This window comes from Phragmites australis, chromosome 22 (assembly GCF_958298935.1).
Source record: "Phragmites australis chromosome 22, lpPhrAust1.1, whole genome shotgun sequence".
Lineage (NCBI taxonomy): Eukaryota > Viridiplantae > Streptophyta > Magnoliopsida > Poales > Poaceae > Phragmites > Phragmites australis.
This window is the reverse complement of record NC_084942.1, coordinates 5,676,390-5,737,337: the sequence shown is the minus strand read 5'-3', so window position 1 is coordinate 5,737,337 and position 60,948 is coordinate 5,676,390. Positions and strand designations below refer to the sequence as shown.

The 60,948-nt window shown below is 44.1% G+C and overlaps 6 protein-coding genes across 7 annotated transcripts in view; 5 read left to right on the top strand and 1 right to left on the bottom strand.

The window, feature by feature from the left end:
- Positions 1-11,002: 11,002 nt before the first annotated feature.
- On the bottom strand, positions 11,003-13,268 carry LOC133905554 (uncharacterized). 2 transcript variants are annotated; one of them, XM_062347373.1, is made up of 6 exons: positions 13,130-13,268; positions 12,577-12,790; positions 11,747-11,815; positions 11,585-11,660; positions 11,419-11,483; positions 11,003-11,338 (listed from the first exon to the last, which is right to left on the bottom strand). In XM_062347373.1, the coding sequence occupies exons 2-6, from the start codon at positions 12,757-12,759 to the stop codon at positions 11,246-11,248; spliced, it is 486 nt and encodes a 161-aa protein (XP_062203357.1). In that variant the 5' UTR covers positions 12,760-12,790; positions 13,130-13,268; the 3' UTR covers positions 11,003-11,245. The 2 variants fall into 2 exon arrangements, with proteins under 2 accessions (XP_062203357.1, XP_062203356.1); XM_062347372.1 differs by having other exon boundaries at positions 12,577-12,775.
- Positions 13,269-13,921: 653 nt separating this feature from the next.
- LOC133904480 (uncharacterized) lies at positions 13,922-16,964 on the top strand. Its single transcript, XM_062345996.1, has 5 exons — positions 13,922-14,178; positions 14,260-14,324; positions 14,986-15,039; positions 15,407-15,521; positions 16,843-16,964. Exons 1-5 carry the CDS (start codon positions 13,922-13,924, stop codon positions 16,898-16,900), a joined length of 549 nt encoding a protein of 182 aa, XP_062201980.1. The 3' UTR covers positions 16,901-16,964.
- Positions 16,965-49,526: 32,562 nt separating this feature from the next.
- On the top strand, positions 49,527-53,485 carry LOC133904762 (probable leucine-rich repeat receptor-like protein kinase At5g63930). The gene is made up of 2 exons (XM_062346290.1): positions 49,527-52,407; positions 52,940-53,485. Exons 1-2 carry the CDS (start codon positions 49,818-49,820, stop codon positions 53,245-53,247), a joined length of 2,898 nt encoding a protein of 965 aa, XP_062202274.1. The 5' UTR covers positions 49,527-49,817; the 3' UTR covers positions 53,248-53,485.
- Positions 53,486-54,623: 1,138 nt separating this feature from the next.
- On the top strand, positions 54,624-58,904 carry LOC133904994 (dihydrolipoyllysine-residue acetyltransferase component 5 of pyruvate dehydrogenase complex, chloroplastic-like). The gene is made up of 6 exons (XM_062346670.1): positions 54,624-55,653; positions 55,729-55,920; positions 56,015-56,102; positions 58,152-58,222; positions 58,307-58,390; positions 58,495-58,904. The coding sequence occupies exons 1-6, from the start codon at positions 54,811-54,813 to the stop codon at positions 58,597-58,599; spliced, it is 1,383 nt and encodes a 460-aa protein (XP_062202654.1). The 5' UTR covers positions 54,624-54,810; the 3' UTR covers positions 58,600-58,904.
- Positions 58,905-59,032: 128 nt separating this feature from the next.
- On the top strand, positions 59,033-60,619 carry LOC133904995 (uncharacterized). The gene has a single exon (XM_062346671.1). The coding sequence runs from the start codon at positions 59,407-59,409 to the stop codon at positions 60,337-60,339; it is 933 nt and encodes a 310-aa protein (XP_062202655.1). The 5' UTR covers positions 59,033-59,406; the 3' UTR covers positions 60,340-60,619.
- Positions 60,620-60,900: 281 nt separating this feature from the next.
- Positions 60,901-60,948, top strand: part of LOC133904479 (uncharacterized) — a 549-nt gene continuing 501 nt past the window's right edge. Inside the window, exon 1 of the mRNA XM_062345995.1 lies at positions 60,901-60,948. This exon is cut by the window's right edge and continues 501 nt beyond it. Within this exon, the coding sequence (XP_062201979.1) occupies positions 60,901-60,948 (48 nt within the window).

Below are 60,948 nucleotides of genomic sequence, written 5' to 3'. Positions count from 1 at the left end.
GAATTTGATCCTGCCGCCGGAGTCTCCGCCGTCGCCGACGGCAGCGGCGGCGTTCCCGGTGCTGGAGCCGCGCCTGGTGCGGATGGGGCCCGCGCCGACGCCTGCGACCACGCCGGCGACCTGCACGGCGGAGTCCGAGACTCGGACGGCGGCACCCGAGGCCCGTGCTGTGGCCCAGCCGAGCCCCCAGCGGAAGAGGCGGCGGGAGGGGTCCGGACCGACGTCACCGGACCCGGACGTCCGGCTCCCAGCGGCCAAGTGGCGATATCGGTGAGTTATTTCTCTTGCTTTCCCATGGGTATTTTCGGCCCGAACTAAGTTTTGACTCTTTTACTTGTCTCCCGTAGGCCGGCCGCAGCCGTTGCGGCGTCGGAGAAGGAGCAGGCGCCAAGGGCGGAGCCGAACCTGCCCGCTGCGCCAGCGCAGGCAAGTGTAGGAACGGCGGAGGCGCCGATTGACGTGGAGGCGTCAATCGACGGGGCGGCTGTGGGGAGAGAGGTAGTGGCGGCGACTACGGAAACGGCGCCGGCGGAGCCTACCCCGGGCGCGGAGAGCCCGGGGCGGAGAACAGTGGAGGCGGATGCCTCGTCGGGACCGGTGGCCAAGGCGGCTGATGCAGGAGCGCAGCCGCCGTCCGAGGCCTTGGTTCCGGAGGAGCCTACCCCGGTCAGTCAGAGCCCGGGGCGGATGGTGGCGCAGGGCCCGGCGGAGAGCTTGGCCCCCCTGGAGGGATCCGGCGGAGAAGCCCGGGAGCCCTCGGCGCTCGCGGTGCCCGGCCGGCCTACCGATCCCTTCTCGGCCGCCATTGAAGGCGTCCGAGCTGCCGTCGAGCAGTTGGGCGCGGCGGTGGATGCCAAGGAGGGGGAGCTCGAAGCCGAGCGCGCCCGCCTGGCACTGGAGAGGGCGCAGCTGGCCGGCGCCCGAGAGGAGGCCCGTGCGGCAACCGTGCGGGAGCAAAAACTCCTTGATGACATCCGCGCGGGAGCCGCGCGGGAACTTGAAGACGCCGCCCGCCTGGCCGAGGCGTCGAGGCGGCAGGCTGCCGATGCCCTTGCCAGGATGGGGCAGGCGCAGGTGAGGGAGGCGGCGGTCACGTCCCGGGAGCGGCTTGCAGAGGAGCGGCAGGCCGAGCTGGCCCGCCGAGAGGGCGCGGTCGAGAAGACGCGCGCCGACCTCCAGCGCTGGGAAGACGACCTCCAGAGGATCAGAGGAGAAATCAAGCGCTGGGAAGAAGACGTCTCCATCCGGGAAGTGGACAACGCGCTGTCTGCGTCTGACCTCGGAGCCCGGGAGGACTCGGTGGTCCAGCAGGAGGAGGCGCTGGCCCGGCGGGAGAGTGAGCTGAGTCGCCGGGAAGGCGAGCTGAGTCGCCGGGAAGGCGAGGCAGCTGCCGCGGCGGCCGCCGCGGCTACCAGGGCGGAAGAGAATGCGAAACACGAGGCGGAACTGACCGCCCGTGAACAAGCCCTGTCCGAGGTGGTGGCCAAGGCGAAGCAGGATGCTGCCCCTGCCGCAGCTGGCGGTTCTTCTGGTCCGGCCGGGGACCAGGGACTTGAGGCACAGCTGCGGGTCGCCAAGGAGAAGCTCGAGGCGGCCTTCGTCTCGCGGGTTAACCTGGTGCAGATGCTGGAGGATATACTCCGGCGGATGCGACGGGCCATGGAGAAAGGCGGCCTTGGGCGGCTTGTCGGCGACACGAAGGGCGACGGCCCCGCACGGCAAGTGCTGGAGCTGCAGCAAGTCTGCGAGCGCCTCGAGACCCTGCCCTGGGCAGTCCAGGAGCTCGCTGCCCGGGAGGGACGTGGCCTGGCTCATGCCGTGGCTGAGCATGTCCTGGCCTGCTACCGAAGCAGGGACCCGAACTTCCCGCTGGAGCCGGCGCGGGAGGGAGTGGTCGAGGCTGAGGAGGAGGCCGCCCGGGCAGCGGTTAGCAGTACCGCCTCTGCGGTGGCGGCCGGCTTCAGGCGGGAGGTGCCACCATCGCCAGCCCCCGGGGACGACTCAGAAGACTCAGCCGACGCCTCTGCCGCAGACTAGGCCGTCGGCGCCCTTATCTTTTTTGTTGCAGATGTAGGAGTGAACCTTTAGAAAAAGCTTTGTCCAGGTCTTGTGAATATAATGGCAGCTTTTCCTTGTGCTCGAAACTCCAATTTCTTTTGTATGCTTGAGGTTTCTTTCCGGCGCTCTGTCTGGAAGTCCCGAGGAGTACTCAGTCGGGCCGCTCCCGACCTTTCCGTCCCCGAAAAACGAAGTAGTTGTAGTCGCTGGTGTGTGTTGGCGCAGCCAGCTTTTAAGCTCTCGTGAGTCCGCACTGCCTAGCTTAAGAAACAAAGACATAGACTCCTTGCTCGGGAGATAGAACAGCCCTGTCCGGAACACGCCGTGCCCTGTGAACACCTTTTCGCCTTGCGACCACTCAGCCGGTAGATGGGAGACGCGTGCGAGCGAGAATGTGACCAAGAGTCCTCGCGGTCCGGTGGTGCCCGGGCTCAAGAAAGGGCCGGACCGAGTACTGACAGCCTGCCCCCAAGGCCTGAGCTCCGGACTACTCGAGCAGCTCGAGTGATAGGATTACCCAGGGCACCTGAGGACTCGGTAGTGCTCGGGGTCCTTAAGAGCGGACCGACCACCACGACCACCACGAAGGGCTTCGGTCGAACGTTATCGCACGCACGGTACTCCTTTCTACGAACCGCTCTGTCGTTCTAGAAAAAGGCCGACACGCGGCAGGGTTTGTTCACGGGCCAGGAGACCACCTCACCGAGCAGATTAAAGCGCAAGAGCCCCCGAGAATGACTCGGGAACATAAATTTACTTAAAGCAGACTTGTCTGAACATAACCACTCACCGGACGGCCGTCGGCCTTCCGGCCAGCCGACCCAGAAGGGGTTGATTCCGAGCTCGGGGGCCCGGGGACTTGATCCTTTCAACGGGGCGCCCGAGCGCCCAGAGTCATACGAGGCTCCTAGGGTCGGGTGATCTCGACCACCCAAGCCTAGGCGGTAGGACCACCCGAAGACCCTTGGGGCCGACCAGAGGCCGGGGCATTGAAGCCCTCGCGGCCGAACTGCTTGTGATTGCCGACCTGTGACTTAAGAGAGATAATATAGGATTTCTTTGTCTGGTGCGCTCTGTTAGTGCGGTACTTGCCATAGACTGCTCTCGTTTTTTCGACCTGAGACCTCTCGAATACCCGAACCGGCAGACAAAGGCGGATAGAGGCATAACCTAGAGGTCCTATGGTTCGGTGGCGCCCGGGTATGACAGGCCAGACCGAGCACCGACAGCCCGCTCCGAGGGCTTGAGCTCCGGCCTACTCGAGCAGCTCGAGTGATGGGATTACTCAGAGCGCCCCGAAACTCGGTTAGTGCCCGGGAGCCCGTCACGACACCGAACACCACAGCCTACCACGTCGGACGTAAGTCAGCGGCGACTGCTCGCATGTATACCGATTGGGATTCTTTTGTCAATGGGAAAAAACGAGAGAGCGAACTTTTTCTCGCACAACCGAGCACCTCACCAGACAGGTTAAACATAGGGAATCCAGAGAAATAATTTGCCATAGTGATTGCTTTATTAAAATACTGAATGTACGATATTTACAAGGTTGGGCGACAGCGATTTACCATACGGGGCGAAGCCTCCAGATTGCTCGGGCGAGGAGAAGCCCCCGGCCTTATCAACCTGAACCGCGAGCTTGACCATCTACGGGTAGAAGCGTCGGAGATGCTCGATGTTCCACGGATTCGGGAGTGGCAGCCCCCGAGGACTCTCGACCTGTACCTGGCGGCGAGCGGTGCCGACCAAAGCGGCGATGTCTTGCATCCACCGGCCTTCCGGAGTGTTTGGCGTGGCCTGAATGGGAGGGTGCCTGAGGAGGGCTTGCGCTGCAAGCAAGGCGCTCCCTGGGCTGGCCTCACTAAAAGCGAGCCTGCGCCGGGGCGGCGCCCGACGTGATCCAGAGGCGGGCCTAGCGGCCGGGGCCCTGACCATCTGCTGGGGGTCAGAGAGCACGCCGGCAGCGGCGGCGCTGATGGGCCCAGCGCCCTGATCCCCTTGGGCGGGAAAAACCTCTTGGCCGTGGGGCGGCGTTCCGTTACTGGAAGTGGAGCCGGAACACTGGAGACGATGCCCACCGGCCATCTTTTCCTGTGGAGAAAAAAGGGAAACAAACAATCTAGGGATATTCCCCCCTACCTGGCGCGCCAGCTGTCGGAGAGTGAACTCCTGTCGCAGGGATCCCGAGAGACCCCTTTTTAGAGATTCGGCCGGGGGGATGATCCTAGAAAAGCTTGCACGGGAAATGAGCGGAAAAGGAAATAAAATGCGATGGCTTGCGGGGACACCGGGTTTTTGGACAGGTTCGGGCCGCGCGGAGGCGTAACACCCTACTCCTGTATGAGTGTTATATCTATCCTTGAAGGAGATCCTTCAAGGGTATATCTGGTTCTCGAGGGAGAGCTGTTTACAAAGAGCAGGAGGCTCTTATGTTCTAGCTAGCTGGTTTCTTGATTGTCTTGTGATCGGGGGTGGTGATTTCTTGTTCTTCGACTGACCTCTTGTTTTTCTCTTGTCCTCCTCTTTTCGTTGTTCGTCTCTCTGTCCTCTCTAGCGTCCTCCTTCCTTTCCTTTTATAGATGCGCCGACCTCGACATATCCTGAATGGGAAAGAGGGGATGCCAATGCCCAGGTGCCACGGAGAAAGGCCTAATCATCTCATTTTGGCGAAGTGACAGGGGCGGTGGAGGAAGGCGGCGCGCATTCGACCACTAGCCGCTGCGGAAGCTTCGGGGTGCCACAAAAAAAAAGGCCCACCGGACAGCCTCAGAGGTGCCCGGTGCGCCCACTCTGTCTTGTTCTCCTGCCAGGGCAGGGTGGCAGGCCGAGTGCTTCGATTCTGGTAACGTTATCCCGAGGTGCGCAAGTGGAAACGGGACGGGACCCGTGCATTTAATGAACCCACGCCCCCCAGCCAGGGCATGGCCGGGTCTGACACTGGGGCGTGGGCAGCCGAGAATGTCAGGATGTCAGAATGCCAGGCCACGCGCGCCTATTAAATGCGGCATCGGGCCCTTGACTGGATGACACTCTGGCGACGGGGCCCTTTGAGTCTTTGAACGATCTTGCGCGAACCTTCTGGGGACCGAGTCCCCGGGGGCTGCCACGTGCAGCCCCGAGCACTATTTCCCGAGCATCTTGGGGGGACCTTCGGGGCACCGAGTCCTCGGGGGCTGCCACGTGCAGCCCCGAGCACCCTCTCCCGAGTACTTCAGTGAGACCTTCGGGGCACCGAGTCCTCGCGGGCTGCCACGTGCAGCCCCGAGCACCCTCTCCCGAGCACTTTAGAGGGACCTTCGGGGCACCGAGTCCTCGGGGGCTGCCACGTGCAGCCCCGAGCACCCTCTCCCGAGTACTTGAGTGAGACCTTCGGGGCACCGAGTCCTCGCGGGCCGCCACGTGCAGCCCCGAGCACCCTCTCCCGAGTACTTGAGTGAGACCTTCGGGGCACCGAGTCCTCGGGGGCTGCCACGTGCAGCCCCGAGCACCCTCTCCCGAGCACTTTAGAGGGACCTTCGGGGCACCGAGTCCTCGGGGGCTGCCACGTGCAGCCCCGAGCACCCTCTCCCGAGTACTTGAGTGAGACCTTCGGGGCACCGAGTCCTCGCGGGCCGCCACGTGCAGCCCCGAGCACCCTCTCCCGAGTACTTGAGTGAGACCTTCGGGGCACCGAGTCCTCGGGGGCTGCCACGTGCAGCCCCGAGCACCCTCTCCCGAGCACTTTAGAGGGACCTTCGGGGCACCGAGTCCTCGGGGGCTGCCACGCGCAGCCCCGAGCACCCTCTCCCGAGTCTCTGCTTTTACCTTGCAGGGTGGTGATATGTGGTGGGCGGCCGGTTTGGCCTCGGGACTTAGGGACCCCTGGTTCTAAATACACCGACAGACGGCCTTGTCTTTCTCATATTTAGACAAGAGTTGCTTGAAGGTGGGCTTGAACTTTTCAACCTTGCCATGTCTCTTTGCTTCATTGATCTTCCACTTGTCAACTTTCGGGCTTTTCGGTTTGATCATTTTTAGCTTAGCATGGCGATCATGCCCCCACGACAACTGTAGTGTGCACCACTATCTTGATTGATTCTTTGCCTTTGGGAGTCTTCTCAAGTAACACTTCTCTCAACAAGTTTTTGTTCTCCCCCCAAAGGTTTGAGTCTTTCTTCACCAACAATTACATTCTTCTCTTTAGTTGATTCGGCTTGAGTTGGCCGAATTAGGATGCTCTTGTCTTGGAGATCAACCACATTAACCGGGACTAGTTGCTTGTCTACTTGCATCTCCGCAAATTTCAATTGTCTTTCATTAATGGACGATTGAATTTGTCGACGAAAAACATTACAATCGTTAGTAGCAGGAGAATAAGAATTATGCCATTTACAATAATCTCACCTCTTTAATTCATTTAATGGCGGAATTACACGACCATGAGATAGCTTAATTTGTTTCTCTTGTAGCAAGTAATAAAAAATTCTATCGCACTTAGTTTCATCAAAACTAAATTTAATTTCTTCTTACCCATTCTTAGGAGGCATCGATTTAAGAGCAGAGCAAACGAATGGTAGACTTAGAATACCAAGCCCATTCGACCACTCATACATCAATGTCATCATCGTCCGAATTTTTAGATTCCTACTCAAGCATGTGAACATTAGAATGATCGACCCTTACTCTATCACTTGACTTCTAAAAATTTCTAGATTTTTTAGCTCGGAGTTCTTGTGCCAAAGCTCTTTGCAAAACTTGACCAATGTCCTGAAAATCATAACCCTCTAGCTTTTCCTTAAGATGAGATAATAAGTCGGAATAAGCTAATTCACCCAAATCTTTTTCAGAAAGCATTAAGTTAAAATATTGGTTGTTCGTATCTCTAAAACTTCTAATAAAATCAGAAATAGGTTCATTGTATTTTTGTTTAACTGACGTTAAATGTGAAAGCCTCAATTCAGTATCAACGCTATAAAAATACTCATGAAAACTTTTTTCTAATTGATACCACATATGTACATAATTGGGAGCAAAAGATGTAAACCATGCAAAAGTAGTTCCAGATAATGACAGAGGAAACAATCTAATTTTCAGAACATCATTGGAACTAACTTCACCTAATTGTGCAAGACATTGACCACATGCTCCTTAGTTGTTCTATTATTCACCTCGGTGAATTTCACAAAATTAGGTACTTTAAAACCACAGGGGTATGAGATTATATCATAATACTCAGGATATGGCTTTTGGTATGCACGAGCTTTTCTTCTAACCTCTACATCGAATTGTTCCCTTAGCATGGTAGCTACTTGTTCTTGTATAATTTAAGCATAATCGGCCACGAACCGAATGGGGTTAACCACCAGCTCAAGTTGTGGTGTAGACATATTCGGCACATAAGAAGTAATAAGAGGTGGTGCGATGAAGTTTTCTTTATGTATCGACCCATAAGGGATCCCGACCTTTGTGGCGGTTAGCCAGGATACCATATGCTACGGTTTGGTAAAAAGGTGTTTGCACATTGGGATAACTTTCGACTCTATAAGCTTGAGCTGAAGTTGACGCATGGTGTTTGACATATGGCGTTTGATGCGGGTTTTATGTCACATCGGTTTTAATAGTATGAGCACTAATATGATTAGGAGCACTACCCATATAATTTCGGTCATCATGAGGATTATTCAAATAAGGATAAGAAGCACTAGGTAGCGTTTTAAGAATAGCAGGAGGAACTAAAGCATTAGCACTGCTAGCAGTAGATTTTTTTCAAATTTTGTTCCTTATGTATTTGTAAAACTAAAGGCCGAAGCCTACCAACCAATGTATCATCAACCATCTTTTGAACACTATTAGCCACAGTTGCACCAATATATTGATCAATCATATTAGCAACATCTTCATGTGATGGATAGGGTTGAGGAGCACTCACATTGGTTAATATCTTAGGTTTTTGGTAGGCGGGCGGTGAAGAATCTTCTTTCTTGAACACGCCTTGCTGAGTCTTCATGTAGCGTGAGAGGAGTTGATGCTGACGTTGTTCCAAGGCAGCTTCGATTGCCATGTACTGCCACGTACGCTTCTTCCAGCATCTCATCGTAGGATGCCATGATGATGTTATCCTTGTCGATTTCCGAAGTAAACATCTTTAGGGTTTCAAATTTTGGCTAGAAGATAGCCGAAAAACCTCTTCCCCAGTAGAGTCACCAAAATGTGTGTTGAAGTGAAAAAGTGCCATGCCATAAACAGAGCACCTCGTGTGCAAATTCCTGGACCGAAAATTCCAAGTCGGGTCAGATGTTCCGATCTATGTATCTCACAGGCAACGCCTAGGACCGTTGGACCTTTGTTGTCACCCACGCTCGGGAGGGACCCGTCAGAGTGTAGGTGGCCAGCTGCTTATTCTTGGTTATCAAGATCAAGAACGGAAAGCAATTAAGATTGGAAAAGTGATTTAGGGCAAAAGGGATAAAATGAAAAGATTAAAGTAAATTGCATTTGTTCGATTGGATGTTGGATTTTCTCAATCGGACATGGCCATTTATATTTATGGGAGGGTTGGTGTTGCCCCATTTTGAGTCGGAATCTCCAAAAACTTATCTTCAAATCCAACTCGATTTCTTCCCAAAAATCCAAATCCGATTCAGATCGGATGTTTCAATCGGGAATATCAGATGTTCCGATATAAATCGGAAGGTCCGGTTTTTTCAAATATCGATCTCTTGATTTGGACAAAAATATTTAATCAGAAGTTTCGATCCTGTCAGAAGGTCCGATTTTTTGAAACGTTGGTCTTTCGGTTTGGAAAAAACATTTAATCGGATGTTCCGATATGTTAAACTTTTCGAACTCGGACTGAACACCAGATATTCTGGTAAAAATAAAAATTCTGAATACCGGAATATCCGACGAGTTCAACTGGGTTGAAACCTTCTGCAACTCACTCGCTCTGACCTATTCTACTCACCGGATGCTCCGAGGATGACACGCCACTGAACTATCCGATGTTCAAAAAATATTAGCTGAGCTATTTTTTGCTATCAACACAATGCTCTACAGTGTATAGCATCGGGCAGGAAAGTTATGGTAGCATCGAGGGTGCTTTTTGCTAAGCACCGGGCAGGGAAAGTTATGGTAGCATCGAGAGTGTTTTTTTGCTAAGACTACAGTAGATACTTTTTTAAGGCACTTACACCCCGCACGAATACGTATACACATCATATACACACGCTAGAAATAGATTAGAGATCTAGACCGTCGATATATAAGCACCCAATTTACTTAACGCGCAAGAGATTCAGGAATCGAACCCGCACGGGCGACGCCACAGCTGGGCGCACAGCCACCGCACCACTGTGGCATGTTTTCTGCCACAGTTGATACTCCAGTATAAAGATGGCCAACTGGGTCATGCTTATTGGGCCGGTCCGAGGCACGGTACTGTAGGCACGGCCCAAGCACAGCCCAGGCACGAGGGTAGACGGGCCGCGCCTGCACGGCACGGCTAGCCGGGCCATGCCTGGGCCGACACCTTGGCACGATGGGCCGGCATGGTATGGCCCGGTTTAGACGGGCCGGCACGAGCACGGCCCGGGCACGGGCACAACCCACCTCGCCCCGCACCGGCCGTCCGTCCCGCGCCGGCTGCTCGCGCCGCCCGCCTCCGCCACGGCCGCCTGCCCCCGCGCGCCCGCCCCCGCCCTGGCTCGGTCGCCTGCCGGCCCTGCCTCTCCTCGCCGCCCGCCCCCGCCCCGCCCTTGCGTCGCCAGCCGCCTCACCGCCCCGCCCCGCCGGCCCCGCCCCGCCGCTCGATCGTGCCGCCCCCGTCGGCCCCCGCCAGCCCCGCCTTGCCGCCAGGTCGCGCTGCCCTTGCCCACGCCCCGGCCACCGGCCCCGCCCCGCCCCGGCCGTCCACTTGCCGGCCCCGCCCCGCCGCCCCTGCCCCGCCACTCAGCCCCAGCGCCCACCGGCTCGGCACGGCACGGTACTGTGCTTCACTGGCCGTGCCGTGCGCCAAGGGCGCATCACGCGGACCGGCATGGCATGGCCCGTTACAGTACCTGAGCCTATCGGGCCGTGCCGTAGCCGGGCCATGCCGAACCGGGCCCATGCCGGGCCGACACGACTGGTCCATTTGACCATCTTTACTCCAGTAGCCTGCGCTGGTCATGTCCTAACTCCTGAGGGGGTTGCGTGGTGACAGGGAGAGAGGCTGGTGACGAGGCGTGCTTACGTGTCGTGTGCTCTCCGATCTCCATGCCCGGACAGAAACTGCTCAGCGTTGGAGACAGAGAAATGAGAGAGAAGACAATGAATTTTTTTCTTTAACTAGAGAGTAGAGACATGTTGTGTGCGAGAGAGAGAGAAAAGTTGTTCTTTTTGGATATGGATGATGTGGTTGTGAGCTCGTGATTATCGTGTGCGCGCCCATGCTCAACAAAGTGATGTACAACTTATGATCCTTAAGTAAAATTGTTAACTGTTCTGTTTTAGAAAATATGTTAAGTATCTCTAGTAAATTTGTCATGTAAACTTAAGAACTAGTATGGTGATAGAAGCGTGAGAGTACAATTTCACCCACCAAGATTTATACATAACCTATGTACGCGTCGTCCTCGTAATGAAAAAAGAAATTATTTTCGTCCTGTTAGCGCAGCCTAACCGGCTGATAACCGTCTCTGTCTATGTTCATCTATTCGATCTGTCCGATAATCGGACAGTTATGGACCGCGCATCGAACAGCGTCCGGATTCTTAGCCCTGCTCGTACATAGGCTCATGCATGCTTGCTTGTCCACAAACTATTTCTGCCGTCGTTGGCAGCTATTTATGCCCATGGTAGATTGATCAAAGACCATGATATGCAAGACTCACTCTGATCCTATACATGATACCGAATGATCTGAATAATTCCTTGGGCAAATGTCTCGATTAGGATTCCACAAGCCAGAAACCGAACGATCTGCATCTAAGTATGACATCAGAACATGTTCAATTCATTCCATGGAGATGCCACAATCGCCAATCACACGCAACATTTCACCAACATACATCTCAAGTGGTTGTTGAGCCTTCAAAGGTATAATTCAGATTTCAGAACATTTTCGGCACATGACAGAAGTACCCCATCAGTTAAGCGCACCAGATCACAAAGCTTCTACCTGTATCTAATGACTAACTGCAATTTAACTATAAGAGCTCAGAGGCACCCATCACTGCGCATTGGAAGTTTTAGCCTCCCCAGCTTTGGATTTGATATAGCCTAAACCTCTCAGCTTCTCTACCAGCTTCCTCTCCGCAGCAGCCTGAGACCATGGACCCGTGAGTGTGAGATACAGCTTCAGGCTTCAGCAATTGTAATGCAGAGATGAGAAACTAAGATTACCTCAAGCATGGGGCTGTCTTTTGGAATGTTGCATGCCAGAACTATATTTAGGCCAGTCTTCAGCACTGAAACAAGAGGGGATGTTACTTTGCTGTTATTAATAAGCTACCATGAATGCTGGGTAATTACTTAATTACCAACAAAAAGTAGTACCTAAACGACGTACCTAAACGACGGGCCATGCTTGACCCGGTGTTATCAGATGTTCCTCCTAGTACAGAGGTGACACTCACTGTGTTACCCTGCAAGGACCATGAAGCATGGAAAAATGACAAAAAAATAACCAAACTATGGTATCTTTTTTAAGAGTATGACAACAACTACTTACCGGTCGAGTGGTTGCAGCAGCATATAAATGGCCAAACTTTGCTGTATTGCATCCAATCCATGCATAAATCTTCATGAAAATGGAAAAAAACTCAAACCTGACAACTCATAAATATTCTGTATACACCAATTGGAGCATGAGAACATAGCACATTGTAAACAAAGCTGAGGGGATTACATCCAAAATACAATGAATGTAGAGAACACAGCAATAAAACAAATTTGTCCAAACAAAATGAATATTTTAAGTCAATGATTAGAAGTACAGTAAGCATATTTTCATATCCTAATCATGGTATATAATAAACACTATGTGAAGCAACCTTGGCTCACAGGGACAATGTGGAACAGCCAAATGCTTAAACCGACATGCTTTCATGCCATAACAAGATATACAGGTATAGACTTAGAACTTCAGAGTCCACATTTACTGCTTTTCTAAATGAAAGTATAAGCTGGATAAACGTTTTTTCTATCACAATCATGACATAATAAACAGTATGTGAAGCAAGCTTAGCTCATGGGGGCAACGTGGAACGGTTAAACTGCAGCTGCCATGTAATGTTACAACAAGTATACAGGATACGCATAGAACTTCCAGAGTTCAAATTTAATTGCCTAACTAAATAGAAGTAGATATACATCTGGTAGAAATATCTTCCTATTATCCGGATGCCCATTATAGAGCACACAAAAATGTGATAAGATGAAGTCAATGAATACAAGTAGCATAGGCAATTTTTTAGTCATATTATGAATTCATGATATAATATGAGTTTACACGATTTTCAGTTTTTGATACTTCTATTGGAGACACGAAACCAAGTTTACCTGTTTAGAGAACCTTATTATCTGAAAATGAAGTGTGACGTCATGAAGGTCCTCTGTGAAACAAGTGACTTGCACGCCCCCCGTGGATGACTGATCACCTGAAGAATCAGTTTGGCTCTCTGTCCGGGTGTGTGAACCCACTGCCAAATCTGAAAAGCTTGCTCTCAGCTCCTCTGAAGACATAATGCACCCCTAAACTCTGAAACAAATAAAACTACTTTACCAAAATTAATTGAGATTGCAGGATGGATGGACCGAAATTGATTGAAAGGGAGAAGTGTAGTCATCTGATGGGGATAAAATCTTTTATCTTTCCCAAGCAGGAGGATGTTTTAGGGTGTGGGAATCTTCGTAGGTGACAGATGCAAGTAAAAAGTTGAAATCGTTTGCTGCAACAAGCCACACGGGTCATGCTCTAAAGCGCACAACGCATCGCCGCCTGGCAGAATCACAACTCCCGGCGGCGGCTTGAAGTTGAAGTCCACTACCACCTACGGACACGACGCACAGCAACAGCCAAGTACGCGCAAGCCGAACCTTGTGGATCCCTCACCTTTGCTTCCGGTTCTGGCCGGCGGCTCACGGCGCGGCCGGCCGGGCCCGAGACGAACGGCCGGCGAAGAGCGGCGGCGGCGCTTGCGTTTCGCGACCGGGAACTCGGGAATTGGGAGCGGTCGAGCGAGAGATCGGTGGCCCACTGCTTCTGGCTTTTCGTTGGGGCTGCGTTGCTGTGGGCTACTGGGCCGATTTGTTAGGCTCAGCTCAACCAGCCCATCCATCAGCTGTTGGAAAGACGATAGAAACATGCCAGCCTTCTAATGAGCATAGGAGTATATTATAAAATTTCAAAACACGTATATATTTGCAATCTTTAGATTTAAAAATACTAACTAAATGTATTTATGTTGCAACAAAGACATAAATATTGGACACAGTAATATTAAGCATAAACTTAAGTTATAGAGATATATAGACGTTATAGGAGCACTGCCGAACGAATATGTCGAGAATAATATCATAGTCCGATTTTAAATGTGATATGAAAAATGAGGAGGAGATTATTCGCTAATTTTTCTTCTTATTTTTTTTATTTATTTTCATTAGTAAAGCTGGTCATATATTCATAGTCGGTAACGAGGCAGGAAGACCGGAGGATTCGGATAAATGATAAAAATAGATAAATTATTTAAAATTTAGAGGTTTTTATTAGATGAGATGAGAATATAGAAAGAGGTGTCGTAAGAATCAACTTATTTTATACGGTAGAGATAAAAATAAAAAAATTCCCGCGCGGAGGGGTTCTCGTGGGCCGCTCAGTTGCGTGGCCCAAACCCAAAGCCGAGCAATGGGCCTCATTTTCGGTCTTTCTGCTCAAATTTCCGGCTCAGCACGAGCAGATTCGTCTTCAAAGCTTTCACCTTCGCCAAGGCCTCGCACCGATCCGGCGGACCGCCGCCTCCGCCTCCGCCCCCGCTGCTGCAGCCTCCGTCCAATTGGAAGCGAGCACCATGGCCGCGGTCGAGCAGCAGCAGCAACGCGGCACTGCGCGGGTCTCCTTGTCCGCCACCGGCTCCGGAAGGTTCGTCACTCCCTTCTGGAAAGGTTCACCTCACTGCGAGCTCATACGGCCCCTTCTCTCGTGCTGTTTCGCCGTGCTTACAGGTTGTTCGTTTTCTGGTGCAGAGAAGCACGAGAGGGATGCGAGGATGTACTGGGACATCTTCTACAAGCACCACCACGAGGACAAGGTTACACTTTTGGGCTCTTGGCCATGTTTCTCACTTGCCTGAAGTAGCTGAAGCTTTAGCTTGTGAAGGAGAGTAGTTGCATTTGGAATTTAGAATCTTATCAGATAGTATCATACAAGGTGGTAGGAAGGATGTAGGTTAGGAAACTACCTCAATTATTTGTTTATCAGCAATGCTATGTGCTAGCAGCCGGTGTTAGAGTACAAGTCTGAGCAGCAGAGTTTGAAGCAAGGATGCATGACCTAGCTCTTGCCACCAAAGTACCCTTGCCTTTTGTTCGCAGAGTTCCACTAATGATGATTTCTTGTATTTAGTATGCTGTAACTATCAATTGTGGGCTGGGTTATGCTTTCCTGAAACACGTAGTTGTGACCCTTGATGAAATTGCTCTACTAGTCCCGCCTCCCTTTAAATTCTGGTGACTGACGAAACCTTTTCTCCCCTATATCAATGGTATATTTCTCAATGCTAAAAAGGGATCTTCACGTAACTCTTACTGATAAAATGTTACATTGAACAATTTTGTGAACTTTTGGACCTTGGATTCAAATATGCTGGAGCAATTTATTGTCATTATCTACTTAAGTACTTTTCATGTCATAGATGTGTCCTTGTTTATATTTGTTTCGTCATGCATTTGATTTTGTGTCCTTCCATTTAGGTAGTTCTTCAAGGATCGACACTACTTGGATAAAGAATGGGGAAATATTTTGTGGTAAGCATAAGTAACAACAGTTTTTCCTCCAATTTTGTCATAATGTACACAAAGCTGGTATTACTGTGGAGAAAAGATGGTGGTTTTAGAGGTAGGATAAAGGCTGATATTGCATGGTTGTATCTGATAATCGAACTCATCAGGACTTATGATCATTAAAAGCCACAAGGAAATTTGAATATGAACACTCTTTGGTATGAAGTTTGGAAGTATCTGAATCTGTAAGGCAATCCACATCCAAATCAGCATAGAACTTGTGAGATTCCTCTCTTTCAATCAGTTTCAAACTATGTGTGATTATTGCATACCTGCATCTAGTAAACTTTGTTGCTATTTTCTGCTTGCATCTAATATGACTGGTGTTAAGTTCAATGCAGGTTGGTTGAGGAGTTGGAAACACAATCTTTCCGTTGCTTTCTACATATCCAGATATATTCGTTCATGCCTGTGATTTTTCTCCATGAGCTGTTGACTTGGTCAAGGTAGTTATCTATCAAATTCTCGGTACGAGCTGAACAATTGGTTCATGTGATTAGTGTTTCCCCCCCATTGATGTCATGTCACCATTGGCTGAATTGTTCATGCAGAAACACAAGGACTTAAGACCTGAAAAGATAAATGCATTTGTTTGTGATATTACATCAGAGCAATTAACTGAGAATATGGAACCTTCTTCTGCTGACATTGTAACAATGGTAACAATATGTGTGATTCTTGAAAAACATACTTACACAACCAAGAACAGTCCTGTATTTATGTCTCAATTCTCGGTAATGCAACAGATTGTGCTAATGTGTTGTTGCACTACCATGCATGTAGAGTCTACTTAGTTATAGGATCTTTTGCAACTTTCTTCAATAATATGTAAAGCAAAATCTTCAGCGATTCCAGAAAATATCACTATTCTAGAAACACATAATTCTTGTTATACAGAAACAAAATGGCATAAAGGAACTGGAGACTATGAGTTTAATTGTAGCCTTGATCACACTATCTCTCCTTGCATAGAGAGAACACACACATTGTTATCCTCATCTTATTCAACAAGAACTAAAGTGGATTCTTTTTCTTTCTCTCACTACTACAAAAGCTATTTTTCGAGACAGTTAGGTTTCATTTCTACATGCAGTTCGTAGGACCAACCGCCTAAGAAAGTGGCTGCGACCCCGTGCGGATGTGGACCGCCTGTGAAAACTAATTTCCACAGGTGGTTCCTTATGTGAACCGCCTGTGGAAATATCTCCATTTTCCCAGGCAGTTCATATAAGGAATCGCCTGTGGAAATGCTCTATTTTCCCAGGCGGTTCATATAAGGAACCCCTGTGAAAACGAATAATATAGTTTTGTTCTATTCATTAGATGATGTAGATTTGTGTTCTAATTTAGTTTTTAGAGATCAACTTTATCTACATCTAGACTTTTTTTTCATGATGGTCTAGAATATATTAGTTGTTCTAGGTATATATGAAGCTCAAAATACATATGAAGGTTTAATTATATGTTATTATAAATGGCTAGTTTTAATCTAGTGTTCTAGATAAATTTTGGATTTTTGGTATACAAACATAAAATTATCAATAACTATATAGTATTGAACGATAAGTTTTGAATTAATGTTTTCCCCTTATTTTTAGGTACTCATGTATATAATATAATGGTAATCGTTAATTACTTTTGGATTAATTATCATTTGTATGGTTCATTCATGCATGCATGCACGATAGCTCTATTTTTTTCGACGAAAAGCTCGGTTGCTCTCTTTTATTAGGTTGATTTGACATTAATTTACTTCGTACATTGTAGATGGATCGTGGCTGGATGTACAGTTCTCGTACGAACCAATGGTACCTTGATGGTGTGACGGATTTTCTGGCAGCTGCCGAGGAGGATCTTTTGGAGAAGGGTGTTGAATTTATATATTGTCCTTGTTGTGATTGTAGAAACGAAAGATCATTCCTTAGACAGAACGTATCCCTACAAATCCAAGCGCACTTGATTATTAGGGGCTTCAAACTGAACTACATGTGTTGGACCAAACATGGTCAAGAGCAAAATGTGTTACACTAAGACGTTGGTATCATCAAAGAACCCAAAGTCGATATAAGAAAAGAAGATGACGAGGATTTTGGTGCAGATGATGATGACTGTGGTGGTATAGATTGTATCAGATGCTATGCGATGCAAACGTGAACTTAAGTACTTAAAGAGACTTTAATAAATTCATGTTCTTGATTGAGGACTCGGAGAAACTGTTGTTCCCTGAATGCAAACCAGAATACACAAAGTTGTCATCCGTGCTTGAACTGCTTAAATTGAAAGCAAATGATGGTTGGTCAGACAAGAGTTTCATGGCGCTATTAGAACTCTTATCGAACATGTTTTCAGATGGAAACAAGCTGTCTCAATACATATGAAGCAAAGTAGGTTATTTGTTCGTTGGGAATGGATGTAGAAAGGATACATGCATGTCCGAATGATTGTATCCTCTACCGTAAAGATCTATCAGACTTGCATTCGTGTCCAGTGTGTAAAGTATCTCAATACAAGCGTAAGAGTTAATCAGACAACAGTGAGGTGAAGAAAGGAATTTTTGCTAAGGTGATGTGATATCTACCTATAATTTCACGTCTTAAGTATTTGTTTGCGAATCGAAAAGATGTCAAATTGTACGTCATTAGCACTCTCGAGTATTCAGCTCCCGACTCAATGCTCGATGTGATAATCGGAACAAGTAGTAGAGCATGAGCACCAACACACCATCCTCGACTGAATACTCGAGAGTGCAAGCCTCCAAGCATTATTGTTTTAACTGCAATGTGGATACCGAGTGAGTTCAAAACGCCGGGTAGGTGGGCATGAAAAACTGAAGCATCTAGGCCCGTAATTTCGTATTTTGGTAATTAATGACAATATATCTTTCGTGGACTAACATGTTTAAATTAGTTATGAAAAGGTTAGTCACAAAGGTGCTGCGGAGCTATAAGTTGCATGAGTGGAAAGCATGAAGAATGGCTAGCTCAAGGCAAATGTATAATTGTAGGGCATTTTCTTGTACCGGTCAATGGAGATTAGAGAAGAAAAATTGACCAGATTGATAGGATAAGTCCCGTACTATTAAGAGGTGTTGATGTGTGTTTACTTAAGGTTTCTGTGGTACCAAATTGCTCAGACTTGCATTTCATATAGAGTTGAAAATTATAGTTTGAGAAAAATCATCGAAAAGACTGCATTTGGGTGCTCCTGTGTGCTGGCGGTCTGATCGGGCCAGGCGGCGGTCTGACCGCTGTATAACGGACCGGGGCAGCCTTGCCTCTTTGAGAGTGGCGGTCTGACCAGCCCTTCGGGCGGTCTGACCACTGTATAAAGTCTTCTCAAAACTCTAAGTAGATCTAAGTCTCGGTCTGACCGTGGGCTGTGTCGGTCTGATCGAGAATCACACAGAGAGTTTTGGGTCATACGGTCTCACCGCAGGGTCTGTCGGTCTGACCACCAAGGTTGTGCCGGTCTGACCGAGAAGGATGGCGGTCTGACCGCCAGGCTGTGTTAGAATTAATTTCGACTGTTGTCTGTAGCCGTTGTACGGCGGCGGTCTGACCGCCACTTGCGCAGAGCTGTCAGAACGGCAGTAGCGATTAGATTTTGGGTAGAAGGGTATAAATAAGGGTATGGCTGGTTCATTGAATGCACCTCTTGACTTAAGCACATAAATATAACACTTTGAGCTCTAGCCCTTCACTCTCCCTCTCCATTATCTCGGTGATTGCATCTTTGAAAAGTTGAGAGCAACTAGTGCATAATTTCAAAGAGTTTGAGCAATTTGTCACTTGTGATCCTTCAAACAAGCATCATCAACTTATTACTCTTGGAGGTTACTGTCTCCTAGACGGTTTGGAGGTTGTGGCACCATCGAGCCCTTCAAGGAAGATTGTGAAGCAGTCGCTGTGGTGATTGTGAGAGGTTTGAACACGCCTTGCTGGAGTGGTAAAGTGCTTCACTAGTGAAATCGAAGTTTTGAGTAGTTCTTGTTCATTTCCGGTTTAAAATCAAGTTGCTCGAATGAGCCCTTTCTTGTGTGAGAATTGAATACTTGATAGAGAAGCGGTTTGAAGCTTGAACTCACCTCAACGTGGATTAGGGGTGATCTGCAAATCACCGATACCACGGGAAAAATCTCTTGTGTCATCTTTGAGTTATTTACTTTCATGCAATTTACTTCAAGTAATTTATCTTCCTATATTATAAATTGTTGCATGTCACCCTAGGTTTGCAAACCTCAACTTAGCTCTTAGTTGTTCTACTTATTGCTTTATTGATCCTTAGTTTGTTTTCGGTAGTTTTCTTGATCGCTTAGCAATTAGTTTTTAAGACCGTCTATTCACCCCTCTCTAGTCGATATCCTTGATCCTACAAGTGGTATCAGAGCCTAAGACTCTTTTTTGTTGCGGATTTAACCATATCGGAGTAGGATTATAGCTAGTGACGCTCATGTCACTGTGGGGAAAGCTCCGTTCTTTGAGGGGTCAAACTATGCCTATTGGAAGATTAGAATGACCATGTATCTTAAGGCTATGGGCGGTAAGCTTTGGGATATTATGGATAAAGATTATGTTACTCTTGATCCCATTAGTCTTACCGATGTTGATAAGAAAAATTCTCTTGCTAATGCTCAAGCTATGAATGTTCTTTATAGTGCTTTAGATCTTAATGAGTTCAATCGTATTTGCAAGTTTGAGACCGCTCATGAAATATGGAAAAGGCTTAAAAAGATTCATGAAGGTTCAACCATGGTTAAGGATGCCAAGCTTTTTGTTTACAAAGGGCAACTTGAGAAATTTGCTATGTTGTCAAACGAAAGCATTGAAAAATGTTCAATCGTTTGAACAACATAATAAATGAACTCAAGAGGCTTGGCATGGATGTTTTCGATGTTAATTTTTCTCATAAGTTTATTAGAGTTTTGCCTAACAAATATGATACTATTGTGATTTTACTTGTAAGGTCTAATTTGAAAGAGACAACTTCAATGCAAATCCTGAATGAAATTCTCACTCATGACATTTTTAAGAAGTCACAAGAGAATCTTCATGATGATGCTAGTGATGCCAAGAAGAAGAATGTCACATTTAAGGATCAAGCATCAAAAGGTAAAGATGATCATTAAGAGAGTGATGATGATGATGAGTATGATGAAGAGATGGCTCTCTTTGTAGAAAATTCAAGAAATTTATGAAGAAGAAGAGATATCAAAGAGGATATAGTAAGAAAGGATAATCTTCAAAAGGAAATCCCTTCGAAGAAAGGAGATATTTTGAATGTGACGAAAAATATCATATTGCCACAAATTGCAAGAACAAGGAAGAAAAACATTCCAAGAAGAAAAAGAGTGAAGACAAGAAAGTTTTCAAGAAGTACTATAAGAAAAAGAAAGATGGTCAAGTATGCTATGTTGAGTGGGATTCGGATGCAAGCTCAAGCTTCGACTCCGATGATGAGAAGCCATCTCAAAAGGGTCTTACTGGTGTAGCCATCAAGGAAGCACTTTTACTCTTCTCCACACCTCATTGTCTTATGGTAAAGGGTGACTTCAAGGTATTAAATAATGAAGATGAATATTCATATGATGATCTAGTTGAGCTAATAAATGGTTTTGATGATTTCATAAGCAAAGAAAGAGCAAAGTTTAAGTAATTAAAAAATAGACACACTTCTCTTCAAGATTCCTATGAGGAGTTAAAGACGGCTCATGAGGGTCTTAAAAAAACTCATGAGATGCTTAAGGAAGCTCATGACTCTCTTATTGCTCATGAAACCAACAAATCAAAAGTAGATATGAGTATATCATGCAATATTCTTAATGATGTATCTACTTTATCTCATATGAGTTCTTCTACCTTGTATAATGATGCGTTTACTTCACCTAAAGATGTGTCTTGCAATAATGTCTTGATTATTGATGAAAATATCAAGTTGAAAAGCTAACAAATGATCTTGCAAGATGCTATATTGGAGAGTCCAAAATTAGACAAGTTTTGGATAGTCAAAGGTTCTCCATCAAGAAAGAATGTCTTGTGTATGTTCCCAAGAAGACTAAGAATGCATTCATTCATCATAAAACTACTTTTGTGAAAGGTAGCGGTTATTGCATGAGGTGCAAGAAAACCGGGCATGTTGAGAAGGATTGCAAAAATATCAAGGATAATTCATATGCATCTTTTGATTCATCCTATATCCTTAAGAGATGCTCTAATGGTAATGTTAAAGCTAGATTTATTGGTGTCGGAGGATTAACTCCTGTCGCAGGGATCCCGAGAGACCCCTTTTTAGAGATTCGACCGGGGGGATGATCCTGAATAAGTTCGCCGGAGAAATGAATGAGAGTAAATGCAACGGCCGGTGGTGGGGGTGACGACCTAGTGCAAAGAGAAGTAAATGCACCGGAATTTAGACAGGTTCGGGCCGCACGGGGGAGTAATACCCTACTCCTGTATGGATGTAATAACTGTCCCGAGAAAGTCCATCAAGGATGTTGCTGGTTACAAGAATATTGGCCTAACTAAGAGCTTGAGGCTCCTTGTTCTTCGGCTGGGACTGTCCCTTGTGCCTTGTGTTCATCTATGGTTCGGTGCTTGATGCTTGGGTGCTTGCGGTCTCTTGTTGGCTTGGCTATTGTTGGATTGCCCGTCTTTCTCTTCTGTGTTGCCGGCTCTTTTAAGCACCTGCCGGCCGAGACATGCCCCGAATGGGAAGGAGGGGGGGCACAAGTTCCAAGACGCCATGACTGGGAAAGGCGTCATCATTTCTTCTGGGTGAAGTGACCGGGGGTGGAAAAAACGCCGCACGCCTAGTCACCTGTCACCATAAACACCCTGGCAACGGGCGCTGTGGAGAGGGCCCACCGGGCAGCCGCAGAGCAACCCGGCGTGCCCGCCCTGTCTTGTTCCTCTGCCACGGCAGGGCGGCAGACGGAACGCCTTGATCCTCGCGATGTTATCCCAAGACAAGCCGGATGATACGGGACGGGACTCGTGCAATTAATAGCCCCACGCCTCTCTGCCAAAACATGGCAGGAACTGACACCGCGGCGGGAGCAGTTGGAGATGTCAGGCCACGCACGCTCATTAAATGCGGCTTCGGACCTCTGGCTGATGGACACCTCATCGGCGGGCCCCTCGGGGGCCTTTCTGGGTCGTCGGGGCACCAAGTGCTCGGGGGTACTGTTCACCTCCCCGAGCACTCTCTCCCGAGAATGCATATCCTTGTCCTCGGGGTACCGGGTGCTCGGGGGTACTGTTCACCTCCCCGAGCACTCTCTCCCGAGCACTCTTGCACGATCCTTCGGGGAACCGAGTGCTCAGGGGCTGCCACGTGCAGCCCCGAGCAGCCCCCGAGCACTCTCTCCCGAGCACTCTTACGCGAATCCTCGGGGAACCGAGCGTTCAGGAGCTGCCACACGCAGTCCCGAGCACTCTCCCCCGGAACTTAGCTCTTCTGATCATCGGGGGACTAGGGCGCTCGGGGGTGACCGGGCACCTCCCCGAGCACTTTCTTCCCGGTACGTAGACTCTGTGGATCATCGGGGAACTGGGGTGCTCGGGGACCAGTGACTGTGGCCCCGAGCACCTTCTCCGGGACTTGAACTTTTCTCATCCTTTAGGAGGGACCTCGTGGGATGGCGCCATGTGGCGGATGGCTGGCCGGGCCTCGGGACTCAGGGACCCCTGGTTCCTGATACACCGACAATTGGCACTCCTATAATTGGTGCTAAAAATTGCCATTTGAGTGCCTAAAACTTGGTGACTAACATCAAGGACTCAAACAAGTTTGGGTACCTAAAAGAGCTTAACTTTATTTTGTATGTAAACTATAAGTCCGGTGGGAGACATTGGGTGCTAGATAGTGGATGCACTCAACACATGACCGGAAATCAAAGGATGTTCACTTATATGAGCAATGATAGATTGGAATATGACAAAATCACATTTGGAGACAATAGCAAAGGAAAGGTAAAAGGGTTAGGTAAAATTGCTATCTCAAATGATTTGTCTATCTCAAATGTCTTACTAGTTGAATCGTTAAATTTCAATTTGTTATCTGTTGCTCAATTATATGATCTTGATCTTACATGCACCTTTTCTCCAAATGATATGATCATATCTAGCATAAAGGACAATAGTGTTATTTTCAAAGACTTTAGATATGGTAATATTTATCTAGTTGATTTTTCTTCTAATGATGCAAGCCTTAGCACATGCTTGTTCACAAAGACATCGAAAGGATGGCTTTGGCATAGAAGGCTTTATCATGTTGGTATGAATTAATTAAATCATTTGTTGAAGCATGATCTTGTAGTTGGATTGAAAGATATGAAATTTGAGAAGAACAAGCTATGTAGTGCTTGTCAAGCCGGAAAGTAAGTGAAAAATTCACATACATAAAAAGGCTCCATGTCAACTTCAAGACCTTTGGAATTATTGCACATCGATTCATTTGGTTCTACTACACATGTAAGTATTAGAGGTAACAACTATTGTCTTGTCATTGTTGATGATTTTTTTAGATTTACTTGGTTATTCTTTTTACATGATAAAATTAGTGTATTTAACATCTTCAAAAGCTTTGCTAAAAGGGCTGAAAATGAATTTGATTTCAAAATCAAGAAGGTAAGAAGTGACAATGGCTCCGAATTGAAGAACACAAAGGTTGAGGACTTTTTTAATGAAAAGGGAATCAAGCATGAATTCTCGGCCAAATACACTCTGGAGCAAAATGGAGTAGTAGAAAGGAAGAATCGAACTCTTATTGATATGGCAAGATCAATGCTTTCGGAATACAATGCTTCGGACAATTTTTGGGTCGAAGCTATTAATACCACTTGCCATTCATCAAATAGATTATATTGTCATCATCTATTTAAAAGGACTCCATATGAACTTCTTATTGGAAGGAAGCCAAATATTTCATATTTTCGAGTGTTTGGATGCAAATGCTACATTCTTAAGAAAGGTAAATGCTTATCAAAAGGCAAAGATGATCATGAAGAGAGTGATGATGATGACGATGATGAAGAAATGGCTCTCTTTGTGAGAAAATTCAAGAGATTTATGAAGAAGAAAAAGTATCCAAGTGGATATAGTAAGAAGGGACAATCTTCAAAAGGAAATCCGTTCGAAGAAAGAAGATATTTTGAATGTGGTGAAAAAGACCATATTGCCACAAATTACAAGAACAAGGAAGAAAAACATTCCAAGAAGAAGAAGGAGAGTGAAGACAAGAAAGTTCTCAAGAAGTATTACAAGAAGAAGAAAGATGGCCAAGCATGTTATATTGAGTGCGATTCGGATACAAGCTCAAGCTCCAACTCCGATGATGAGAAGCCATCTCAAAAGGATCTTGCCGGTGTAGCTATCAAGGAAGCACTTTCACTCTTCTCCACACCTCATTGTCTTATGGCAAAGGGTGACTCCAACGTATTAAATGATGAAGATGAATATTCATATGATGATTTAGTTGAGGTAATAAATGGTTTTGATAATTTTATGAGCAAAGAAAGAGCAAAGTTTAAGGAATTAAAAAAAGACACACTTCTCTTCAAGATTCCTACGAGGAGCTAAAGACGGCTTATGAGGGTCTCAAAGAAACTCATGAGATATTTAAGGAAGCTCATGACTCTCTTATTGCTCATGAAACCAACAAAACAAAAGTAGATATGAGTATATCATACAAAATTCTTGATGATGAGTATACTATATCTCACATAAGTTCTTCTACCTCACATAATGATGTGTTTACTTCACCTAATGATGTATCTTGCAATGATGTCTTGATTGTTAATGAAAATATTATGTTGCAAGAAAAGGTTCAAAAACTAACAAATGATCTTGCAAGATGCTATATTGGAGAGTCCAAAATTAGACAAGTTTTGGACAGTCAAAGGTTCTCTATCAAGAAAGAAGCCCTTGGGTATGTTCCCAAGAAGGGTAAGAAGGCATTTATTCATCATAAAACTATTTTTGTGAAAGGTAGCGATTATTGCATGAGGAGCAAGAAAACCGAGCATGTTGAGAAGGATTGCAAAAATATCAAGGATAATTCATATACATCTTTTGATTCATCCTATATCCTTAAGAGATGTTCTAATGGAAGTGTTAAAGCTAGATGTATTGGCACTCCTATAATTGGTACTAAAAAGAATGCCATTTGGGTATCTAAAACTTTGGTGACTAACATCTAAGGACTCAAACAAGTTTAGGTACCTAAAATAGCTTAACATTATTTTGTAGGTAAACTATAAGTCCGGTGGAAGACATTGGGTGCTAGATAGTGGATGCACTTAACACATGACCAGAAATCAAAGGATGTTCACCTCTATGAGCAACGATGGATTGGAATATGACAAAATCACTTTCGGAGACAATAGCAAAGGAAAGGTAAAAGGGTTAGGTAAAATTGCTATCTCAAATGACTTATCAATCTCAAATGTCTTACCAGTTGAATCCTTAAATTTCAATTTGTTATCCGTTGCTCAATTATGTGATGTTGATCTTTTATGTACTTTTTCTCCAAATGATGTGATCATAACTAGTATAAAGGACAATAGTGTTATTTTTAAAGGTTTTAGGTATGGTAATCTTTATGTAGTAGATTTCTCTTCTAATGATGCAAGTCTTAGCACATGCTTGTTCACAAAGATATCAAAAGGATGGCTTTGGCATAGAAGGCTTGGTCATGTTGGTATGAATCAACTAAATCGTTTGTTGAAGCATGATCTTGTAGTGGGTTTGAAAGATATGAAATTAGAGAAGGACAAGCTATGTAGTGCTTGTTAAGCCGGAAAACAAGTGGGGAATTCACATCCATATAAGAGCTCCATGTCAACTTCAAGACATTTGAAATTATTACACGTAGATTTATTTGGTCCTACTACATATGTAAGTATCGAATGTAACAACTATTGTCTTGTTATTGTTGATGATTTTTCTAGATTTACATGGGTGTTCTTTTTGCATGACAAAACTATTGTATTTAACACCTTCAAAAGTTTTGCTAAAAGGACCGAAAATGAATTTGATTTCAAAATCAAGAAGGTAAGAAGTGACAATGGCTCTGAATTCAAAAACACCAAGGTTGAGGATTTTTGCAATGAAAAGGGAATCAAGTATGAATTCTTGGCCAAATACACTCCGGAGCAAAATGGAGTTGTAGAAAGGAAGAATCGAACTCTTATTGATATGACAAGATCAATGCTTTCGGAATACATTGTTTCGGAAAAATTTTGGGCCGAAGCTATTAACACCGCTTGTCATTCATCAAATAGATTATATTGTCATCGCCTATTGAAAAGGACTACATATGAACTTCTTATTGGAAGAAAGCCAAATATTTCATATTTTCGGGTGTTTGAATGCAAATGCTACATCCTTAAGAAAGGTACACGCTTATCAAAATTATAAAGAAAATGTGATATAGGTTTCTTACTTGGTTGTTCTTCAAACAGTAAAGCTTATCGTGTCTACAATCAAAATTCTAGTTTAGTTGAAGAGACACATAATGTTGAATTTGATGAGACTAATGGCTCCCAAGAAGAGAAAAAAATTTAGATGATGTAGGTAATGAAGGTTTGAGAAGTGCTATAAAAAATATGTCAATAGGAGACATCAAGCCAAAAGAGAAAGATGAACTAGAAGATGATCCATCTATCTCTATCCAAGCTATTCCATCTTCTTCCACTACAAACGATCAAGCTCAAACTCAAAATGTAGAAGATATGGATGATCGTGTACAACAAGCTACCACTTCATCAAATCCATCACAAGAACATATAACTCATCCAAGAGTTCATCATACCATTGCCAAGGACCATCCCATTGATCAAATTGTTGGTGATCTTAGTAAGGGTGTTCAAACTCATTCTTGTATTGCTTCATTTTGTGAACACTATTCTTTTGTGTCTTCTATTGAACCTAATCATGTAGAAGAAGCACTAAATGATCTGGATTAGGTGAATGCAATGCATGAAGAGTTAAATAATTTCACCTGCAATGATGTATGTGAATTAGTGGAAAGACTAAGAGATTATAATGTCATTGGTACAAAATGGGTTTTTCGAAATAAGCAAGATGAAGATGAAATTATTGTAAGGAACGAAGCAAGATTGGTTGCACAAGGATATACTCAAGTCGAAGGTTTGGATTTCGGTGAAACTTTTTCTCCCGTAGCTAGACTTGAGGCTATTAGAATCTTGCTTGCTTTTGCTTCACCTTATAATATTAAGTTATATCAAATGGATGTAAAAAGTGCCTTTTTGAATGAAAAAATTAGTGAACTTGTCTTTGTTGAACAACCTTCCGGTTTTGAAGATCCTAAGAGGCCAAATCATGTATATAAACTCTCTAAAGTTATCTACGGCCTTAAACAAGACCCACGTGCGTGGTATGAGAGACTTAGAGATGTTCTTTGTTTGTCAAATTTATGTTGATGACATCATTTTTGGATCTATTAACAAGGATTTTTTGAAGAATTTGGAGAATGATGTCTAAGGAATTTGAAATATCTATGATTGGTGAATTGAGTTTCTTTTTTGGATTTCAAATCAAGCAACTCAAAGATGGAACTTTTATTAGCCAATCAAAGTATTTGAAGGATTTATTGAAAAAGTTTGGTATGGAAGATGCAAAGCCTATCAAGACACATATGGGAACAAATGGTCATCTTGATCTTGATGAGGGAGGTAAACCGGTAGATTTAAAGATTTATAATTCTATGATATGTAGTTTGTTTTATCTTACCGCATCTAGGCCCGATATCATGTTTAGTGTATGTATGTGTGCACGGTTTCAAGCATTTCCAAAAGAATGTCATTTGATGGCCGTTAAGCACATTTTGATATATTTAAATTTCTCTCCTAGTATAGGATTTTGATATCCTAAAGGTGCTAAGTTTGAGCTAATCGGATATTCGAAGTCCGATTATGCGGGTTGCAAAGTTGATAGGAAAAGCACCTCCGGTAGTTACCAATTTCTTGGTAGATCGCTAGTTTCATGGTCATCCAAGAAACAAAACTCCGTAGCACTTTCTACCATCGAAGCGGAATATGTTTCCGCGGGTAGTTATTGTGCTCAATTGTTTTGGATGAGACAAACTTTGCTAGATTATGACATTGTTTTCAAAATAGTGCCTCTTTTATGTGACAACGAGAGTGTCGTGAAAATAGCCACAAATCCGGTCCAACACTCTAAAACCAAGCATATAGATATTTGCCATCACTTTCTTAGAGATCATGTAAGCAAAGGCGATATCCTAGTAGATAGTGTTCGGACGAAGACCAACTAGTAGATATCGTCACAAAACCCTTAGATGAGAATCGTTTTTGAAAATTGAGAAATGAGCTTAATGTCATCGACTTCTCAAATGTTGTTTGAAACTTTAGACACATGATGTTTATGCACTTTCATGATCTAGCATTTGTTTTCAATGCTTTACATACTCATCTTGCTCATGTTTATTTCCTTTGAATATGTGAATTTGTTGCATATCTAAATTCAAGTTTACATTTCAATAATATTGGTTATGTCTTGTTGCATATGTTTCTATCTCTTTTTCAACCTTAAAAGATCATATGTTACCTTGCATCTCCCTTTATAGCTCCATCCTCAAAAATCCAAAAGCTCATGTTCCAGCGGTCTGACCGCAGTCCTCTCTCCGGTCTAACCACCAATCTATACAGAGAGGTTTGGTGTCTCTGGACTCTGGCGGTCTGACCGCCCTGTGTCCCGGTTTGACCGCCACCAAAGATTATGTCCAGGTCGACCTTATCTCCTCTATTCCCCATCTTTTTCTTCCACCGAGTTTCTTTTTCTCTCTCTCCACACAATTGTGCTCTCGGTAAGAATCTCAAAGAAGGTCAAATCCTTGGTCCCCGGTCGACCCGAGAGCGTCTCCGGTCTCACCGCGGATTCCTCTCTCATGGCCTCTCGGTAATCTTTGAATCCCTACTCTTTTTACCATCTTTTTTAGGCTTTTGTGCTTAGGGTTTGAAGGACGTGATCCATAATTAGAGGTATGGATTTGAGATGAAATGGTTGGAATTAGTTGCTAGCATCTCAATTAGGCTATTCTCAAGGTTTGGTGAGATGGGAATTCAATTTGCCTCACATTTTCATCAAAATCGATCGAAGGAGGGCTGTCTGCCTGCCGGCGGTCTGACTGCGGCCCTCATCGGTCTGACCTCTGATCGCGGCCCTCATCGGTCTAACCACCAGCAGCAGCAGAGCCAATTTTTCTATATTTTTCATCTTTTGTCAATCTTTTATGTTAACTAATGCATTGTGATGTATCATATGATCAGTGGAGGAGGAAATGGACTTGGAAGTAAAGTGAGAAAGCTGTTGGCTGGTCGGGGCAAGGGTAAAAGAAGATTGGCAGACTCAGAGTCAGAAGGTGATCATGGTGATTCTGATTGGGTGCCTTCACAAGATATTGGTGAGGAAGCTTCATCCTATGCTGGTTATGTTGCTTTTGATGTGGATGATGCTAGTGATGAGGATATTGAGATCAACTGTCAAGCTTATGTTGGGCATAAGAAGAATTGGAATTCAACTGAATATACTAGAGCCCGAAATACATATCAGTATGGTCTTGATAATGATGCAACTCTGCCTCACTTTTATACCATGACACAACAAGATGCTTTTTATGGCCATCTCTTGCGCAAAAATATATTTGATCATAAATGGATTGATTGGGCTTATGTGATAAATCAACCTAGCATGACTGTCTTAACTAATATCTTTCAAGAGTTAGGTCTTTATGAGTTTGTCAACTTCAAGTGTGATTGGAATGCAACAGTCATTCGCTAATTCTATGCTACTGTTGAAATATCTCACGATTCCCAAAAATTGAGTGGATGACTAGATCTAGGAGATATGAAGCCTCATTCAGGGAATTTGCTCATGCCATCAGAATTCCTTTTGATACTATCTATGACACTATCGATATCAACAATGAAGAATGCTTGGCAGAAAAAGTTTGGAGTGCTTCCTATGAACCAATAGGGGTTGTCCCTAGAGTCACTCTTAGGACGGTTACAGGCTTAAAGGTCCTCACTACTACAATCAACAAAATTGCTAGAGCCACTTTTGCTCCAAAGAGTGGTAACAGTGATGCAATTAGGGACTTTTATTGGAATATCATTAATCATATCATAAACAGGAGAAAGATTAATGTGATCAAGTTTATGCTCAAAGCCATTAACAATATAACGGTGAGCATAACTGCAAATCTTTATTTTGCTCCATATATTATGTCCCTTATTCTTATGAAGACAAAGTTACGAAGATCTTCATGTGATTGTAAGCATTTGGGATATCGGCCTTTCAAAGTAAATCCAAGTATTTTGTGGAGGGGTCAAGATGCAACTCAGGAAGGACAGCATGATGAGCCTCAGCACTATGTTCCTCCACCTCAGCCTGCTCTAGAACTAGCTCCCCCTCAGTGGGTACCTTCGGCAGGGTTCTTTAACCCCTATATGGCCTCCATTCAGCAGGGATTTCAGCAGAGTTTGGATTCTTTTCAGGCCAGTTTTCAGCAAAACTTTTATCAGCCTGTGATGTCAGAACTCCAATCGACTCATTAGTCCATTTCCCTGGCTCGTGAGGACATGGCCGCACTTCATGCTCAGAACCAAGAATTGCATGACATGTTTCACACTTTATCTCTTGGACAGCGGCAGCTTGATGATCGGTTCACTGCTTTCTCCGATCACTTCTACAATGTCTATCCTCGTCCTCGTCCTCCTCCTCCTCAGGGTGACTAGATCTTTTGGTATTTGATGCCAAAGGGGGAGAAATGGAAGAAGTGAAGAATTTTTTTCCTCATTTGCATATCTGCTTTGCATAATTGTTTAAACATTGTAATGAACTATGTTTGCATCTTTATTTATTTTTGATTAAGAACTATGTGATGAACCTTATGTCTAAATATTGTAATATGTTGAAGTATGTTTAATTGTTTACCTCTATGTTCTAACCTTGTTGGATGTCTCGAGGAAAACGCTCTCATGTCACATATTGATCTTTGGATATCTTAATAATTATATATCCTTCCTTGGATCCATATATACAAAGTAAACTCCGTCGAAATTCTCTTTTAAATTTATAACTTGTGACATTTATCCTCTCTTTAACATTATAGGCACATGTTTAGGGGGAGCTTACCTTGACTTGAGTTTTTATAGCAAACTATCCTTTTCAATCTCATTTACTTGAAACTCTTGCTATGAAAACTCACCTTCGAGTCTTCTCTTTGCTAATGGCTAAAAGTGGGCTCAAAACTCAATTTACATCACTTCTTAGTTTTATTGTCATCAATTACCAAAAAGGGGGAGATTGAAGCATCTAGGTCCCTAATTCGTGTTTTGGTAATTAATGATAATATATCTTTTATGGACTAACATGTTTAAATAAGTTATGAAAAGGTTAGTCACAAAGGTGTTGCGGAGCTAGAAGTTACATGAGTGGAAAGCATGAAGAATGGCTAGCTCAAGGCAAAAGTATAATTGTAGGGCAATTTCTTTTACCGGTCAACGGAGATTAGAGAAGAAAAATTAACTGAATTGATAGGATAAGTGGTGTACTATTAAGAGGGGTTGGTGTGTGTTTACTTAAGGTTTCTGTAGTACCAAATTGCTCAAACTTGCATTTCATATAGAGTTGAAAATTATAGTTTGAGAAAAACCGTCGAAAAGACTACATTTGGGTGCTCCTGTGTGCTGGCGGTCTGACCGGGCCAGGCGGCGGTCTGATCGCTGTATAACGGACCAGGGCACTTCACTCTCCCTCTTCATTAGCTCGGTGATTACATCTTTGAGAGGTTGAGAGCAACTAGTGCATAATTTCAAAGAGTTTGAGCAATTTGGCACATGTGATCCTTCAAGCAAGCATCATCAACTTATTACTCTTGGAGGTTGCCACCTCCTAGACGGCTTGGAGGTTGTGGCTCTATCGAGCCCTTCAAGGAAGATTGTGAAGGAGCCACGATAGTGATTGTGAGAGGTTTGAGCTCGTCTTACCGGAGTGGTAAAGTGCTTCATTAGTGAAATCAAGGTTTTAAGTAGTTCTTGTTCATTTCCGGCTTAAGGTCAAGTTGCTCGAATGAGCCATTTCTCGTGTGAGAATTGAATATTTGATAGAGAAGAGGTTTGAAGCTTAAACTCACCTCAATGTGGATTAGGGGTGATCGGCAAATCACCAATACCACGTGAAAAATCTCTTGTGTCATCTTTGAGTTATTTACTTTCATGCAATTTACTTCAAGTAATTTATCTTCCTATATTATAAATTGTTGTATGTCACCCTAGGTTTGCAAACCTCAACTTAGCTCTTAGTTGTTCTACTTATTGCTCTAGTGATCCTTAGTTTATTTTCGGTAGTTTTCTTGATCGCTTAGCAATTAGTTTTTAAAACCGCCTATTCACTCCCCTCTAGTCGGTATCCTTGATCCTACAAAAGCCCACTCCCATTTGTGCTTGTTTTCACTGCAATCTTGATTTGACGTGTCATAATGATCGCCCATCCCCCTTTGCAGAGATGAGACCAGCCATAATGCCATCATGATGTCTCGACTTCCGCCGAACGCGCTACGCGCCTGAGGCGACGTCATCGTTTTGGATCTTGACGACTACGTTTATACAGTATGACCAGTTCCCCCCACTATAAATAGAGGGGACTCGAAGCCGTCTGTCCTTCACATTGCTCCCTTTGTTTACTTTGCCCATTGCCTTCTAGGACTTGTAGAGCTTGAAGCCATGGCCTCCACTCTATCTCCACCTCGTGAACTAATCCCAGAAGTCCTCTCCCCTAGGCCTCTCGCCATGGTCCCTCCTGAAATCATCATCATTTCCTCCGACAAAAAGGACTCGAGTGGCAGGCCTAAGAAAGAGAGGGAAGAAGCGCCAACCGCAGATAATCGTCATCCCCTCATTCAGCGCGTTCGCCATTACATCAAGACCTATGCTTCAAGCCAGACAGCGCAGCGCTCTGCACGGGGGAGGATTGAGGATGGTGGTGATCTCGACCGGATCATCGACCAAGCCACCATCGAGGTCTTCAGCGATGGAGCCTTCAGGTCATCACCGGCTAAGGAGGCCCGATCATCTTCTTCGTTGACAACCGCCAGATCGCCTTCGCACCACGCAGAAGACCACTCGGCATCACCGGTGCCGGCCAGCAGCTCCAGCAGGGTCTTCGCCTCGGCCACATTCCCTGGTCCCTATGCTGGTCGGCGGCCGGTTTCTAGAATGGTCAGCTGCCGCCCAAGGGAGGAGTATAAAAGGTTCCTCGACTCGTTTAAGGGCGAATAAGGGTCAATACGCTTCCAAACTCTTTGAGGTTTTTTGCAAGATCTAAAATGATCCTTTTTATCAATTTTGCACTGGCCACATGGATTAGAGTGAAAAAGAAAAAACTATGTAATCAAGTAGCTAACCAAATCGAATGTAATCGACTTACCTGTAACCTACCTTTTCTATGAATAAAACTTTCGAAGTTGATCGATGTTCCACGAGTGCTCGAATATCTCGTCGTTTGGAGTAGATAGCCGAACCGACCCAGGTCGAGTGACCTCAACTACTATGTAAGGTCCTTCCCACTTAGGCGATAACTTGTGGCACTGGGCCTGTTTCTGCACCTTCCGTAGGACGAGGTCCCCAACAGTGAGTTGCCTAGGTTAAATTTTTTGGCTTTGATATCTACGCAATGCCTGCTGATACTTAGCCGCTCGAATAGATGCTCGATCTCGCTACTCCTCGAGTAAATTTATGTCATCCGCTCGTAAGTGCTCCTACCCTTCTTCAGAGTAACTTTCCACTCGAAGTGATCCGAACTTCAACTCAGTCGGGAGCACTGCTTCTGCTCTATAACCAAGAAGAACAGAGTTTCACCGGTGGCCCTATTAGTCGACGTACGAACGGCCCATAGTACCAAGGGAAGCTCTTTTACCCAGCGTTTTGAGTAGGCTTTTAACCTGTCAAAGACCCGAGTTTTGATACCCTGCAAGACTATACCATTAGCACACTCAACTTGACTATTACTCTACGGATGAGCTACTGAGGCGAAACAAGTCTTAATGCCGAATTCTTCGCAGAACGCAATGAAGGTTCCACTTCTGAACTAGCTACCATTATCCATAATTATCCGATGCGGAATGCCGAATCGAGTAATTATGCTCCTCATGAACTTCTTGGCCGCTTCTGCGATTATTTTTCCGATGGGTTCGGCCTCTATCCACTTGGTGAATGTGTCGATAGCCATGAATAGGAACTTGTAACCATCTTGGGCCCTTGGGAATGATCCCAGGATATCCAAGCCCCAAACGGAGCAAGGCCAAGAAAGAGGAATTGTTTGTAGAGCTTGGACTGGTCGAGTGGTCTGCCTTCCAAAAAATTGGCAGCTTTTGCACTTTTTGACCAGCTCGGAAGCATCCTAGAGGGTAATCGGCCAATAGAATCCCTGCCGGAAAAATTTCCAACAAAGGTGCGAGAAGACGCATGATTACCACACGTGCCTCCATGGATATCGAGCAATATTTTATTGCCCTCTTCCTGAGTGATGCACTTCATCAAGATTTTGTTACTCCCTTTTCGGTAGAGCTTGCCGTCTACCAAAACGTAGAGCTTGGATTTACGAGCAATTTTCGCTGCAGACACAACATCATCAGGGATGTGTCGACCCTCAAGATAGACTTGGTACGGAGTCATCCAAGTCAGGTTGCGTTAGAGTAGTGCAGCATCCGTGTATGCGGGTTCTGCCTTGCTGACCTGACTAGACTGCTGGTCGGGTTGGGCAGCATCCGTTCGCTGAACTATCGGGATAGATGGCTTAAGAGTTTCTCAACAAAGACCCCCTATGGATACCGGTGCTCGAGAAGAAGCGAGTCTAGCAAGTTCATCCGCACCAGAGTTATCACTCCTTCTGATATGCATCACTTCTAGCCCTTCGAACTTTTACTCGAGCTTTCGTACCTCGAGTAAGTAAGCCGCCATGTTGTCGTTCAAGCATGGGTACTCCTTTTGAACTTGGTTTATGACTAGCTGTGAGTCCCCTTTCACAAGAAGTCGTTTAATCCCAAGCGATGCATTTATGCGGAGCCCGTTTACCAGTCCTTCATATTCTGCAACATTACTAGAAGTTTTAAAGCCTAATTAAACAATGTACCTGAGTTTGTTGCCCATTGGAGTTTTGAGCACAATGCCACCCCCCCCCCCCCCCGAGCCCTGGAGCATGAGCGATCCATCAAAAAAGAGCATCCAGTGATCTTCGACCCTGTTTGGCCTTGTCTCTTCAACGCTTGTCCATAGGGCGAAGAAATCTGCTAACACTCCGGATTTCACACTTGTGCGTGGTGTTTAGCTTACGTCGAACTCATTTAGTTCTGCCGCCCATTGCGCGATTTGTCCAGTAGCTTCTCGATTGTGTATTACATCCTTCAGCGGATACGTTGTCATGACCGTGATCCTGTGCGCTTGAAAGTAGTGCCGTAATTTTCGAGAAGACATCAAGACTGCATATATCAGCTTCTGTACTTGCGAGTATCGTAGCTTAGCATCGTGTAGAACCTCGCTCACGTAATAAACAGGTTTCTGGACCTTGGCCTTTTTCTCGAAACATTCCCGTTCGACCGCCAGTATCGTGCTTACAACTTGTGGGGTAGCTGCAATATACAAAAAGAGGTCCTCTTTTTCGTTAGGCGGTGTAAGAATTAATGGAGAAGATAAGTACCTTTTTAAGTCCTGGAAGGCGCGCTCCGCTTCTTTTGTCCACTCAAATTGGTCTTGTTTCTTCAACAACTTGAAGAAAGGCATTCCTCGCTCGCCCATCCTGGAAATGAATTGACTAAGAGCAGCGATGCAACCTGTCAGTTTCTGAACCTCCTTCAGTGTTCGAGGTGACCGCATCTGGTCGAGAGCCTCAATTTTGCGTGGGTTGGCCTCAATGACGCGACTTGACACCAGGAAGCCGAGAAACTTGCTGGACGGCACACCAAACGTGCACTTTTCGGGGTTGGGCATCATGCGATACTTCCTGAGGTTGTCGAATGTTTCCATGAGATCGTCAACCAATGCGTTTCTGGTTTCCGATTTGACTACAACATCATCGACGTATGCTTCTACATGGCGCCCAATTTAGGGTTGTAGACAATTTTGAATACACCTTTGATACGTAGCACCAGCGTTTTTTAAACCGAAAGGCATCTTTACATAGCAAAATATACCGAAGGGAGTAGTAAAAGCTATTTTCTCCTCATCCTCTAATCCTATGCTAATTTGGTGATACCCTGAATAGGCATCTAGAAAACATAGCAATTCACAGCCTGCCGTAGAGTCGACGATCCGGTCGATGCGCGGGAGAGGAAAAGGATCCTTGGGGCAAGCCTTGTTGAGGTCGGTGAAGTCGACGCACATTCTTCATCTGCCATTGGTCTTCTTGACGAGGACGAGATTCATGAGCCATGTAGGATGGTGCACTTCTCGAATGAAGCCCACCTTTAGGAGCTTATCGACCTCCTCCTGGATGGCCCGCTTCCTATCTTTCGCAAATCTTCGCTGCTTCTGCACCATAGGTTTGGCGCTGGGTTTAACAGCTAGTCGATGCTTGATCACCTCCCTGGGGACCCCAGGCATATCAGACGATTGTCATGCGAACACGTCTTGGTTTGCCTGGAGGAAGGTGATGAGCTCGAGTTCCTATTTGGGGCTAAGATTGGCCCCAATATTAACCGTCTTGGATGTTTCAGACGGGCTGAGGGGCTCTGCCTTGACGTAACCACCGGTCTTCTTGTTGTTCACGCCGTCGTTGATTTTTCCTTTGGCGTCGTCAGACTCAGAAGTGCCAACAAGACTTACGAACCTAGAGTCTTTGGCCTCGACGACACCTTGGTGCCTTTGACGCTTAGAGTTTACGTCCTTGAGAGTGCACTCGACCGAAGTGTTCGACCATATCCAGGCTTTGCTTGTCGCATTTGACCGTTACGCGCTGATCCCCTTTAACTAAATGCCCCCCTTAGGACCCGGGATCTTGAGCGTTTGGTAGGCAGAGTGAACCACCGCCATGAACTTGCCCAGCATTGGGCGGCCTAGAATCACATTGTACGCCATCTCAAAGTCCGCAACATCAAAGGTCAGCTTTTCTATGCGGAAATTATCGGGCGTGCCAAATGTGATCGATAGCTCAATCTAGTCAAGAGGCATGCTCGATGAGTTGGGAGTTATGCCGTGGAAAGGCTCGACTCCTGTTTTAAGCTCTGATATCTGAATTCCCATCTTGTCCAAGGTTTGGAGAAAATGAGGTTGAGTGAATTACCACCATCGATCAGAGTTCTGAAAACTTTGATGTTGAGTATGGTCAGCTAAACCACAACCAGGTATCGACCAGGATGTGGTATCACGACCGGATGGTCGGTTTGATCAAAGGTGATCGACTGTTTTGACCACCTGAGATACCGAGAGGGCCCAGTTAGGGCCAAGTTGACTTCTCGCTCGACTCCCTTGTACTGCCTTTTGGACTCGTACGTGGCGGATCCTCTGAAGATGTGCGCCAAGCTGTGGTCTGCCTCATGGAACTGGGGCTCGTTACCCTCAAGGTTTGACTTAGCCTGGTTATTGCCACGCTCGGTGTTCGCCTTGATTTTTTCATCAAGCTTCTTCTTGAACACATAGCACTCGTCGAAGTCGTGCTGGTTGTTCTGATGGATGGGACACCACTTTCCGCCACCTCGACTGAGGCCTTTGCTGTCCCTAGTGTTGCGCGATTTGCTCCTGTCGACTGTAGCTATAGTCGTATCGGGACCCTTGCGCTTGTCACCGGGTTTGGTCTTCTTTCCTTCGCTCTTCGAGGACTCGGGTTTGTCCTTGCTAGATTGAAGGTTTTTAGCGCGCACCTGCGCTTCCGCTCATTTTGCGCACTTGTCGGCTAACTCAAAAAGATCTTTGACCATACGGATCTTTCGAGTAGCCATCTTTCCACGTAAATCTGTGTCCTGAACACATCGTTTGAAGGTGATGATTACCGACTCATCGGAGATTTCCGGGATCGTGTTACACTTGTCGCTGAACCGGCAATAAAATCTTGAAGAGATTCATTGTCACCTTGGTGTAGCTAGTGGAGGTCGTTCTCCGTTCCTGGGCACTCGAATGTGCCTTGCAAATTGGCTATGAACTGAGCCTTAAGTTCTGCCCACGAACTAATCGAGTTGGACGGCAAGTTTAGCAACTAGGACCTTGCAGGTCCATCAAGGGCGGTTAACAGGTAATTGGCCATTAGTCAATTGTTACCACCAGCTGCTCGAATAACAGTGGTGTAGATCTACAACCACTCATTGGGATTAATTTTCCCATCATATTTCTAGATCGGGCCCGCTTTGAACTTCTCGGGCCACCGAATTGACCGAAGTTCGTGCATGAAAGCCTCGCAGCCCCCGTCGAACTCATCAGGAGGAGGTGGGGGGGGGGACTGTCATGCTTGCCTCTTTGAGTAGGGGAGTCATGTCGACCATCTCGTCCTGTAGATCGGCGGTCATAGTAGTGGCGATCATCTTCATGGCGTTCTTTATGGTGGTTTTCGATCACCATCCGTAGATCATGCCGATTGTGAGGAATAAGATTCCTCATATCTTCCTGATTTTCACGCCTATGGACAGGGCAGCTACAGTTTAGCCCACATTGTCATGTTCGGGCTCGACCACCTAAGCTTCCCGTATGAGATTCCCCTACTCGAGAGCATTCCTGCCCGTGACTCCTCGAGTCGGTACCATACCGACTGGGGGGCCTGGAATCGCTGGGATTATTTGCTCGAGCAACTTGGATCTGAGCTGCATCGAGTAGGGTCTTGACTTGATTGACCATAGGAGTTAGCGAATTCGTCGGATCTAACTCTGGAAGGGATCAGAGGATCAGATGCGCTCCTTGTATGTTAGCGTACGGAGTACTGAATACATCGTTACCAAGGCTCGGTGGCGGTCGAGCCGATGGAGCTTCATGGTGACTGTTCGGAGGGAGCTTCTCCCTTGAGCCGTGAGTCGTCACGGGTGGAGGCGCACCGACCGGAAGTCGCCGAGAGAGGCCAGGAGGCAGCGGCTCTCCTGTGGTCCACCGGTGAAGGGTCGTGTCGGGTGCACGTAAGGCTCCAGCTGCGGATGTTTCCTGTGATAACTCGGCGCCGGTACCATTGGTGGTCGACCACGGCCTTTGTATCTATCGCCATTGGGTCAGCTGATGGGGGGTCGTTGCTTTTAGCCATATACACGAATCGATCTGTTCGGCTGCTCTGGCTAGCGTTAGAATCACCGTCGCCACCCTCATCGCTGTTGGTGTCCATGCAGTGGAGAACATTAGGCTCTGCGGGATCCCACTCAAGATGTCCCACCTCATGGTACGCATCCACTGGTCTGGATTCGAAGGTACCGGTGTGGATCAGTCCACCTTTGCTGTCCCAACGGAAAACCGTAGTTCCGAAGATGATCTTCGAGTCGATGAGAGGGGATTCAAAGCTGTCCGCCGTCGACTCGAAGTGGTTGTAGAAGCCGTTGTCGGAGAATCCGACGTAAACGTGAGCCCGATACATGATTAATCCTGCAAAACAGAAGAAGGCCCCTACCTGGCGCGCCAACTTGAAGATTAGTTCCTGACAATATATCCATAAATTGACTAGGTACCTTCGAGTGCAGGGATTAATCACGAGACGAGACAATCGATGTATACAGGTTCGTGCCTCCGTTTGGAGTAATACCCTACGTCTTGTGGGGGTGTTACTGCCGTATATTGATGATCTCGAGTACAAACAATGTGTCTAAAACTATTACAGAGAGTATATCTGATATAATCTAACCTAAAACTAAAGTCGCCGAATATCTTCTCTATTAGGGTCTTGATGCTTGCCTTGAGTTCCCTCTCTCCAGCCTTTTTGCCTTATATAGGGGTGAGGTACCGACTCCTATATAGCCGTGGTCGATAGAAAGTTATCTTCCTTGACGTCTAAGTAGATAAATCTGTTTTGAGTACTAATCGTATCGAGTTGGGTAACCATCGAAACCTTCTTGATATGTACTTCCTTGATTCCAGGAGTATCAGGTACCGCTGATTCGGTTCCGTGATATCTAAAGCTTCTTAATATGTATTGTACATATCATTTCCGTACATGATATATTACTTATGCATATATACCCATAGTTAGATATTCGATATGGCTTCTTCTGGTTTTCCATCCTTCGCAGCCCACTTGTTGTGTTGCCATTGCCGGATGTGTTGTAACAATGCGGCGGTGCACGGCGGGGCGAGATCCATGACGGCTTCATAGTATGCAACGTGCATCCGCCAAGCACTATTTTGAGGTCTATTTGTGGCCCAATGGCGGGAAACCTGGAACTCCTGGTCAAATAATGAAAAGGGGAGCGTGGAAACAATAGTGTACACTCAGCTGCACAGCCTGTTGGCCTCCTAGGACTATCTAGGGCCTTTTAGAATTTAGATTTCCTCCAAAATTCCTATGGATTAAGGCATTCCATAGAATTTCATATGATTGGAAAGATGCTTGTTGTTATGTTCAAAAAACCTCATACGAAAAGTTTTCTAGCTCAGAATTCAAATCTCACAATTGTTTTTCTAGTGCATGTGAGGCTGCAAGAACAGCAGCTCCAATTCCAAAGCCATCGTTGGCCAACTTCAACAATTGTTAACTTCTCCCCGAGCAGATCAGCCAAGCGCGCCTAGTAGCAAAATGTCACTTCTGAAGTACTTTTGGTAGTTTTATCTGATTTGATTTTTTAAAAAAAAATCTCAGTACAACACGTAGACACACTCACATATTCAAATTACGATAGGCATGCACTCACATAATGCCTACTGAAGATTAAAGATATGAAGCTTGGAGATTGATGAAGTCACCACAAGTGTCTTCCTATCGACGGGTATGTCACCTACCACTCAAAAAAACATCCATCTTGGTGAGACACATAATGAGCAAATCTGAGGTTGATTCCTGGTAAGTAAGAGGTATAACCACCTCCACTAACCATCCAAGCCAAGGCTTAGTTCTTTTACCTAATTTGATTTGATGCCACCTCTATTCCTTGTTATTTTTCTTTTATAATTTTCACCACAAATATGTTCAAAATTATAGCTATATGAAAATTATACTACTAGATTTGTATTTACATATTATTTAATAAAATTATAATTTTATAGAATATATTGATACAAAATTATAAAAAGTAGTAGTCAAAGCTATGTTTCAGAAATCATGAAAAATCAAGGAAAAGATCGATTTATTACCCAACTATTCGATCTGGCCACTTAACCTCACACAATTTTTTACTTATTTAAACCCTCAATCTATTTAAATTGGGTCAATTCATCCCCTAATAAAAATTTTGTCTTTTTTTGTTTCTTTTTGTACAAGTTATGTTTTGGGTTCAAATTTTTTAGGTGATAAACTACATCATACGCCATGTTGCAAAAATATGCCTGATATTTTGTGATTATTTCATAGGATGGGAGTATATGATATAAACCTCAAGATATGTAATGCATGAAAAATTAATCATGAAATAATCTTAAATATTTTTTTCCAAAATAGGGCATTATGCCTTGTATGACACCACAAAATTTGAACTAAAAAGACTATATATATGAGGAGAAAAAGAAAGGAGGACAATTTTTATTAGGGGTGAACTGGCCTAGTTCGGGGGGTTAAACGAGTCAAAATTTTGTATGGAGTTCAATGGAAAAACTAATAATTGGAATGGTAAAATGGACTTTTCCAAAAATCAATGAAAACAAATAAAAAAGAAAGGAGATACTAACAATGTACAGCAAAAGTACTACTAACAATGCATCCAGAAACTATTCACGCATTTCATGATTCCTCTAACTCTCCATCATTGCAATTAAGAACATCACTTTTCTCGAAATCACAGAATAAGCCATCCCCATCACCAAATAAATAAGCCTTGCTTCAGCAGACCATGCATCCAAATTCCATGCCCCTACAATTTTAAAAAAGGATGTACCTTACATGCTTATCATAATGTCATGATACTGCGTGCTTCTCGTGACTCTAATCAAGCTATTGACTAGATCCTTTTCCATTAGCTAGGCTTTCGGCACCGAGCATCGTACCTGGAGGCTTAGATCGGCTGCTTAGGCCGACAAGGTATGAGCACACTCAACACTCCTTAATGATCTATAGACTTTAATTTGCTAATGCCCTGCTCTAATCAATCCGGGTTAAGGTTTGGCAAATTAACTTTGCATCGAGACCCAAAACTGCAAAGAGAGCTCTTAGGGCATTTACAAAGGTTGAGACAGCTGCTGTCTCTCTCTTCCTCCAATTCCCTTCAAATCAGTTAATATCCTACTCTGTCAGTCATGGCTTGTAGATAGCTGATGTCATACCTTTGTAGTGCCCTTAGCCTTGAGAGGGTAGATGCCTTTTCCTCGCCTCCTCTCCGTCAAACACGGCTTGTCTTTCTCTGACGATGCAAAAGCAAACGCAATTTGCAGCTTTACCTTTTGTTTTCGCTCTTGATTATTGCGTAGTTGGTACGATCATCTTCTTTGTTTTAGATAGTGTCGGTAGTAATATGATATAATTTGTGAGTATGAACTATGGGTGCTAATTTATGAACTTTGATGCCAAATGCTAACTGCTTAATGTGTCGATGACTTCAGAAAGCTTGAAGAAATTCTGCAGAAGCAGTCACTCCATGCAATTTGTATCTCAATTTTCATCGAGTTTATAGTTCATAAGCAATTCTATCTGCTGGGTCTTGTGTTGTGCCTTTGACATAAAGTAAAAAAATAATAAAAGCATCTGGATCTAATTGTGGAGGTTTCATTATTGGTAATAGTAGTAAATCTATTTGCTAAACAAGCATATCAAATTCTGCTCTGAATAAACTGAATCTAGAATTTTTATTCTCTTGCGAGAAAGCAAAATCATAAAATTGGTGTAAGATTTTTTTTGTTGGAGATCATCTTACTTGCAACAGTCCACAACACAAGTCTTCGGTTGCACCCTGGTATCTGTAATCTGTTGGACCTGGTCTCCACTCTCCAGCAGGAGGCACCATTATCAACCAGAGAAGAAGCTGCACTGCAAAAACCAGAACTTGGTCATCCATGTGACCAGGTGTGGTGGGGAATCCTGCAGAAACGATTCCGTGAACAAGTGAGAAAATGGTTTATTCTCCGTTCAAAGTCTCATCGTCAAGTGTGGACTGAGAAAGTGACATCAACAGCTAGCACAGGACACACTCTTCCTAACCTCTTACCTTTTATTTTCCCCTTTTTCCTTTTCTGATTTCCAAATTCCCCACTAACTGCTTGTTCTTATACTAGTTTTGCATGCTTTTTCTAAATGGAGGACAAAAGGTGCACAGGAAGTCATGTGGTAAACCAGGAGTATGCTTCTGTCCTCTTCTAACTTCTTCCATGGGCATCTTATGTATGAACATGTAGACTAGTTTCTTGTGTGAACTTCGGCTACATACATTCTTAGATGTAAAGGCTGGAATATTTTCATTTGCTTGATGAAATAAAACTCCCTTTATTTAAAAGAAAGTTTCTTGTGTGAGCTATAATTTGTTGCATTGCTTCATACGGAATACACGAGTCGATATATACGGTTTTCTTAATGAGAATTGACATTCAACTACTCCCCTCCGGTGGTACAAAACTCACATTAATTCTAGGATTCATGGAGTCCATTCGTTCAAATCAGTAAAAGTATGGTATTTCAAATGGGATGTAAACATGTTAAAATAATGTGTGTGGATTTGTTTTATAACGTACATTTATAGTACCATAATTTTAATAGATTTATAATAATATTGACATAGATTTTAGTGGTCAAATTTCATTTTGAAGACCCCATCAATGCCCAAAACTGTTGTGCACTATGATTTTCAATTAGCTTTTTTTTTATAGGGCAATTACTTTTCAGTTAGGCTAAAGTGCGGATAATTCTATCTATTGTTCAATAGTTTCTAGCAGTTAGTCAATGAAAACTTCTGGCCAACTTAAAATGAAGATTTGATTGGAATGCACAATCGTATATTACTCCCATTGTTGCACAATAGTTGTTTGGTAGGAGGCTTAGTATTTGAGTAATATTTAGTATAATTGTACAGAACTTGCACCCATTAGATAGATCACTTGTATGAATGGTCCGACTTTATTAAAGTTTACTTAGGTTTTGTCTCTCCTAGGTGTATGTACTAGACAGAGATTATGAAACAGATGTAGTATATATTTATCAATCTTGATTATTCCAATATGAAGGGGTATTCTTAAGCTTGCTGCAATTTTCATAGCAAAAGCTCTTCACACTATAGCAGAACTGATCATCCGCGCTGAATCATTAGTGTTGTTTCGTAACATCTCGCGCTCGATCAATGATTAGGTTGGGTTGAACTGACACTGATATATAGTATCAGTGCCGGCTCTTGACACAAACTGGTACTAATACTTCAATGTCGGCTGGTAATCATGAGCTGACACTGATACTCAGTATCAGTGCTGATTCATGTTACGAGCCGGCACTAATAAATGTACAATATATAAGAGGTTCCTTCTTCTCCCCCAAACTCAAACAGAACAGAGAGGAGCTTTGTTCTGCTCGGCTCCCGCCATTTGTGCCCAACCTTGCACTTGGAGACTTCAAAATTTGGAGGAATTTACGTGCCCAAGGTGCTTCAAGGTTAGTAAGATGATGTACATTTCATTTTTATTTACATTTACTTGCTAAATTGCTCTAAGTTTGAAAGTATGTGATTGCTCTATGGTGATGAATTTTGGAAGGAGTTAGAGCTCCAATTGAGTTCTAATTGAGTAAAAATTACAATTTTCTCATTGTAGGGCATATAGAGATGATCTACTTTTCATTTATGGTTATATTTATTTGCTCGATTGCTCTAGATTTAAAAATATGTGATTATGCCACGATGACTTAGATCTCTAGTTTTCTAGTAGTGATTTAAGAAAAAAGTTTAAAATCACTTCTAAATAGATTAAAACCTAGCTCTAATTTTCTAGTAGTAAATTAGAAAAAAAAGATTAAAATCACATCTAAATAGATCAACATATTGAATATGAATGTTATGTTGTAGGGATGGCATATTCACCCGCTAGTCGCAAGCAGACATGTCTGTATTTAGAAGGTTGGTCCTCCGACCCGAGCCAAGTGCTGAAAGGTGGTGGACCATCTAACATGGAGCAATCAAGATGCAAGGTAATTCAATAAATTAGATGTGTATTTTGAAATATTGTATGGTTATCAGTTCAATGATTTTTTAATGATTGTTAAAACATAATGATAATTATAAATTTGCAGATGGACTAGACATAAATGTACAAGGCTGACCGTAATGGTCCAGAGTTCTTTTATGGTGTGGAGGCTTTTTTTAGGGCTACCACGGCGTATAGGAAGCTAAAAAACAAACGTGATGATCAATGTATATGATGTTCATGCGTTGAGGCTTTTTTGATGGACTTGCTTCCAGATAACAACGAGTTGTCTAAAAACACGTACCTTAGCCTATCTCATCGTTCACATCATGCATAAGATAAGTACATTGGTCCCATATTTTTGTATCAGATGTATTCTTTCGAAAGGTTAATATCAGTTCTAAAGAAATATGTTCGTAATCAAGGTCGATCGGAAGGTTTCATGGCCCAAGGCTAGGGAATAGAGGAGGTCGTTGAGTTCGCTGTTGACTACATGGATCTGAAAGCAAATTGGTAAGCATGTATCTCACCATGAGGGAAGGCTAAAGTGGAAAGGGACGCTATGTCATAATACAGTCTGTACCAATGATTATGTTTCATTCACGCAAGCATATTTCGTAGTTCTACACTAATCAATTGTAGTAGACCCATATGTCAATAAACATATGCAAATGCTATGATCCACAAATTCAACAAAGTCAAAGGATTGAATCGTAAGAGAGCATAGAGATAATTTCAGCAGTTGGTTACGTAGATACATGACGAATAAAGATACAGATGATGCACTATTAGAAATGCTGGCTAATGGGCCGTCAACTACAATTCATACATAGAAAGCATACGACATTAACGAGTATATACTTTATACGAGAGCACAAGGCAAACTCGTTGGATGTTACACAAAAATGTATTGCACAAATCTTCTATGTAAAGGATACAAACCCAGCTAACAAAGAGGAACGTCATATCGTTCTTCAAGAAAAAAGAAAGATTATCGGTGTTGAGGATGTTATCGATGAGGAAGACTATAATCAATTCGACGACCTACCTCCTTTCGGAGAGAATGTCGACTTATCTCTCATTGATGACACTGAGAAACTTACCTACATATGTCACAATCATAACGAAGCTATAATCGTTAAATGAAAGCAGCTTTGAAGTAATAATTAATCCAGGCTTCACTATAATTTGTATCAAGGATGTATTAAATAAGAATATACTTTTATTTTTATTAAAGTAAAATTTTTACTTTTATCATTTAATCTTTAATTAGTATAAATAAAACTATTGTATGATAGTTATAGATCTAATTCATATATACTAAGAATATGCCTTAATTTCTATCAAGAAAAAAGCTTTAGTTTTTATTAGGAATATACATTGCCTTATACATTAAATTAGTTCCTAAAAAAAATAATGATTAAGTACTACACAAATTATAGAATTAATAAACCCTAACACACAATACATTACATACCTAGATATACAACAAAATATTTTGTTAAAAAAAGAAAACAATATCAGTGTCGGTTGCCTAGATATACAATACCAACGTTAGTGCCTGTTGTAGACCACAGCCAGCACTAATAGTCCCAGTATTAGTGCTGGCTAATTTAATGTATAAGGCATTGATACTGGGACTATTAGTGCTGGCTGTGGTTTAAAACTGGCACTGATATGCTATCCCTATATATAACAGCACTTAGCTGTAGCCTCCTCTATTAATCTCCCTAAGCTGTCGCCAATGCCCCTCGCATCTCTCCGATGGCTCCCCAACATGCCGCCTTGCCAACGACCTCCTCCACGCCTCCCTGATGAGCTGACCTCCTCCCTGACGACCACGCTGGCCTCCCTGACACCCTCAGGGATGATCAAAATGGTATGCCTCTCATCTAGTTTTGTTGGACAATTGATAATTAGAAAATATGTAGTTGTTAAAGATTTGCCTGTATTGATGTAGGTGATTTCTTCTCTAGTTTGGTTAAACTGAATGATTGCTGACATAAAGGGTTGTATACAACCTGTTGTGACTACCACTATAGGTGATGGTACAAGAAAGAAATCAATTAGTTTTCAGATGTCGACAAACAAAGAAGAATCTATCTATATTATTGCCTTTGGCATCCAATCACCTAAGAGCTATGTGGCTGAAAAAGCAGAGTGACAACAGTTTTGCAAGAGTTTGAGGATCAAGTTCAGTACATGTTACCTAACTACAACTATTTTAGATTGAAAGCAATTGCACAGAATGTGGAGGATGTGGCTTCCATAACTACCAGTCTCTCGCGGTTACATACACTTGACACGATTGGTGATATGAATTTTAGCTTATAGTATTATTTCATATATTATAAAATTTTCTTTTCATTTTCATGCTCTTTGCTTGTAGAAATTTTACTGAAACAACAAGATGATTTCTGATGTTAGCTTGAGTTCACTCTTACGCTATGTCACGAAGTGGCTTGAGTACATAATGATTGGCCCGAAAGCAAAGAGAGTTCATAAAGGTAGGTATCAGGCTTATGTGGAGTTCGATTCAAGTATCAACAATTTCTTTGTTTATGGAATGCCGTTGGATCCACTATTTCTTGCTCGAGATAGTGTGCTCATTTATGCACTCCGCTATTTAGATGAGATATATTGAGTTGGTATCGTAGATATCAACTATGAAGACAATATGATTCCCCTTGCACCGTAGAATCAGATATGAGTGTATTTGCAATGTGTTTAACTTTATGATGTGAACTGTGATAATGTTTATGTGTAGATGTTGATGAACTCATGATTATGTATGGATATTGATGAACTCATGATTATGTGTGGATGTGGATAGCTATTTATGATGCATGTGTTTATGTATATATCTTTCTGTAATGAATACCTACAAATATATGAATACAAATTTGAAATCAGATTTTGAATACTGTATTATTGAATACTTAGATTATCAGTTCCGGTTCACAAACTGACACTGATAGCCATAGACTATCAGTGTCGATTTAAAAACCATCACTGATGACGTTTTTGAGTTGGTATTGATGATTTCATGACTATCAGTATTGGTTAAAAACTATCACTAATAATATTTTTGAGTTAACACTGATGATCTTATTGTAAGTACTGCCACGGTTTAAAAAATGACAAAAATTTACTTGTGGAGCTCTTCAACGAGTAAATGTCATGTTTAACCAATCACCAACCAGTATGCTAGTAACATACAAGAATATTTGATACATGACCGGTGCTAAATTTGACAGTCATGCCCCTAGCATTTCTTCTCCCTGCTAGAATATTCAGGTAACGGCCAAACCTGGGTCGGTCAAGCTCCTTTGACATTTCCGACGCGTTTCCCCTTTTCCTGGGCAGGGTCTACGGTTTCTTTGGTTAACTTTCTCATAATTAAGAGGCTCTTGCTTTGGGTCACCAGAGCTCTAACTTCTTTGACCTGACATCTGCAAATAAAAATCTAAGACTGATTTTGCAAAAATTCTAAATATATTTTTTAATTTTTCACACGAGTATTCTAAACCGAACGTCTTTTCACACTCTTTAATGGATTTAAATCTTACACCCTCCATATCCACAAAGAATGATATGCTATTTTTAGTCGTCGGTCAAAAAGGTCAGTAACAATTCTAAATACTCTGGATCTTTACAAGATAGTCTTGCATCCGGTTCTTAGTTATGTTCTTTAATATGTTGAATGCTGCGCTCAAGTTGTTTTGTTTCTGACCAGTGGCACAGGATTATCTTGACAGTGAATATGAGGTGAATTACCTCTTTAACAAATGTTTGCATATTCTTCTTTTGAGAAAGTGCTCAGGAAAGAACTTTGCTTGTTCTACTTCCAACGGTAACATCCATCATGCACTAATTTTATTTCTCTAGCATGTAACTTTTTTAAAATAAATAAATAAATTTGGTGTAGGAACTATTAAACAGTTTCCGACAAAATTCCTGCAAAATCAGATAGAGCATAAACCTACACTGCCACACGACATTCACTCACACAACTTACGGATGAGATAGCATTTCTTGCAAAATATAAAGTTGGAAAACTACCTGTGCAAAACACGAGAATAGAATAGAAATAGGCCATTAATTCTGCAAACCATCCACCCCAAATTCCATTCTAATGCAGGCCCCATGGACACCAGCCTTGGGGTCACTCTCACACACACACAAGAGTAGACGATACAGTACGTCAGCCAGTCAACCCTGGACCCAACCCAAACCCAAGAGAAGGGGCACAAGAAAAACACCCAGTGAAATTATAAGAATTCACGCCCTCTACTGTCTCTCTATCCCTCTCCACCACTCTGAGCAAAACCCAAGAAAGCCACGGCCGAGATCACCAAGAACCCCAGAACCTAGAGAGAGGGGGAAGATCTAGTCTTTTTCTCCCTGTTGCTCGATCCATTGAAGATCAGCCGGAGTTCAGGGGAGAGGAAGAGGCGAAGCAATCGAGCAATCCGAGTGGAAACCAAGAAGATTCAATCAGGAGGTCATGGTGGAGACGAGGAGGTACTGTCCCTGTGCCAGCCATGGCTTTTTGCTGATAGTACTACTCTTCTTCTTGTCCATGTTTCACGATGCGTCTGTGGCCGCCGCCGCCGCCGATGCGTCGTCTTCCCCAACGCAAGAAACCGTCGACATCATGTCGAACCTCTCGAGTCTTGTGGGTAACCGGTGGAACACCACCTCGAATCCGAATCCGTGCAACTGGAGTGGAATCAGCTGCTCGAGCTCTGGTTCCGGTTCATTCTTGGCGGTGACAGGCATTGTTCTGTCCAACTACGGCCTATCCAACTCCTCCATCTTTGCCCCCATTTGCCGTCTCGACACCTTGCAAAATCTTGACCTTTCCAGAAATTCGTTCACGGATCTATCCGGCCATTTTTTCTCTTCTTCTTGCTCCATGAAGGCAGGGTTGCGGTTCCTCAATCTGAGTAGCAACCAGTTAGCTCATCCGCTCAGCGATTTATCGGGTTTCCCCCAGTTGGAGGTTCTTGATTTGTCCTTGAATCTTTTTACTAGTGGAAATTTGAGCGCAGACTTGAGTTCTTTTCCCAATTTGATGAGCTTGAACCTTAGTACCAATAAGTTGAATGGTGACGTTCCTACCAGTATGGTCGGCTCTTTGGCGGAGTTGGTGCTGTCTGGTAATCAATTGAGTGGTGCAATTCCTCAGGTTTTGTTTAAATATGAAAATCTTACTTTGCTGGATCTCAGCCAGAATGATCTAACTGGTGCTGTCCCAGATGAGTTCAAGAGTCTCACCAAGCTCGAGAATTTGCTCCTTTCAGAAAATAAACTGAGTGGGGAAATACCAGGGAGTCTGTCGATTGTGACGACGCTGTCTCGGTTTGCAGCTAACCAGAACAACTTTACTGGTCCAATCCCCAGCAGGATTACCAATCATGTCAGAATGTTGGATTTGAGTTATAACAATCTGAATGGGGCGATCCCCTCAGATTTCCTCTCGCATCCGGGGCTGCAGACTGTTGATCTTACCAGCAACTGGGTTGAAGGGACTATCCCCGGCAACTTGTCTCGAAGCCTCTTCCGGTTGAGGCTTGGTGGAAACAGGCTTGGTGGGAACATCCCAGACTCCATTTGTGATGACATGAAGTTGGCTTATCTTGAGTTGGATAACAATCAGTTGACTGGAAATATACCTTCAAAACTTGGTAAATGCAACAGCTTGTCGTTGTTGAATCTGGCATCAAATAAGCTGCAGGGTCCAGTGCCTGGTGCTATTAGCAGCCTCGACAAACTGGTTGTTCTGAAGCTTCAAAATAACAGTCTCAGTGGACCTATCCCAAGTACATTTTCTGATTTAAGAAGCCTGAGCACACTGAATCTTAGTCAGAATTCGTTCAATGGAGAGATTCCAAGGGACATCTACAAGTTATCAAAGCTTTCTATCTTGGATTTGCAAAACAACAATATCAGCGGTGACATTCCAATTTCAATCGGTTTATTAGAATCTCTAATCGAGCTCAATCTGGGGAATAATTCTCTGAATGGCACCATCCCAACCATGCCAACTAGCTTGAGCACTCTTCTTAATCTTAGTCACAACCTTCTTTCTGGATCTATTCCTTCAAATATTGGCAATTTAAGGGATTTAGAGATTCTTGATCTTTCATACAACAATTTGTCTGGTGAGGTACCATCTTCACTAGGGTACCTGCAAAGCTTAACACAGTTGGTGCTTTCTTATAATATTCTTTCTGGGTCTGTTCCTAGATTTCGGCAGTCCGTGCAAATTAGCATCACTGGAAATCCTGATCTCGCCAATGGTGCAGGAAACAATACTGACACTCCTACTACTGGTAAGAGAAGGACACACACAGTTTTCATCGTCATCTTTGCTATTGCCGGAGCTCTTATTGGATTATGCTTGCTTGCTGCTATTGTTATGATCTCATTATCAAAGAGAATTTACCGTGTTGAAGATGAAAGGCTACCAGCTGGGGAGGGTGTTGCTCAAATCATCAATGGCCACCTCATAACTATGAACAGCATCCACACCTCTGCAATTGAGTTCATGAAAGCAATGGAAGCAGTCTCCAATCACCAGAACATCTTTCTGAAGACCAGATTCTGCACCTACTACAAGGCTGTAATGCCTAATGGCTCAACCTACTCTGTAAAAAGGCTTAACTGGAGTGACAAGATATTCCAAATTGGGAGCCAAGAGAAGTTTGGCCACGAGCTTGAGGTACTTGGGAAGCTCAGCAATTCCAATGTCATGGTACCATTGGCCTATGTGTTGACAGAATACAATGCGTACCTCCTCTATGAGCATGTGTACAAGGGCACAGTTTTTGACTTCCTCCATGGTGGAAAGTCAGATGTTCTTGACTGGCCGTCACGGTACAGCATTGCTTATGGGGTGGCCCAAGGGCTGACCTTTCTTCATGGGTGTACTCAGCCAGTTCTGCTTCTTGATCTGTCCACATGGACTATCCACTTGAAATCAGTGAATGAACCTCAGATAGGAGATATTGAGCTTTACAAAACTATCGATCCTTCTAAGAGCACGGGGAGCTTTTCAACAATTGCTGGTACAGTTGGTTACATTCCACCAGGTAAAACAGACTGCACTTGTTGAACTGAATATTCTTTGCTGTTCTGATTTATTTGTTGTTGGTAGTAAACTCATCAATTAAGTAATATGCTTGAGTGCAGATCTGTCTGAACAGTTTCTGCAGACTTCAATTTGCTATAATTCTTTCTAAATTGAAAGTGTTAGTATTGTTTTCTGATATTTTTTCAGAACATAGTTTTCTTCCTTGTGTATCTTATATAGATTCCCATAAAAATGTCTTATTTAGATGTACCACATCTTTTCTCCTATTTCACATAAACTGAATTCGTGACTTCATTGGTTAGATGTACCAGAAACTTGCTTCCTGGTTCTGAACAAGTTAGCAAGAATCAAATGACATTTGCTATTAAATGAATCTATCTGCTAAAGTCTTCCTCTTCTACGCTAATGCTAAATTTCATTGGACTGCTATTGCAGAGTGTGCAATCGTAATTGACATTTACTAGTTTATAGTTGTTTTATTTGTTTATGAACCATATGTAATGCTAAATTTCATCGATTTACAATTGCAGAGTATGCATACACTATGAGGCTGACGATGGCTGGCAATGTTTATAGCTTTGGAGTCATTTTACTGGAGCTGTTGACAGGGAAACAATCAGTCAGCGGTGGCATTGAGTTAGCCAAGTGGGCTCTCAGCCTTTCAGCCAGGCCTGATCAAAGGGAGCAGATCCTTGATGCCAGGGTCTCGAGAACTTCAGTTGCTGTTCACAGCCAGATGTTGTCGGTCCTGAACATCGCTCTCTCTTGTGTTGCCTTGTCTCCAGATGCTCGGCCAAAGATGCGCAACGTCTTGAGGATGCTCTTCGATGCAAAGTGAGGCAGAGCAGTCTTTATATCTTAGATAACTTCCTCTGGAGTTTGATCTTTGCTTGGTTTGTGGATGTCAGTACTCAGTATACCGGCAGTCAATGTATAGTTCCATAGGACCCTAGTTCATGATAGATTGTCATATGATTGATGAATTGAGTAATTAGGTTATCTGTTTTGGAGTGACTGGCCATATGATTTCTATGGCAGAGATGGTTATAAGCGAAGTCTAAAAGTCCTGTTTCTCATGCGTATAATCCATTGTTTTGCTGTGGACTAGTTCCAACTAAAGATTTGCTTTAGTCGTGGGTAGTTCAACTAAAATAGCAGAACTCGCCCTAAAGAAAAGGCAGAAGAAACTCGCAAGCTAAAATCGTGTTGTCTAATTTTGAGAAAAGCGTGCGATATTGAAAATTTATACACGCAAATGTGTTCTACGGTTTTCTTGTTAAGCTCTTTTCGTTCTTAAGCTCATCTTGCTTTTATTTTATAACCATGTCCATATCTCAACAGTTCTTTTAGACTTCCTAGAGTTTAAAAGTTTTATTTTTTATATTTCCTGGATCATTGCAAATAAAAATAAGAGTAGTCAAATAAAAATCGTGAACAACAAACGACAAAGAACTCAACATCAAAAGAATAAAATTAACTATACATGTGTCTGTAAAAATTATCACAAAACTATACATTTTAAAGAAGTTTTAAGTTTTAAGGACAAAAATTCTGATGAAGCAATCACAAAATCCCACTCTTTAGGTGCTCTCATCTGATGCAACCACATCAGACTATCTGGTCCCAACGCAAGCCACACGTGATCTTAGTGGAGGTTAGAGACTGTTTAGTATAGCTATAGCTTCGAGATTTATATAGAATTTAAAGTTTTGTGAATAAAAATGTATTATTTAAACATCTATTTTTAGTTAAAAATAAAATAATGTTGCGTAACCAAATATCATTAATATTCTCATAACTCTAGCTTCAGAATTTTTAAGCTAGAGATGATCAGATCCAAAAATTTTTAGAGAAGAGTTCTACCAAATAAACTCTTGCTATGGTCTCATCAGACTTTTCAAATTAGATCAATTCATGGCATTTCACAAATAGATCAAGAAATGTTTTTTTTTAATTTTTTGTCTTCGAGCATTATGCTCAGTACGTGTTACTCTGGTGAAGCCGCAACAATCTACGGATGACATAGCATGACTAATCATCGTGATAAACCTATAAGTGCATCAATCATTGTGTATAGTTTATCAGACTCTTCTAACAATATGTAGTGTTGCAACAGTTTTGTATAATTTTCATGAAATCTAGCCAAAAAAAAAAGTATTGGTTGAACATTGGGCTAGTTGGACTTTGGAGCAATCCCTAAAGCCGGGCTTGGCACTTGGCTGCAGCAGCGACCAGCCCAAACCTGCGACCCCTCGTCGTCCTCGGCTAATCCGCCGCGCCTCCGATACTCCCAAGGCGGCAGCAGCCAACAACAACAGCTGCAGCTGCAGGCGTGAGGAGCAGCCGCCAACCCACTTCGCCACGCTCCCCTCTCCGCCCGCCCCCCTCCCCCTCCCTCGCAATGGCCGGCCTCCTCCACCTCCACTCGACGATGCTCCCCTCGGCGTCCGCGCTCCGCCGCCGCGCGGGCGTGGCCGCATCGTCCTCCTCCTTCTCCTCCCGCCGCCGCTGCCGGGTGGAGGCCAAGATCCGGGAGATCTTCATGCCGGCGCTCAGCTCCACCATGACCGAGGGCAAGATCGTCTCCTGGACCGCCGCCGAGGGCGACCGCCTCGCCAAGGGCGACCCCGTCGTCGTCGTCGAGTCTGACAAGGCCGACATGGACGTCGAGACCTTCCACGACGGAATCCTCGCTGCGGTCCTCGTGCCCGCCGGCGAGTCCGCGCCCGTCGGCTCCGCCATCGCGCTCCTCGCGGAGTCTGAGGAGGAGATCCCGCTCGCTCAGTCCCAGGCCGCTTCCTTCTCCCCATCTGCCTCACCGCCGCCTCCGCAAGAAACCGCCGCCCAAGAAGCATCCCCTCCCCCGCCACCACCTCCTCCTCCGGCACCGGTGGCTGTCTCTGCTCCCGCGCCGCCCTCGCCAGCGACACAAGGCGGGGCGCGGGTGGTTGCGTCGCCCTACGCCAAGAAGCTCGCCATGGACCTCGGCGTTGATCTTTTCTCGGTCACGGGGTCAGGCCCGGGCGGGCGAATTGTGGCCAAGGATGTTGAGGCTGCGGCGGCTACGCCCAAGAAGGCTGCACCAGTGGCTGCTCCAGGGCCGGATGTGCCATTGGGGTCGACAGTGCCATTCACGACAATGCAGGGCGCTGTCAGCAAGAACATGGTGGAGAGCCTTGCTGTCCCGACATTCAGGGTCGGGTACACCATGACAACTGATGCTCTCGATCAGCTCTACAAGAAAGTGAGCGTCTTTTCAATGTCTAGGACTGTTCTGTTATGCAGTTGATGATTGACTAAAAGAGTGAGCTTTTTGCAGATTAAGTCGAAGGGGGTGACAATGACAGCTCTGTTGGCAAAGGCTACAGCAATGGCGCTGGTGCAGCATCCTGTGGTGAACTCCAGCTGCAGGGATGGGAAGAGCTTCACATACAATAGTAGCATCAACATCGCTGTTGCAGTGGCCATGGATGGTGGGTTGATTACTCCTGTGCTTCAGGATGCTGATAAGGTTCAACACTTTGTGTAGTTATTATGTGTAATCAATGTTGATGTTTGTGATGATATTTTTGTTTGAATGAATGGTTTGTTGTTGGTTTATGCAGGTTGACATTTATTCGTTGTCGAGGAAATGGAAGGAGCTGGTTGATAAGGCACGAGCAAAGCAGCTCCAGCCCCATGAGTACAACTCTGGTATTTTCTCCACTTCATACACAAATTTGAACCCATAGCACATTGATGTGCATCTTTTCTATGTTCTGAGTAAGATGGTTGTAGGGATTAACTGTAGTAGTGTAGTGTACTACTAAATCCATATTCAGTACGGCCTGAACCTGAATAACAGAATTTGGTAGATGCTAGATGTTGCTTTGATTCCTTATAACTTGGTTGGATAATGTCTAAAAAGGTCGTAATTCTCTGTGTATGTATGCTTTGTGACACATATCCTCTGTAGTAGGTTTCCCTGATTCTTCAGCTTATTTCCATATAAACTTCGAATGCTCTGTTACACCTTGATACGCATTAGAGCTGTATTAGAATCTTTTAAGAAATAATAAAGCCATGATATGGTTCTGATACTTCCCCTTTTCATCGCCTGATACTAGTGCAATTCTCTTCATGTGGAGGAGGGGAAGAAAATGACTGTTATGTGTTCATATCAAAACACTTATGATATATGTATATATATATATATATATATATATATATATATATATATATATATATATATACTAATCATGGTCTAATTTTATGTGTTTTTGTTGAAGTTTTATGTACGCTTCTAGTTTTATCTATTTCCATTCTCTTAACTGAATCATGATATCCCTAAGAGTACCCCACAGGCCACAAGTGTTTTTCTTAGATGGGACTTCTTCTGTTCTTCAGTACTTTTCTTGGCCATGCCCCTCTGATTGTGTAGTCTAGGACTTCTGCCAAATAATAACACATTAGCTTCATTTCTAGGAGTATGGTGTGACAAAATTGCAAGTTATGGTACCGTCAACACATGTTCCATTCAAGAAGTATTGCTGGTTGTTTGTAGTTATGTACTGAGACTGTGAAACATCTCATCTCACTTTCAGGGATAAGATAGGTTCCATAGTTAATTGTTGTTTAAACGAGATCTGGAACAGGGCCCAGTAAGAGGCATGTTTTATCCTATTTTTGGCTTTATGCACTTAAGAAGTATGAACTAATAATTAGCTATGATTTGCTCAAATTCTCTTTTATACTAATGTTGCTGGCTTGGAGCAAGCCTCCTTACAGTACATAAAAACTTTCTGAAGCTAATATACAGTTGTTAATCTGAAGATGGAGGGTGGACTACAGAAACACTTAAATAATTCAAATTAGCTGTAACAAGTTGGCTAAGTTTTGTGAAGGTCCATTTAAGCCTTATGTCATGTAGTGATAACCGTTTTTCTCTGTTGTGTTGTTAATTTCAATTTCCTACACCTTGCCTCAGAGATTCACCTGGAAAACCTTGTGTCGATGCTGTAGTACGTCTTGTTGTAGTTTCTCTGGAAAGAGGTGTCCAAAACAGTGCCATGATTTACTTTCAGAAATTTAGATATATACCATTGCAGAGTTTGGATGACTTTATTATTTTTCATGAAGTAAACAAAGAGGTAAAGCGATGCACTAGATCGTATGCCAAATATGTACCAGTATGTAATATCACTTTTGTGGAGTATTTCTTGAGTTTCTCCCCAAATGCTCTGTATTCTGTCACCTTTTTAGAGTAAAAGGAATATCCAGCATGCCAATGATAGTTTGTGCCTCTTTGGTTTTCGTTTACCGGATTCATTTGATTGTCAGTTCTGTCAAACAGGCAGATCTGCCCCAGCTTTTGTTAAGTAATTTGATGTTTGTTTTCTCTGCTTAAAATATAATGCTCTGTCCAAATGGTGACCGTAGACTGCAGTGCACACTTGTTTACTTTCCTGATAAAATAGCATGATAGAAATTCAAAAATTCAGATAAGGATCTGGAATCATATACTTTTTTCACCTTTTAATGTGCTATTGTTTTAACATTCGTTGATGTTTTATTTAAATCCTCTGTTGTCTCTTAATTAAAGTATTGGCTAAATTTGACCGATTTAACTTACAGAGGTTCTTGTATTGTCTATTGCTATCACTTTTACTTTGTTAGTGCTCTTGGTTTTAGGCAAATCAAACATGTACGATGTGACAACCATGTTATTTGTGTATACTAATAGCTGCTCATATTCATCTGCAGGTACATTTACTCTTTCAAATCTTGGCATGTTTGGAGTTGATAGATTTGATGCAATCTTGCCACCTGGAACTGTAAGATGAAGATTTTATTTCTCCCTTTCTATTTTCATGCAATGCCACGTACCTTTATTAAAATATCTGTGTTACTGAAAACAGGGAGCAATCATGGCCGTTGGAGCATCACAACCGACAGTAGTTGGTACAAAAGATGGTAGAATTGGGATCAAGAACCAATTGCAGGTAAGTTACTTTGTACCTGTGGAACTTCCGCTTCCCGCAAACTGATTTTGATTTGATGACTTTGTACTTGATTTGATAATTTCCCACCTGATCAATGCATCTAGGTCAATGTTACCGCTGATCATCGGGTTATTTATGGAGCTGATCTTGCTGCTTTTCTGCAAACACTCTCCAAGATAATTGAGGATCCCAAGGATCTTACGTTTTAGATGTATCCAGTGATTGTTTTTCCCTGGGCAATAACAATTGGGTGCTTCTCACTTGTCAGTAGATGTGTAGGATGTGTTCTGGTCATGTGAATTAGTTGATTTAAGCTGTCAGCAATGTTGGTATCAGGTAACTTGCCCTGCTGGTTACCTCTCATCATTGGCTTGTTTTTCAATAAATTCTTGTATCTTTCTTTGTACTAAAATAGGTGTGAAGGATGTGTGCATTTGTCATTTTTTACAGGAGTTTTCATGGATAGTAGTCCATTTTGTTGAGTTCAATGTACCATGGATTCATTGTCTTATCATCTTGCGATACAAAAAATGAAATGACTATTTTACCACCCTGCGGTTGATTTTACATGTTTCTCAAAAGAGAAATGTGGTTGATGCCCTTGCAAGGGTGCTAAAATGGAATGTTCATGAGATCAGTAAATAAGGGGTCAGAAATCTGTTTGTTTTACAAGTGAAGGACCATGATTTCTCCCAGCAACCCCCATGATGCCAAGGTAGGAGTGTATCTGGTATCTTGGACCTGTTGTATATTCCTGGGACAGCAAAAGATAACGTCCTCCGTTTTTTGCACAGAAAGCATAACTGTTTCAGCTTCTTGTACTCCCCTCTTCTCTACTTGAAGGATCATATTAGGTAATCAGTCCAGTGTCTTGCTTGCTGGCCTGGGCTATGTGCCATTGTAGTGGAAGCAAAGCAAGCCACCTTTCATCACATACATAAGCCCCTCCGGGAGCTCCTGTTCGTGCCTCCCAATCCATTATAGCCTGCAGGGAAGCCACCATTGCAACCTGCAGCATGGCCGCCGATTGGTCGGGCCGTTCAGAGGTCGACACCTCCCGCGCCTTCCGGTCCGTTAAGGAGGCGGTCGCCGTGTTTGGTGAACGTCTCCTGGTCAGGGAAGCCCAGTTCAGGCCAAGTGCCGGTGCGCGATGCGACCGTCGTGTTGGCAGGGAGGGGAACCCCAAGGCGAGTGCCGCTGCCATTGCTGCTTCGAGTTCAAAGCTTGAGGGGAGTGATGGCGTTAGAGCTTCTGGCCTTCTCACAAGGGAAAGCCACTCCAAGGCAAGTGCCACTTACAATCTCAAGCAAGAGGGAAGTAGTCATAACCCTGCTCCAAACCTACTGCCAGTGCCGAGGGCAATTTCAGATGACGTGCCAATGTACTTGGTGCCCTCCTCGCCGCCGTTCTTTGCGTCGTCGCCGTCGCTGGCCAATGACGACGACGAGGAGCAAGAGCGCAAGGAAGCCGACCTCATGGTAATGAGCTCCATGAAGAAGCTGGAGGAAGAGGCGGCCAGGACACGGCAGGAGGTGGCACAGCTCAAGAGGAGGCTGGCCGAGATGGAGCTGTCCATGGCTACGCTCAACGCGAAGCTCCACCGGGCGCTCTCGAAGCTGGCGCACATGGAGGCCGACAAGGCGGCGGCGGAGCGGGCCAGCATCGAGAGAGGCCGCAGCGGCGACATGGCGCTGACGGTCTGGGCCGAGCGGCGCGGCCCGAGCAGGCAGCCGTTGGGCCACCTGCTGGGGCTTGGCGAGGCCGATGGGGAGGTGGTGACTGGCGGCCGGACTGTGGCGCCGGCGAGAAGGAAGGTGCAGAAGCAGAAGCCGATTGTGCCGCTGGTTGTTCCTCTCATCAATGGCGTGCTGTTCTCCAAGAAGAGGAGGATGAAGGACAAGGAGAGCATGTACATGAAAGAGCTTTACAGCTTGCTAAGGCTGAGCTAGCTGATCAGTGGCTTCCATGCTAAATCTGTGGCAATGCTTTGTGCACGATCATCTTCGTCTATATCGACTTAACTCTCAACTCTAACTTAGTTTTCTGTGACTGATTATGTGAGTGGATATGATTGTGGTCCGGAAGAGGGTGATGTTTTGAATTGTAAATTATCGTAAAGCTACCATTGATGTATGTATCTTCAAATCAAGAATGGAGCAATGTACAAAGCATGTTGTAATACAGGTAATTATCTGTAAATTAATTCTATTGCATGCAGTTTATCATGCTATTATAGGGTGTCCACAACCGTCTCTCCCTATTTTTCAGTTACCTTTGGTTGAACATTTCCAACTTCCTCTCAGACACGCGCCACAAAAGCAACACCACTTACAAAGATCAAAACTTTTTGGCCCTTTGCGATCATCGGCATCCAAGAACTGGAGGCACAAATTAGTTGGTCGATGACATTGTAAAGATCATCTGATCTTGGAAGAACAGTGTCTTTGGTGGCAGATTGTTGATCAGGTTCTTGACTTTTCTTGCGGTTTGATCGGTTCCGAGAGGGATCGATGGGGCCGCCGCAGAGGCAGCAGCAGGATCAGGCGCGGACAGCGGGG

Bases quoted from the DNA above. Each gene is read 5' to 3' on its own strand.
- LOC133904995 (XM_062346671.1), top strand. From the start codon at position 59,407: ATGGCCGCCGATTGGTCGGGCCGTTCAGAGGTCGACACCTCCCGCGCC.
- LOC133904994 (XM_062346670.1), top strand. From the start codon at position 54,811: ATGGCCGGCCTCCTCCACCTCCACTCGACGATGCTCCCCTCGGCGTCC. The intron at 55,921-56,014 runs GTTCAACACTTT...TGGTTTATGCAG, and splicing joins TGCTTCAGGATGCTGATAAG to GTTGACATTTATTCGTTGTC. The intron at 58,223-58,306 runs GTAAGATGAAGA...TACTGAAAACAG, and splicing joins CAATCTTGCCACCTGGAACT to GGAGCAATCATGGCCGTTGG.
- LOC133905554 (XM_062347373.1), bottom strand. From the start codon at position 12,759: ATGTCTTCAGAGGAGCTGAGAGCAAGCTTTTCAGATTTGGCAGTGGGT. The intron at 11,484-11,584 runs GTACGTCGTTTA...CTCTTGTTTCAG, and splicing joins AAGCATGGCCCGTCGTTTAG to TGCTGAAGACTGGCCTAAAT. The intron at 11,339-11,418 runs GTAATCTTAGTT...CCATGGTCTCAG, and splicing joins AAGACAGCCCCATGCTTGAG to GCTGCTGCGGAGAGGAAGCT.
- LOC133904480 (XM_062345996.1), top strand. From the start codon at position 13,922: ATGGGCCTCATTTTCGGTCTTTCTGCTCAAATTTCCGGCTCAGCACGA. The intron at 14,179-14,259 runs GTTCACCTCACT...TTTCTGGTGCAG, and splicing joins CGTCACTCCCTTCTGGAAAG to AGAAGCACGAGAGGGATGCG. The intron at 15,522-16,842 runs GTAGTTATCTAT...CGTACATTGTAG, and splicing joins GAGCTGTTGACTTGGTCAAG to ATGGATCGTGGCTGGATGTA.
- LOC133904762 (XM_062346290.1), top strand. From the start codon at position 49,818: ATGGTGGAGACGAGGAGGTACTGTCCCTGTGCCAGCCATGGCTTTTTG. The intron at 52,408-52,939 runs GTAAAACAGACT...TTACAATTGCAG, and splicing joins AGTTGGTTACATTCCACCAG to AGTATGCATACACTATGAGG.